Genomic DNA, 72089 nt, shown 5'->3' on the forward strand with positions numbered 1-72089 from the left:
ATATTCCCTCCTTAAAATGAACTTCATCCCTGAAGTTCGCCACTCACTCTCTTTCCCAAACATTCCTCGGTCTACTCTAAAGCCTCTTTCTCGGTTCTCGTGTGTTCTCTTGCCATCATCACTCTTATTGTTACACAAATAAATCCTATCTATCCTAGGTCTTGTTCCCTCTCAATACTTTACCACGTATCGTGCTCTTTCTTTTCTAAAATTTTCCGAGTTCTTACATTCACTCCCCCTAAAAGAGAACTTCGTCCCGAAGTTAGCTATATATCTCACATGACACTCTCCCGGTAACCTACCATTATTGCCACATGTTGTGTTCTCTATAGGGTCTCAGCTTGTTTTACTATATCTATATGTTATGCGTGGCCAAGGTCGATATCTATTCCTGGGGTTTTTATGTGTATGATTACTATATGTATATATACATCTACATGAGTACTCTTTATGACTAGGCTCAACCACTCGTAATATTCAACATATCAATCACATATCGTATTGAACCGCCACAACACGTACTAGTGTTACAAACTCGTCGCGTGGTGCGTACTTACTACTATTATTTACTTTTCCACAACAATTACGAAATGCATACACATTTTCATGTACTTTATGCCGTCATATAAACATTTGTAGGTTGACTATATTTGTATACCACCCAACCAAGTGACAAGATCAAGAGTATACAATTCTTAAAGGTCTATCGTGTGGGTTTTCTATGGTCAATCGACTCTTAGTAGGTCAAATGTGTCCTAGGTGGTCTAAAATTCTTCGAAAGGGTCAAATTCCACTGTACTCGGTCGAATTCAGCAGTTACTCGGCCGAGTCAAAGTCACTCGACCGACTGGTCACGCCACTCGGTCGAGTGGGGGTCTTTATAGAAGATTTTCAGGTATGTCTTTCGGCTTACTCGATCGAGTGGAGCTGTCACTCGGTCGAGTAAGAAGGGTACTCGGGCACGTGTTATTGGGTAGTCCAAATTTTTGGCCACTAATGGCCTCCAAGTTCCCTTATGGTCGAGCATACATGCAATGGAGTCCAAATGGTGTTTACCACACCATTAAATCGTACAAGGTCCACTAGTATTGGCCTTATGGCCATCTTACAACACGAGGATTAAAGTGTTCAAAGTTCTAAACGATAACGAAAAGTCCTAAGGAATTCGAATCATAAAACCACCACTACGCGGAGGGCTTCCTCTTCTTCCCAATTCTTGACACCCATCTTGCCCACCCAGAACGACTCTTCCCCGTCTTGCTTCCTCCTTAAGCTTGCTCCTCCTCCTTGTCCTCTTCCTCTTCTTCATTCTTCTCCTCATTCCCCAGTGCCCTACGAGCCGCCTCCTCCCATACTTCATCAAGGTCCATGGCCTCTGCCGCCGTGGATGTTCCCGCCTCGCTTCCACTCCCATGGTAGATGTTGCTAGGATAGATCTCATCATCACCTATGCATGGGTCACGCAAGTGTCCCACGCCGAAAGGAAAGTTGATCTCCTAATCCAATGGTTGGATACCATAGGCCTTGAAGACTTCGGAGGTGTCTCCGGGTCCAGACCCAAAGCTACGGAGGTGGGCGTGTCGTACTCCTTGATTATAAGCCGCCTCGTACATGTCTCTCAACACAAAGTCGGTGTTCACTCGGTGTATGAGGTACGACATGGGATAGATGGAGTCAAAGGTGGGTGGGACTTGACAAAAGTTCATGATATATGGTGGACGAATCATAATTGTAGGCATGGAGTGGGGAAAAGACGTAGGAGCTTGATCGATGGGAGCACGAGGTGAGGGAGGTAACAGAGGTGCCTCTCGCTTCTCGGTAGCATTATCTAGGTCTAACGTAAGGCTACTAGGAACGGTATACCTTGGGGCCTCGGGCCGAGGTGATCCCTCTCTCTCTCTCTAAAGGGGAAGTTGGGGGTAGATCGTCACTGACGGGGAGCTTCATATACCACTCATCATCAACCCTCTAAGAGTAGGTGTCGTCCTCCTCTCCATCTACCACCCAAGACTTAGCTGTTCAACCAATCGAGATCGAAATAAACCACTTTCTTGGACATGGGTGCATTTACCGCCCCCGGTTCGTAAGCTAACAAGTTCTTCGCCAATCGAGTCACCAAGGACCCACAATCTAAGGAGCATTGGTCCACCTCGGTCATCCTCCCAAGGGCAAGACACACCAAAGACACGGCATTGAAGTGGAAACGGCTTTCATTGTGGGGGTTAAGGTAGGAGCTCAAGATCAACACCTCCGTGGAGTTAAGCTTGCTCGGGTCCTTCCTTCCATAGAGGAGGTTGGTTAAGGAGCTCAAGAAGATCTTTAGGATGGGGTGCTCAATGTCACTAGTCTTCATGTTACTCACACTAACCTTTTCCATGCTCGTGTAAAGATGATTATACTTTGAAGCTTTCATGTCTTTCTCAACCTTATCATGGTGACCCACAACTCGCTTACCTACCCCTAGATGGTCGGCAAAAGCATCACTACCTTGGTTAAAAAAGGGTATTCTTGAGCCTAAAAATCACATTATGGGTCTCCTTGTCATAGGTGAAGGAGCTCAAAAACTCAAGGGTGAGGTTGTGATAACTTATCTCCTCCAAATTGTACAAACCCTCCAATCTGAGAACCGTGAAGATGTTATGCGCCTCCTTCTCTATCCCTAGGGCCTCCAAGGTACTTATCGACATGCACTTGGTCGAGGCCATCGTCCTAGTGGCTAGGACCTCCAACTTATCCTGGTGCTCCTCACTCACAAAAGCTATAGACGGGTAGTCCGGGAGGGCGATAGCGGGCGGTGCCTTTCGTTGAGGTTGGTGAGCGTTCCTTCCACGGCCGGTTCTAGCGTTCCTTACCATGCTACAAGAGAATAGCACAAAATATATGGAATGGGAAAGGTAAGAATTTGATGCAAATGTTGGATGTGGATGAAGATTTTCTCAACTTTTAAAATTGATGAATATCAAATGAAAGGAATATCCAAGATAGTTTCTTTGAAATTTTAACCAACTTTTCAAAATTTTCACATGTTACAAATTCTTTTCCGGAAATTAAGGACTCTTGTGATATAATACGGTTTTAAAACATGACTTTTATAACGCGTATTATTCTTATTCATCATTCAACTTGATTAATCTTGACTCAACCATGACACACTACACTAGTTTATTATCATATTAGCCACCTATCAACACTTTAAAGTCTTACTAAAAAGGTTACATGTTGATGTCATCAATTTAACTTGTTAAGCTTGATAAAATAAGAATTAGTTGGGCAAAAATTTTAAAAAAGATCAAGGCAAGTGAAATGTTTCCTTGTTATTTTAAAGGCTTTGAGCCGAGCAAATTTAAAGTGTAAGGCTACTTCAATCATTATGGTTTGGAGTTTTGGAGAATCGTGAGAAAGTGACTTAAGTAGTAAACAAGGAATTAAAAATTTGATATGGCTAGTGTCGAATTTTTCAAGAAATTGAGACAAAACTTCTTTATATCGCTCTTATGGAATAGTAATAACCATAAAATTCTCAATCCCACAACATGGAAATATTATCCTTAAGACATGAAAAGGCATTGTTCATGGAAAAATTTCACCCAAATTTTAAGACAAGATTAGTTTCATTTTGGGACCACATACCACCTTATCAACCAAGATAATGGTCTCATAAGGCAATTAAACCAAGTTTTTACTCATGAAAAATCGAAAATTGGGCATGACTTGTCTAAAATTCGAAAATTTAAGACGAAGTTTTAAGACGAACTTTATACATATTAAACAAGATTCACTCATGACAGCAAAGGTTAAGCCTTTGTTGTCCAATTAAACACAACAACCATCAACAAAATCTCATTATTGACTCAAGAACACCATTTTATAATTCAACAATGGTGGACAAAATTTCATCACAAAAATTTGAATTTTATTAACAACAATGGTGTAAAAAGCTTGCTAGTATCATGAATTAAGCAAAATGAACAACTAATTAACAAAACTCAAAGGATTTAAGAGTTGATCTAAGAAAACTCAAATTGGGGAAAAAGATGGAAGAAGATGAATATGCTTACCTTGAATAATTAGTGGGATTAGATGAGAAAAGTGGAGTAATAAGATGAATTCCAAGCAAAATAGAGCAACAATGGAGGTTTTTGGGGAATTTTGGTGAAGAAAGGGATGAAGATATAATGATATGAAGATAATAATGAGGAATTGGGGAAAATAAGGGCTATTAGCCGAGTGGTCTAACCCGTGTGTACCTACTCGGTCGAGTACGATTCCACTCGATCGAGTGGATGACCCACTCGGCAGAGTCACGGTTTTTGCCAGAATGTATTACCTCCTGGAACTGGGTCCACTCGGTCGAGTAAAGGATCCACTCAGTCGAGTGCTTGCTTACTCGGCCGAGTTGGTACTCGCACTCGGTCAAGTGATTCCGTTGGGTTTAAATTTTCAATAGAATTTTATCGATGGATTTTCTGCAAGACAATACAAGGTTCGGGAGTCTACCGTCTATTAGTGACCCATCCCAAGTTAGTTCATACATTAACCTACTCACCATCTATGGTGCACCACCGTAACACTAGTGGCTACTCCACTAGCACCCAATACTACTCATACATGATCAAGGACACTACTAGGCATTTAATTAATACACAATGTGATGCAAAAATTAAAACCATTACCTACACACCAACACATGTTAACCATTTCCCAAACACGCTACTCACACTAATCTAAGAATTCAACTCCCATACATATGTGAAATTCATAGCATGAAGAGTTTAACCACAACCATATCATTCATGAAATCACACAACATTGTCTTTATCATTCACCCTTACTTGTAACCACCCACGTAGTGACCAACCGATGTAATAGGAACTAGTTTTAACATGAGGGTGCCCACTCATCCAAAACCGATCTCCTATTGTACTTGAGTCGGGTTCCTTTTATTAGAGACACCTAGGTTCATTTTGGTTCATTGGTTTAGGTTTCAAAATCGAATCTCTGATACCACTTTGTAACACCCACTTCTTACCCGGCCAAGGTAATGGGGGGATGTTACCTTCTCAGTTTCCCAAGGTAGTGAAATCGGAGCCGCAATTGAGAAACAATTAACATAATCAAGTATTTAGTGGATTACACATGCGTAAGTAAATAAATGAAATGAATAATACAACTCATAACTACTAAACTAATCTACTCAACTATGCTTGACTCGAATGTTATCACAGCTCATCCCGTCTCCCGCATGCTACCAAAGCTAACCTGTAAACAACTGCTCCTCATATAATCGGGAATATCATATGGATCGACACAGGTCACCCCAGAAATAGGTGACATATACACGGACACAACAAACGTCAGTTTCAATACACAGCAATAGGACACGACTCGATAAGTGTAGACACGACATAATCATATGAATTAGACTCGACTATGCAATCACCATACCGGTACCGGGACACGCCTAGACGTACCCACAACCACCGGTGCTAGGGATAGGCCCACGACACCACAAAAACACAAAGGTACCGGGACACGCCCAGACGTACCATGTCCGGAAGCCAACCGGATCCCCTACCAGACGTCGTGCCTCAACCACTTGAGTGCCTCCGTGACTCAAGTACCCCTTGAAGTGGGAAGCTCCAAGGGGCAACCTGAGCACAAGGAGGTTTCCCAATCGTCTTACATTTCCACAACAATCAAGTGTCACAACCAAAGTCCTCCAACACAACTACAATGTAATGGTAGGGGTCTCTTATATTTTGAGGGATTCAAAGATGAAACCAACAACCAATAGGACTGTTCAGAATCAGAGTGGCAATACTTTAAAATGAGGACTAAATTCTTAGACAAACAAGGGAAATTAAGATTATTTTTATGGGATAATTTTCTAAAATAAGGTGCAACAATAAAAGGGATATAATTATCAAATTAATCCTCAAGCAAGCACAGAAGATTAACTCAACAATTTGGGAGACTAAGATTGAATTTGTCAAGCAAGCACAGACTAACTCACTCCCAGACAAACAATGTGACTCACAACAGTTCAAGCAAGCACAGACCTGTTATAAGACACACCACCAAGTCCTTAATCAATACCTAAGAAAGAAAAAGGTATCACCAAGCCGGACTCTTAACTAAGCAAGATGCACAAGTTAAAGAGATTCAATTTTGAGAAAACTCTCAGTTTTTCATTTCAACATAATCTGAATATTACAAGGATTGATGCTTGGTTTATATAGACCAAGGCTTCTAATCTTCGCCGTTCAAGGCTACATATAAGGGCTGCAAAAAGTCTTACAAGAGTACAAGTAAAACTGACACAAAGTCCTTACATGGCTTACTTACTACTGTTAAAAGTACAAGGGTAAAAACATAAGGCATAAAGTAGGAATAATAAGACAATCTTCTTTGTTTGTTTGCTCTTGGTTTATTGAATAAAGGGTAGACTTCTTTGCTGAGTTTTCTGGGCCAAACTGAAGTAGAAAGAATCCCAAAAGTCTCCACAAGAGTTCCCTTGAGCTTGATTATCCAAAAGAAGAAGACTGAAAGCGACAATGCACCTACTTCCCAAGGAGGCTTAATCCGGATAGCTGAAGTACTCCTTAAGATAACTTTTGATATATTTGTTTTTAAGATTGATTATCTGGACAAAGTTGTTCCAAGGATTGCCTAGGACCCAAATTAGCCATTGGTTCCATGACTCAGGCAATTGTGAAGCTCCTGGACCTCAAATCAGACGAAGAACCAAAACCGGGTTAGAGAATATTTCAGGAATCAGGCGCATATTAAATTAGATACATCTCATAGCTCAGGATGAATATCAGGGTCCATGATAGCTCATTTGAAATATAATCAAGTTAGCTTTCATCTCCACAAAGAATCAGCCATAATCACCGAGTAAATCTTGAGTTATGCAATTTTAAGTACACATAGGTTTATCCAGAACTTTCAGCAGAAAGTCACAAATAAGCCCAGTCTTGCAGATGCCATAACTCTCTGCTCAATTTGAATTAGGAAGCCTCCCATATACCAACTAAAAGATAAATGTGTTAGCTTCCTCCTCCAATTGTAATTAGGCAAGAACAATGCCTGAATCTTCAGTTATAAGCCTTGGAGCGAGTATAGGTCAGCCTGATCTAGCCTGGCCTATGCATTTTATTCTTCTGTACAGGCTGCTTGCAAGGATCATAACTTTAGCTACTTAGCTGATATGAACATGATTAAAAATCCACAATTTAGCTAAGATCATAAGCTTTTCAGGGATATAAGATTCACTAATTTCCCCTGAGTATAGCCTGAGATACAAAGGAAAGAAATTGACCCTGGCCTGCTGGTCTTTTCAGGATTGTAATCAATTCCCTAAATTGCCTACTTTGCTCTTTCCTGGACTCATTTGGCTTCTCCCTGACTTGGACCTGGATATGATCAATGTCAAAAATATGGAGATCCCTATCCTGAAGTAAAAAGTGAGAGACCCGTGCTCCAACTCCGGTTGCAACCACCCCAGTTTAAAAAAAAAAAATTGTCTTCAAATTTCGAATGTACATCAAGTCATTCATTAAAAATGAGTTCACCTCTTTTATTAAAAGCAAGCAAATCGTACTTAAAATGCATCTTCATGAAGTTTCAGAAGACTCGAGCCCTTTTAAGATTGAATGCTACTCCTAGACACCAAGTAACATAATTTCAACCTGGATCATAAATAAAAATGGCAAATGGCAAGTGTTGTGATGTACCATTCCCAAGCTCCCTTCCATGGTCTGATCTTCCTGATGGTTGTTCACAACCCCAAGCATGAATTTCTGGATCAACTAACTTGAGAACCTGCCCTGACTTCCCAAGAGACTTAATTCCAAGGTGAAATTGCAGGCCACTATTTTCAGGCACTTTAAGGACATGCCTGGCCATCTCAAGAAGCTGAATTCCAAGTTGAACTTGCAGGCCACTATTGATAGAATACTCACATGCACAATCATCATCCTCAAGAGTAGTAGGATGCAATGTTCCTTCTGGATCAAATATTTCTTGCCATCAAACTCTTTAAATAAATCAGGCTTAAAGGAATTTTGAGGTTGTTCTTCGTTCATTTGACATTTAAGGATTTGGACACTCCCCAAGTTTTGATTTGAATCAATTTTTTTATGGAGTTTTCATAAATGACTTCGCTCTTTTGTTTTCCAAGCAGGCTAGGTGTTATTTGGCTTTTTGATGGGGTGGGTGTATAACAAGAGGAGCTGAAATTCCTCACATTACATGGATTTCAAAACCTGAATGTAGGCGGATGCCTGAAAATCTGAAATCATGCCTGGCATGTTTGGGCAGGTAACAGCCCAACAATCTCTATGTGGCTTACCCTTGCCTAAACCCCAATGAGTTACTCCACTGAACAAAACCAGAATGCCTAAAATTCTTCCAAGATCATGTAGAGAAATTGCACTTGATATCCCAAACAAGTTTAACAAATTCTCAAAAGGAATTTTCACAATATTCACCTCTAAACTCAACAAGTTCAAAACTGGATAGCAGGGTTTAAATTGATCTATTTCACTATCAAAAATTAATTTTCACCTTGAATGAATAAGAATGAACATTTCAGAAATGGACATCCTACTTAGCAGCTCAAGCACCTCATGATTAAGAGTGTGAAAGTGCCTAAACTTCTCTAAACAATTAACAAAATCACCCCATGGCAACTTGTAAATGTTACAACTCATATCACCATTGTTCATTCTTAACATGTATGGAATTGGACCCAAATAATCAAGGATGACTTGTAACCTTATCAACATATATAAATGGAAGTGAGGGGTTGAAAGAGTACAAGTTATACCTCCCAAGCAGCTTGTTTTAAAACAAAGATCAGGTCTTGTGCAGGGCTTCAGATTTGGCACATTTGAGTATGGAAATATCCAAGACTCTTCTGTTCCTTCACCCTTGATCAAATTCCAACAAGCTTTACCTCTGAACAACACCATCGCCTATCCAGACTTCAAGGTTTGACGGTCAAACAAACCTTGATTCACAAACAACTCTAAAGAAACCTGATCAGTAACTTGCCCCTTTCTTGCACCATGAGGTAAGTCAGGGTTGGTGCAGGCCTGTTCTTCCTCTTGTTTGGCAGCCTCAAATGTGGAGCTGAGTGTGGGTTCAATCTCATGATACATGCTTTTAAAAATAGCAGGGCAGGAATCAGAAGCTCCCTTGACATTTTGTTCAATACTTTTAGGCTTAGGACAAGCAACATCCAAGCATGGCCTGACAACTCTTTGGTTTAAACCCTCCTCATTCCCAACAATTTTCATGGCTTCCAAAATTTACCTTTTAGCTAAGACCTCATGATTCCTAGATCTTGCTAAGCTCTTTTCTCACATAAAGCCAACTTGAGTAATTTACCATATGAATTATTTAACTCCAAGTTAATTCTTTTAGAAATTTCAGATTTCAAACCATGGTAAAATCTAACTCCTTTTTGGACATGATCAACTTATTTGTCATACACAAAGTGTAATTACTCAAACAACTTAGGATACTCAATGACACTCAAGGAATTTTGTTTAAGGGTTTTAAGTTCAGCTCATAATTTATCTGAGATAGAATAAGGTAAGAACTTTAATCTCATGTTCATTTCAAGTTTAAATCAAGATCTTATCCTACCATTCCCTTCCATTCTCCTTGAAAAATTAAGAGTATTATACCACAACAAAGCGACACCCTTTAAGCAAGACACAACCAGTTCACACTTCTCTTTATCAAAAAAAAAAACTTGTTCTCAAAATAGCATTCAACACCATATAACCAAGACACAAATGCTCTACAATTTTCACCATTAAAGGAAGGAAGAAATGGTTTCAAACCTCTGCCTCTAAGGGCAGGAGAGGACGTTGAACAACTATGGAGCAGGTGGTGCTCTCCTTGGTACAAATCAGGCAGCTTTGATTCCCTTGGAAGTCCATGGCTGCTGGTTGCCTTCTTTGTGTGCACTCCACTGTCATACCCTCTTCTTAAGGCTTCTAACCTTCCCATGGCAGCTACTAAGGACTTGGAAATGGAACCAAGGTAAGAAGGCTTCGTCTTTGAACATGGAACAAAAGGAACAACACCAATAACTACTGATTTTCCCATGAAAATTCAGAATGACAACAACTCAAGTAAAATAGATTTTTCAAGAAATAAATTAAATCTTTGATAATCTCTATTCACTCAATGGTTTGTTTTTGTATTTGTAATGTAGTAAAGGAATTTAATGAACTCAGAAAGGCCTGAATCTACCCAAGACTAACACAAGAAGGAATTGTGTTATAACCTTGGCTCTGATTACCAGAATTTGCAGTGTAATGGTAGGGCTCTCTTATATTTTGAGGGATTCAAAGATGAAACCAACAACCTATAGGGCTGTTCAGAATCAGAGTGGCAACACTTTAAAATGAGGACTAAATTCTTAGACAAATAAGGGAAATTGAGATTGTTTTCGTGGGATAATTTACTGAAATAAGGTGCAACAAGAAAAGGGATATAATTATCAAATTAATCCTCAAGCAAGCACAGAATATTAACTCAATAATTTGGGAGCCTAAGATGGAATTAATCAAGCAAGCATAGAATAACTCACTCTCAGACAAACAATGTGACTCAAAACAGTTCAAGCAAGCACAGACCTGTTCTAAGACACACCACTAGGTCCTTAATAAATACCTAAGCAAGAACAAGGTATCACTAAGCCTGACTCTTAACTAAGCAAGATGCACAAGTTAAAGAGATTCAATTTTGTGAAAACTCATAGTTTTTCATTTTAACATAATCTGAATATTACAAGGATAGATACTTGGTTTATGTAGACCAAGGCTTCTAATCTTAGCCGTTCAAGGCTACATCAAAGGGCTACAAAAAGTCTTACAAGAGTACAAGTAAAACTGACTCAAAGTCCTTACATGGCTGACTTACTAATGTTAAAAGTACAAGGGTAAAAACATAAGGCATAAAGTAGGAATAATAAGACTATCTTCTTTGTTTGTTTGCTCTAGCTTTATTGAATAAAGGGTAGACTTCTTTGGTAAGTTTTCTGAGCCAAACTGAAGTAGAAAGAATCTCAAAATGCTCCACAAGAGTTCCCTTGAGCTTGTTTGTTCAAAAGAAGAAGACTGAAAGCGACATTGCACCTACTTCCCAAGGAGGCTTAATCGGATAGCTGAAGTAGTCCTTAAGATAACTTTTGATATATTTGTTTTTTAGATTGATTATCCTGCGAAAAGTTGTTCCAAGGACTCCCAAGGACCCAAATTAGCCATTGGTTCCATGACTCGGGCATTTGTGAAGCTCCTGGACCTCAAATCAAAAGAAGGACCAAAACCGGGTTAGAGAATATTTTAGGAATCATGCACATATTAAATTAGATACATATCTTAGCTCGGGATGAATATCAGGGTCCATGATAGCTCATTTGAAAGATAAAGAAGTTAGCTTTCATCTCCAAAACGAATCCGCCATAATCACCGAGTAAATCTTGAGTTATGCAATTTTAAGTACACACGGGTTTATCCTGAACTTTCAGCAGAAAGTCACAAATAAGCCCTGTCTTGCAGACTCTATAACTCGCTGCTCAGTTTGAATTCGGAATCCTCCCATATACCAAACGAAAGATAAATGAGTTATCTTCCTCTTCCATTTTGAATCGGGTAAGAACAATTCCTGGATCTTTAGTTATAAACCTTGGAGCGAGTATAGGTCAGCCTGATCTAGCCTGGCCTGTGCATTGCACTCTTCTGTACAGGCTGCTTGTAGAGATCATAACTTGAGCTACTTAGCTAATATGAACATGATTCAAAATCCAAAATTTATCTAAGATCATAAGCTTTTCATGGATATATGATTCACTAATTGTCCTTGAGTATAGCTTGAGATACAAAGGAAAGAAGTTGGCCCTGGCCTGCTGGTCTTTTCAGGATTGTAATCAATTCCTTGAATTGACTATTTTGCTCTTTACTGGACTCATTTGGCTTCTCCCTGACTTGGACCAGGATATGATCGATCTCAAAAATATGGAGATCCCTATCCTGAAGTAAAAAGTGAGAGACCCCTGCTCCAACTCCTGTTGCAACAACACAATCACAAACATAGATGCCAAATGGAAGAACAATATTTAACATATGACCAAATTCATGAATTCAATCCCACATACATACTAACCGACTCATGAATGCACTAGTGAGGAAAGACACCCATATATGCATACACAATATTGAAACGAGTAGGATAACCTACCTTTTACCGTAATCCACAAGCTAATCAACATCACCAAGTATCCATCTTATAACATTGTCTCATTCTACACAAATCATGTAATAACTATAACAATTCACTCTATGCTAAATTACAACATAAAATCCTTTATTAGTAGTCACTAATTATTCATTTTACATAACTAAATAGTAATTAACCTCTCTTAGCAAACCCTAACTCGAATTTACTCATAAGACAAAGAGGAAAGGTGAGATTTCTACTTACAAAGGTAGATCGGGACATAGCAGAGGTGTTCCACCATTAATCCAAGCTTGAAGTCCAAGGGAAGGGTATTGAGAGCATTTTAGAGATGGGGAGAGGGTTTTAGTCTAAGAATGAAGAAGGAGAAGAATGAATGGGATAGGGTTGGGATAGGATGAAATCCCGAATATCCTTTCTCGGGTACAACTGAGCACCACTCAACCGAGTGACCGGTTCACTCAACCGAGTGGCAATCACTCGGTCGAGTATCCCTTACTCGACCGAGTGCCAACTCACTTGGTCCACTAGGGGTTCTACTCGAACCACCGGAAGTCTACTAGGTCTAGTTTAGGTCTTACTTGGTCTCGTAGGTGGGTCATCCTTTACTTCCGAGTACATATGGGCTTCCTCACATGTCCCTAGGTCTAAGTACGGGTCCCACGAAGGCCGGGCATTACAAACATCCTCCCATTCACCACCTCCAAAATCCACAATAAACAAAGTATGCACAAATCCAAATAAGACTTTCCACATAAGAATTAAGAATGAACCATTTTATGACAAGGACTCACATGTTTGCCAATAAGCCAACTAACTAATTAAAAAACTTACCAATTTATGTTATAATGCAATAAGATGATATCATGATGCCAAATCCATTTACCCAACCACAGTACATGAATAAACACCCCACATTAGTATGCCATTAAACCCTAATTACCAATTATTCCTGTATCATGCAACTACCACATGTATTATGTAATTCATGATAACTAATGCACAAACAAACACCCATATTATCAAAGCTAAGTATGGAAACCCTACCTCTTCCTAATCTCCAAGGTGTTCAAGTAAGCAAGCTAGAAGAACTCCTCAATAAGGTCTCCTCCTACACATATTATGACTAATTATCACAACAATATGCTACAACAATAATAATACTAATTAACCCCTCAATTACCCCACTTAATTAGTCAAAACCCTAACTAAAATCCCATAAGACAACATACTAATTAAACTAGGGTTTACTAGTTAAAAATAGAGGAAAAGAGCAAGAGTGTACTTAGAAGTGTAAACAAATGAACAAGAACAAGAATTGGCAAGTGAATCTTCAAAGGTATGGTGGAAATCTTGAAAACAAGATTTGGGAATATTTTGTGGGATTTTTGTGAGGTATGAGGATAAGGTTTGGTGAGGAAATGAGGGGAAAACCTGAAAAAAGAGTTCAAAAGAGATAAGGTCCACTTACCATGCTTACATGTGAAAATAGGGGCACCGACAGGCCACACGCTCGAGTGCTCGGTGGCACTCGGTCGAATGGACCTCAACTTGGTCGAGTGCACCAGCCACTTGGCCGAGTAACTCATTCCTGGAGCTGTTGTAAAAGACCAGCTGTTACTTAGTCCCGCACTCAGTTGAGTGATTTACACTCAGTCGAATACTTGGTGTACTCGGCCGAGTGCAGCCTTAGAAATTACTTGTATTACAATCTCCCCCCCCCCCCCCTCCCCCTCCCCTAAACGAACTTCGTCCCCGAAGTTCACACCTGACTCAAACAAGGTACTTCTAATATGACTGCCCATGTCCCAACTACACATCAAGCAAGGTCTTTACTCTCCAAGACACTTATACACTCACATAGGCCGAGAAAACTAATGACTATAACGACTGTGAAGGTGGAGTAAACGAACTAGCAAAAGAAGAAACTTTTTTTTTGGTGAAATGTGAGTGTGTATATTATATATCAAAACCAATATATCAATTACAGCTTATGTGACAAAAAGAGTATCAGCTGCTAACACTAAACCAGATTACATCTCAAAGATTAACCGACTAAAGTCCTAAAAACTTCAGACAATCAACTCTAGCCATAACTAGCGCCTGCCCAAGCTTAAGTTTGATCCTCCCCTTTGCAGTTTCTTCAATCTGTTTCATTACTTTCTCAGGTCTGAAGATACAACAATTCACACGAGCATTATTCCTTTGAGTCCAAATAGCATAGTGATAAGCATTCAGGATGACAGCCATTGTTTTCCACTGAACAGAATCAGTAACACTTGCAGCCAAGTGACTGACAGTAGGCATATTACTTCCAATCCAATTCTCAAGGAGGTGCTTGACTTTGCAGCTGTATATACAGCTAGAGAACAAGTGATCAATAGTTTCAGGCATACTGTCACATAAAAGGCAACGATCATCAGTACAGTATCCAATTTTTTGCAGTTTCTCTTTAGTGTTCATCCCCCCCTGCAGCATTAACCAGGAGATTAAGGAACATTGCAACTGTTGGCAAATTAGTTGATTGGATCTATACAAAGTCAGACAGGCTTTGGATCAGATGGGTGCATGATATGCACCTGAAAGACAAAGACTGGCATGACTATGCCCCCCAAATGATGCAACATGGGTTTGGAAACATATCTGCAAGGTCAAAGAAAAATTGAAGGATGGGTTTGTGGATGGTTCTTGGATCTCTCACCCTCAGGGATATTCCATTAGAAGAGGCTATGATTGGCTCAAGCCTACCCAGAACCCCCAACCATGGCATTCAGTTGTCTGGAACAACTGGAATACCCCCAAACATTCCTTAATCTCCTGGTTAATGCTGCAGGGGGGGATGAACACTAAAGAGAAACTGCATAAAATTGGATACTGTACTGATGATCGTTGCCTTTTATGTGACAGTATGCCTGAAACTATTGATCACTTGTTCTCTAGCTGTATATACAAATGCAAAGTCAAGCACCTCCTTGAGAATTGGATTGGAAGTAATATGCCTACATCGTCACTTGGCTGCAAGTGTTACCGATTCTCGTTCAAAGGAAAACAATGGCCGTCATCCCGAATGCTTATCACTATGCTATTTGGACTCAAAGGAATAATGCTCGTGTGAATTGCTGTATCCTCAGACCTGAGAAAGTAATGAAACAGATTGAAGAAACTGCAAAGGGGAGGATCAAACTTAAGCTTGGGCAGGCGCTAGTTATGGCTAGAGTTGATTGTCTGAAGTTTTTAGGACTTTAGTCGGTTAATCTTTGAGATGTAATCTGGTTTAGTGTTAGCAGCTGATACTCTTTTTGTCACATAAGCTGTAATTGATATATTGGTTTTGATATATAATATACACACTCACATTTCACCAAAAAAAAATGCAAGCAATAAAGTAGAACAAGTAATAAAAGAAAGGATGTAAACAAATGACTAAGAGTGCTAGGATGTCATGGATTCATAGGGGATTCATGGGAGTTGATCATACAAACATATTCTCAAGGTTAAAGCAAAATTAAAATAGACAAACAAACAAGAACTTAATCACATAACACCATCCCCATCAACGGCGCATTTTGATGGGAGTGTCGTTGGGGCTCCCAATTAAACACATTTAAATTTCTCAACAAACAACTAGTTAGTGGTTAAGTCAAGGTCGATCCATGGGACGGTGTGCTTTGGGTTCTAAGTCTATCTACGTCGATTTATGCTAGTGTCACAATTGATTTGGGTTTGTAGTTGGTGAGTCTAAACTAATGCAAGCAATAAAGTAGAACAAGTAATAAAAGGAAGGATGTAAACAAATGACTAAGAGTGCTAGGATGTCATGGATTCATAGGGGATTCATGAGAGTTGATCATACAAACATATTCTCAAGTTATAAGCAAGCAATTATTATTGTGATGGGATCGAGTTAGTGTATATCTTACAATCCCTAAGAAGGTTTGGGTCCCCGAGCCGAATCAATTAGATTGTACGACACCTACATGTCGACTTAGTCTCCTCCTATTCTACTTTATACATGGTCTAATGAGACTCGAGTTGGTTTTTGTCTTACAAGTTTCATTGAAAAGATAAGTGATGGGTAAAAAATGCAAGGATTCATAGGCTCGCATTTCATCAAACATAACATGTGCATAAGTTAAAATCACAACAAACAAGGAAATAAATTATGTGAACATATTATATTAAGCATGAATCATTCCCAATGTTGGTTTTCCCTAAATACCCATTAACCCTAGCTAAAGAAACTAGTCACTCATGATCAAATTTAACATGTTAATAAGGTTGTCAATCATACTAACAAAGCAAAACATGATGAATAAAAGATATGATTAACAATAATTAAACAAGGGTAAAAGAGAATTATACCTATGAATATGATTCCAAATAATAAAGCAAAGAATAAAAGAAGAGAACTTGATTGATTGATTGATTGATGAAGAGTTGTCAATTCTCCAATAATAACCCAATAATCTTCAATTACCCGATAATAATAAACTTGAACAATGATTAAGGAAAGATTAATATGTAATTTTGTCGAATAATTGGGATTAATATATTCTAATCTACTCCTAATCTAATATAAGAGAACTTCCTACTAAGAGGGCTTGCTCTATTGATTATTACAAATGGAGTATATATAGTAGTACATCATTAGGTTAGGCAAGGGTAGATTAGTAAATAGCATTGCTAAGTGTTGATTAGGGAAATGCTCCTCTCGAAGGAGATGCACATATCACATTGCTAGTCCCCCCACAATATGCTCGGATCATCTTGAAGAACGGTCGGTTCTGCCAAGGGATCCGTGTGTCTCTGGGAAAAGACGCTCGGATCGTGGGTCTGCGAGACGCTCGGATCGAGCACGGGACGCTCAGTGTTCTTCATCATTCTTGTCTGCCAAAAAATATGAGCGTCTTGGAGGGGAGACGCTCGTCTTGCAGGAGACGCTCGTCTTGGGTCTCGGGACGCGCGGATTGGCGGACTGCTTGTCTATTTGAGCTCGGATCGTAAAACGGACGTCATTTCTCATCCGGACTCCTATTAGAGTGATTAAAAAGCCTAGACCACTTGATTTTTTGATGTTGATTCATCTAGCATACTTTTAGAGTCAAAGAAACAAATCTCGGTTTGGGTTCCGAGCAATTTCTTCTTGCAATTGCTTTTTTCTCGTCATCATTGCTTTTAAGCAAATGATCCTTCTATATACTCTATATTCCTACATCCTTGGCCTTCATTTTTGCCTCCTCTTCATACTAGTCCATCTAATATCGTCAAAAAGCTTCTAAATATGCACGGGAGGCGGGAATTCCGCCTAAGTATCTTCCTTCCTACAACACATATGAAATGTACTAGGAAAGCAAAATAGAAAGCATTTGACGGATAAAATGGCAATGGAATGTTATTAGTATGCAAAATAGGCTCAATTAGGGGACTAAATATGCGCAATTAAGATTCACATCATTGTGCCCTTGTAATAGGACTGCCTACGTATTCGCGTGTTTGCGAAATTAAACCAGATGGTAGTTCTGAGTGTGTTTTGATAATTGATTTTTGGGTATATGGTTATGTCCTTGAAGGACTGCCTACGTATTCATGTGAAGTGAAATCAAACCAGATCGTAGTTCTAAATGTGTGTGTGCCTAAGCGAGATGTTAGGACCTTGAAGTTATTTTGAGGTATATGGTTGTGGCCGTGAAGGACTGCCTACGTATTCACGTGGTGTCAAATCAAACCAGATCGTAGTTCTGAATGTGTGCCTAAACAAGTTGTTAGGAGCTTAAAGTGATGAGGGTCACGACGGTAAATTCCGTTTGGTGACTCATCTGAATGTGTGCCTAAGCGAGTTGTTAGGACCTTAAAGTGTGAGGGTCACGATGGTGAAAGCTGTTTGGTGACTCGTCTAAATGTATGCCTAAGCGAGTTGTTAGGACCTTAAAGTGTGAGGGTCACGACGGTAAACTCCGTTTGGTGATTCGAAAATTGATTTGAGAAAAATCCTCCTTGATCATGAATCGAAGAGGTGTAATTTGTGAAAATGTTCCTTATCATGTGAACACGCTAAAAAGTGGACCCTAAGGGTAGACTAGGTACGTCCCGGTCTCGGTAGCAAAGCATTCGAGGACTCCGTATCTGGGACAGGGTGAAAATGGCTTCGACATTATGGAATGTGGAGCTTGGTGATGATAGGTTAGTTTGACAGATAAAAATATGGAGTTGAGGGTCACGACGGTGAATTCCGTTTGGACTTGAAGGTTGATTGTAGAGACATCCCTCTTGATGATGAATCAAAGAAACATAGTTTGAAAAGAGTTTATTGTTATGTGAGAACACTAAAAAGTGGTCTCTAAGAATGAAATGTGCATGTCCCGTTCCAGGGAGCAATGTTTTTTGAAGACTCCGTATTTGGGCCAGGGTGAAAATGGCTTCGACATTATGGAATGTGGAGCCTTGTAATAATTGGTTTGTTTGACAGATAAAAATCTGGAGTTTGTATTTTGTGGTGTTTAGGCCGATGGGTTATGGCTTGTTATGTTGTGCGGAATGGGGTCTCAAGCTTGATATGGCCTGAGCATGAAATGGTTGGTAAATAATGTGGGATCAGATTCCCATGTCTGGACCTTAAAGGTTAAGGTGTGATATTACGAGCTTGAGGGGAATCCTCAGAAGCCTATATAGGTCTCCCTGTCGCAGTCTCTAGAAAGACTCAGGGGTGAAGCAATGTTGGGTTTGTTGTTAGTTGACGAGTCTTGAGCTCTTTTTTTAGCTCTTTGACATTAGGTTTTGGTATTTTTGTGTTTTGTACTTGTTGGTCCCGGAGTTTGGAGGGAAGAAATATTGGTCATGGTGTAATACCCCGTATTTTATATAATATAATTAATTAAACGGATATTATTATATCTTAATTATTATATATATTATTTTACTAATTATGTCGGGATAATAGTTGAGTCGAGTTAATTGTTTAGTCGCGTTGATATCGTAAGACCAAGTTACTCGTAAACTTGTTGAGACGGGCTTAACTGAACGATAGCCTACCCATGACCCATATCACGTTACCCATACCCATGACCCATTTACCTTCTAACTTGATTGTTTAACCTAAGTTTTTAACCTAATTTTACCCTAACCATACACACCCCTCACCTCAACCCGCCTCCCTCCTCCACCAACACCAAACACCAGTATTCACGCATAGAGAGGGAGAGGGTGTGGCCGTGAGTGTTGACAGCAAAGCAAGGAAGGGCTAGGGACTAGTGTCGACGGTCGTGGGTGGCCGTGGTGGCCGTGGTGGTGGCTGCAAGGTAAGCACTCCAAACCCTTTTCTGTTTCATTGTTATGTCGGGGTTTTGGTGGTTGTTTCGTATCTGATAAGAGCGTTTATGGTGGTTGTTGACGGGGTAGGGGATATGGGTAGCAGGTGACGAGTGTAGTGGTGGTTGTTAGGGTGGTTTTGGGTGGTGCAAATGGCGGCAGGAGGTGTTGTCGACAGGGGTAGACACACGGGTTTACAGGTGCGTTTTCAGGCGAGTTTAGGCGATTAGAATTGGGGTGGCGCCACCGTGGACTAGGGGGAGGTCGAGACGGTGGCGCCATGTCGTCTGGGTTTGTGGGATGGCGGCGAGTAGACAGGTGGTGGTATGGCAGGGGTTGAGTAACAGTTGCGGTGGTTGCAGGAGGAGAACATAGGGCGTTTGGTGAGGCTCGGTGTTGAACCAGGCCAGTTGACGGCCGTGGTTCACCTCGCCGGCGAGGGTCGACCCCAGTAGGGGTGGTCGCTGGTGGCTGGGTCAGAGTGGGTGTTGGGGCTGGTGGTTGTCACGGCCTCACGGTGGCCTGTGGTGGCGGGTGAGCGTGTGTGAAGGGACGGGGGTGATGACGGGTTATTCGAGTTGTTTTTGAAACGGGTTTTCATAGTTAATCGTTATAATTCGTTAATGGGTCGTATGTTTAACTAATTAATTTAATTCCGAGTTATTTAATTAATGAAAGACGGGTTTAAGTCGGGTTGTTGAATTGTTTTATGTTCGAGTCGGGTTTCTTGAAATGTTTAATTCGTTCAATATTTTATCTATCATAGTAGTTATTTAATTTAATTCCCGAGTCGGTTAAATAATTCAAGTCGGGTTTTGAGTCGGGACTGATTAAAGTGGAAAGTTACTATTTCGGGAAAGTTTCTATTTTTGGAAATTCTGTATTTAGTAGTTAGTAATTATAAATATTATAATTGTCTTAGGTGACGGATTTGTGAAGGATCGATAATCAATTCATTGCTTTGCTTTCTGGACTGCTTAATTGGAATTACTGAGCACCCGACTACTTGACTGCAGATCTGAGGTAGGGAAATACACTTGACTTACCGGTGTTGTTAAATTGTGTTGAGTTGTTGTGTTACATGTGACCGAGCTGTGATCGATGACTTGTGCGTGGTTGTAATTTATGTTGTGATTCATACACTGGAGTGTGGTTGACTGAACTGTTCGTGTTGATGATGTTATTTCGTTATTTTGATAGCTGGCATGACTTCATTCATTGATATACATGTCATGTTGCATTGATTATCTTGTGAGCATTGCATATGCATTGGAGTTGGAGGATGTTGAGGTGATGTGGTGTGGTGGTGATGATGTTGTGATAAGGCCCAGGCGGGTTCTGCAGGACTTGCCCTGGTGTCCTCAACTGGAAATGAGCGGATCGGCTACGGTCGATATATATAGTCTACCGGGGATCGGTATGGCTGGGTTGTCCGGGTTATGAGTTATGAGATATGAGCTATGAGTTATGAAATATGAGTTGATATGGAGATGGAGGTGACGGAGGAGCATGCATATCATATTTTTGTTGTTTTATTGTTTTCCCTACTCAACCTCGTGGTTGACCCTGTGTATTCGTGAACACCTGTGATGAACCGTTTTATGGGGAGCAGACTTGACAGGTTTATGAGATAGGACGGGAGCTGGATGGGCGTGAGACACTGGATCCGATGACCTAGTGGCTAGTTCATCATCTAGAAGACTTCACTTTATTTACGTCAGTTCTTGTAATTTATTTCAAAAGGAGAAATTGTAATGATTAAGTTAAAATGTTAAATAAATTGCCTTGGAGTTTAATTTGTTATTCACTACCTCGGGAAACCGAGATGGTAACACCGTCATTTATCCGAGGAGTCCTAGTTCGGCCCTTAAATAAACGGGGTGTTACAAAGTGGTATCAGAGCGAACGATCCTCAGGCCTAAACCAATGAACCCAATGAACGTAGGAGGCGTCTAAATAAAATGAACCCCTGGGAATAAACTGCTAGGAGCTCACAGTGCGGTTAAGAAGGCGCCCTTAATGCGTGCTCTTTTGCCCTCCCAGTTTTGAACCAGGTAACCCGAGGGAAATTGAGTGAATGGGGTAGTTAGAAGGAAAACCTTGGATATAATCGAGTTGATGTATACCTTGGGACCCATATATTCTAACTGTTCTATAGGACAGCGTTACAGTAAGTGTTTTGTATAAATGATGACGTGACCATATAATGTCGTGGAGATGAGAATAAATTTTCGTGATCAGTTTAATAATCAATGAAGTGTTGGCTGTGGTAAACGTGAGCGTGAAAATAATTGCGAAGTGATGATAATTATCTGGATAGATGTTGAATGATGTGCTGATAGTATTGTTATGTCTAGTGATATGCGGTTATGTGACCCCGAAGCCATGCTAGTATAGTATCGTGATAGTAATGAGAGACACCATTGAATTGCTTGTTTCTAGTCGTAGCAAACGTGATTAGATGTAAGGGGTAGGTCGGGAGGCGAAGGGACTTCTATGGGATAGATGTTTACGTAAATACAAAAGTGTGAGATTTGAGTTAGGATGAGTTAGTATCGATAGTATGGTTGTAAGAGCTTGGAACATGGAAAATGAATGATTTAGTGTTGAAATCCGTTTTGTTTGATTTTACTCTGTAATTGATCTTGCTGTCATTTCCTTCCTGTTAATTTTCTACGGATGAAAATTTTATGAGAAATAGCCTCGTGAGTTAGTGTTCTTTTGGCGTTGGTTTCATGCGTATAGGGTATACGGATTAAGAGTAATAATTGTTTTAGTGGGCTGTGGTCGGGAAGTTTCTGTGCAGTGATGTTTTGACCAACGTTTTTGTAAAAATCCTCATTTAAATTGTGTAAATGATTTTTTTGCATAATTCCAACTCCATTGACTAGAGGTTTCGCACACGTTTTCAAATTGATAAGCCACGCAAATTCTTGATGTCTCTATATTAAATGGTAAGTTTTGCAAACTGACCCAAGTTTCGGACCAATTGCTGTCACATACTTGTTTGGACCAACTGAGTTGTAAAATTCTTTAAAAATTGAATTCTTGAACTTTCGACCTCATTCTTTTTATCACAAATTATTAACTCTCTGTATGTTATGAAAAGTAATCTAACTCAAGTATTCGTTGGATGGTTATTTAATTGTGATTTTTTTTAAAGTTACAACGTGAATCATGACCTGTAAAATGTGCGTTCTATGCTAAGTTTTCACACAGTTGTTTGATTAATTCATGAACCTTAGTAAGGTGAAATTATAATGTTTATATGATGATAGTAGCACGCCGGTTCAGTAGTCATATATCTTAACAAGTGATAAAATTAAAACTTAGTTGACAACATTGTTGGCATGATAGCATGAGTAAAATTGGATAGCTTAATTTGATTCTGAATCGAGGGTGAAATGTTTATACGAGACCAGTTGTTTGCATACTTTGTATACATTTGGCATGATGTAATGTCTCTGGGTGTGCATCTTATTCGTATAGTGGTCGGGTATACATAAACATAAAACCATATTATCATATCTTGGTAAATTTGGTGGCGTTAAATGTCCTAATGTACTCGCATGAATATTTACAATAATGATGTTAAATATTTTACACAGGAACGGTAGTAATGGTTATGTCTAAGTGTTCCCACATGTAGGATGTCATCTGGGTCCTAAAGTCCTTTATGTGAGTCTGTGTGCCTATAGTTATACTTATTGCCTACATCGTATTAAATTATTTCAGTCGAACCTAAAACCTATAACATGATAATAAACAGTGTTGTTATTTTTGTTATTGAATATGTTCGTTATTACAATGTCGTAAAGCACTAAAGGGATTCTTGCAAATGCATGGGTATGATATAAAGGAAACTGTTTGATATAACACGACAATTGGCATATTTATATTCTCGTGTCGTTACTATCAATTATATTAACATGAAGATTGTTATGATAACTATGTTGACAATTATAATAGGATAACCCTTTGATGATTCACATGATATGCATTGGTTTAAATGATAGTCGTTATAGTTACATTTAATTGAGTCTACGGGTTGCCTAAGTATTTAAGTCGTGCAAATCAGTGAAGTTTCCAAGTTGCTAATCTTTTACTATAGCTAGAATTCTACAAAGTATTCGATGGTGAATGTATGTTAAACTAATTATGCGATATCGGTTGTTTTGCTGAAAATGAGTGGTACTAAGTTGCCGGACACAATTGAACGATATGGTTGCTATGATGTCAAACACATGTGTGATATGGAAGTAGTGTTGCGTTGGCATGGATCATATGTTGTTACTTTTATTAGCGAATATGTTTCAGAATTTATATCAAACAAGTGGGCCAATTCGTGTTGTATGTCTGATGAGTAAAAAGGTTTTGATTACGTGTTATGTTTTCTATGGTTTCGAGGTGTTTAAGTAATGCTCATGTACCGCACATTTTAATACTCCTGGTGATTTATTAGTAGCAGATTTTTCAATTATTCGGAATTGGTAACGGTTTTGACTTGGGAGTGGAATTTGGTGGGGTCAATGTAGATTGTATGCTGGTTTACGTGTATTCTTGCAATTGATATTTCTAAAATGATTGTTCTCTGGTAGATAATGCGAATTGTGATGATCTTGAGTTGTCCAAAACCCTGGTATTACAATAGTTACCCTGAAAACTTGTTTTATAACTTTCGCACACTTAAACCTCGAGGATGAATCCTTTGTCTTAACACCCTTGTGTCTTAATTTGTTAACTTCCCATTTTGTAGGATGGATCCCTACAATGTACACCCGCAAGACTGTTACATGTCACTTGATGCTGACTTTAATGAACATTGTGAGAGACTTTGTGCTGCCATGGACATGTATGGCCATAATGGGCACCCTGAGTATTTAACTAATACTCAGTTAAGAGCATATACCCTTATCGATTCTATTCCTGACTCTGGCATACTAAAGGACAGCAAACGATTTTATATGAGAGAGTTGACCACCCATTGCATGAGGCTTTTCCGTGACCCCAATTCTGCAAGGGGGGCCAAATACCCGCCCGAGCATACCTTTGACTTCATAGCAAAGCGACCGAGACACGAATTTTACGCTAATGTACCTGATGCCGAAAGTACGACTGAACCACCCATGCCAGACTTCGGGGAAGAGGTGAACCAGAAAGGGAATGACATAGAAGTCACCAGAAACAGAGGAAGCGCGACCTAAGAACCGTTAGGGTAGGGCTAGTAACACCATGATCGGTCTGTTGTGAAACCGTGTAAACCTTTGGTTCCTTCTTGTTGTTCTTTTAGTTCGATGATGTGTTCTAAGTCAAGCATGAACTAAGTAATAAGTGATACTTGTTGACAATCAGTTAATTTCATAATAAAACCTTGTTTTCAACTTTAATGTTGCTGCGCAATCTTTTGGTCATGTGTTCTTAGCTGATTACATGTTGTTGACAGTGTTTTGTTACATTGGAATATGAGAGTTGAGAAGAGGTTACGAGGACGTAACCATGTTTTTAGTTGGGTAGGATTGTAAAATCTTAAGGTTTATGTTCCACTTGTGTATAGATTGTGGTTTTGATCAAGTTGTAGATCGTAGTTTGTTCAAGCTGATGTTTCGCTGATGTTTCGTTGCGTGGTACCCATAAAAATGAGTTCTCTATGTTGTGTAATTAAACTGCTGCTGTTATGGTGCTCTGATAGTTTGCATGAGTTTATGAGTGGTGATTGGTTGCATGAAGTAAGTTCCGGGACGTAACTTTCTTTTAGGAGGGTAGAATGTAACATTCCGTTTCAACCGCTTGAGTCCATGAATCCTTGTACTAGAAAATCTGTTTGGTAGTGGAACGAACTTCGGGACGAAGTTCATTTTAAGGGGGGAAGACTGTAATACCCCGTATTTTATATAATATAATTAATTAAACGGATATTATTATATCTTAATTATTATATATATTATTTTACTAATTATGTCGGGATAATAGTTGAGTCGAGTTAATTGTTTAGTCGCGTTGATATCGTAAGACCAAGTTACTCGTAAACTTGTTGAGACGGGCTTAACTGAACGATAGCCTACCCATGACCCATATCACGTTACCCATACCCATGACCCATTTACCTTCTAACTTGATTGTTTAACCTAAGTTTTTAACCTAATTTTACCCTAACCATACACACCCCTCACCTCAACCCGCCTCCCTCCTCCACCAACACCAAACACCAGTATTCACGCATAGAGAGGGAGAGGGTGTGGCCGTGAGTGTTGACAGCAAAGCAAGGAAGGGCTAGGGACTAGTGTCGACGGTCGTGGGTGGCCGTGGTGGCCGTGGTGGTGGCTGCAAGGTAAGCACTCCAAACCCTTTTCTGTTTCATTGTTATGTCGGGGTTTTGGTGGTTGTTTCGTATCTGATAAGAGCGTTTATGGTGGTTGTTGACGGGGTAGGGGATATGGGTAGCAGGTGACGAGTGTAGTGGTGGTTGTTAGGGTGGTTTTGGGTGGTGCAAATGGCGGCAGGAGGTGTTGTCGACAGGGGTAGACACACGGGTTTACAGGTGCGTTTTCAGGCGAGTTTAGGCGATTAGAATTGGGGTGGCGCCACCGTGGACTAGGGGAGGTCGAGACGGTGGCGCCATGTCGTCCGGTTCGTGGGATGGCGGCGAGTAGACAGGTGGTGGTATGGCAGGGGTTGAGTAACAGTTGCGGTGGTTGCAGGAGGAGAACATAGGGCGTTTGGTGAGGCTCGGTGTTGAACCAGGCCAGTTGACGGCCGTGGTTCACCTCGCCGGCGAGGGTCGACCCCAGTAGGGGTGGTCGCTGGTGGCTGGGTCAGAGTGGGTGTTGGGGCTGGTGGTTGTCACGGCCTCACGGTGGCCTGTGGTGGCGGGTGAGCGTGTGTGAAGGGACGGGGGTGATGACGGGTTTTTCGAGTTGTTTTTGAAACGGGTTTTCATAGTTAATCGTTATAATTCGTTAATGGGTCGTATGTTTAACTAATTAATTTAATTCCGAGTTATTTAATTAATGAAAGACGGGTTTAAGTCGGGTTGTTGAATTGTTTTATGTTCGAGTCGGGTTTCTTGAAATGTTTAATTCGTTCAATATTTTATCTATCATAGTAGTTATTTAATTTAATTCCCGAGTCGGTTAAATAATTCAAGTCGGGTTTTGAGTCGGGACTGATTAAAGTGGAAAGTTACTATTTCGGGAAAGTTTCTATTTTTGGAAATTCTGTATTTAGTAGTTAGTAATTATAAATATTATAATTGTCTTAGGTGACGGATTTGTGAAGGATCGATAATCAATTCATTGCTTTGCTTTCTGGACTGCTTAATTGGAATTACTGAGCACCCGACTACTTGACTGCAGATCTGAGGTAGGGAAATACACTTGACTTACCGGTGTTGTTAAATTGTGTTGAGTTGTTGTGTTACATGTGACCGAGCTGTGATCGATGACTTGTGCGTGGTTGTAATTTATGTTGTGATTCATACACTGGAGTGTGGTTGACTGAACTGTTCGTGTTGATGATGTTATTTCGTTATTTTGATAGCTGGCATGACTTCATTCATTGATATACATGTCATGTTGCATTGATTACTGTTGAGCATTGCATATGCATTGGAGTTGGAGGATGTTGAGGTGATGTGGTGTGGTGGTGATGATGTTGTGATAAGGCCCAGGCGGGTTCTGCAGGACTTGCCCTGGTGTCCTCAGCTGCGAGCTGGCAGATCGGCTACGGTCGATATATATAGTCTACCGGGGATCGGTATGGCTGGGTTGTCCGGGTTATGAGTTATGAGATATGAGCTATGAGTTATGAAATATGAGTTGATATGGAGATGGAGGTGACGGAGGAGCATGCATATCATATTTTTGTTGTTTTATTGTTTTCCCTACTCAACCTCGTGGTTGACCCTGTGTATTCGTGAACACCTGTGATGAACCGTTTTATGGGGAGCAGACTTGACAGGTTTATGAGATAGGACGGGAGCTGGATGGGCGTGAGACACTGGATCCGATGACCTAGTGGCTAGTTCATCATCTAGAAGACTTCACTTTATTTACGTCAGTTCTTGTAATTTATTTCAAAAGGAGAAATTGTAATGATTAAGTTAAAATGTTAAATAAATTGCCTTGGAGTTTAATTTGTTATTCACTACCTCGGGAAACCGAGATGGTAACACCGTCATTTATCTGAGGAGTCCTAGTTCAGGCCCTTAAATAAACGGGGGTGTTACACATGGGCTTTTGACTGATTGGTCCTGGACATGGTGTTTTGGACTGACTTGTCTAGGATTTTGTGTGTTGGATGCTATCTTTTGACTTTGGCCTTTTTGAGAAAAGGGTTTCAATCTTGTTTTGTTTTGATTTTGGCTTGGGTCTTGGCGTTGACGTTGGGTGAGTAGCCTTTGGCTTTGGCTTTGAGTTTGGTTTTTGCTTTGAATTTGACTTTGGCTTTGGCCTTGAGTAAATTGCTTTTGGTTTTGGTTTTTGCTTTGGCCTTGAGCTTTGGATTTGGGTGAATGGATATTGGCTTAGGCCTTTGATTTTGGCCTTTCGCTTTGGCTTCGGGTGAATAGCTATTGGCTTGGGCCTTTGATTTTGGCCTTGGCTCTGGTCTTGCTTTGGCTTTGGGTGAAAGGATATTAGCTTGGGCCATTGATTTTGGTCTTTCGCTTTGGCTTTTGGTGAATGGCTATTGGCTATTGGCTTGGGCCTTTGATTTTGGCCTTGGCCTTGGCTCTGGTTTTGCTTTGGCTTTGGTTTTTGATTTATTGGTTCTTTGTCATCCTTCGTTCAAGGCAGGTAAAGGTGCAGACGGGGATATACCCGTTGGTGAGAGGTTGATATTTGGTGATGGGATGTTTTTGTGGGGAGTGAGCTTGCCTTCCGTCATTGACCAAGAACAAGGAGAGGTTCTGGTTTGTTATCTAGGTTCATCGTAGGATCCCTTTGATTGAGAGCTCGTTCTAGATCGGGTTTTAATGAAAGGTTTCTATTTCCAGACATGGAATAGATAAAGAGAATGGACACGGAGTTTCGAGTCCTCCGCTTACTCGGTACGGAACGTCACTCGAGTGTACTCTCATTGAATTGGAACATATTGTTTGTTTTAAATCAACTCAAATCAATTCTCGTTGTCAACGGGAAATGGTAAAGGGGAGAATATATGATAGTTCAGAATCGTGCTTTTATTTGGATAAATAAGAGGTTAGCACAGACTCGATGAATACATATGACTCATAGGGACAACCCCCCAGTTTGTCACTTAGGAATAAAAAGACGGACACTAGGATAGATATGAGAAACCCTAAGACTCGGACTCGGACTCAGACTCAGACGTAGATACGGACTCCTAATCATCACTTTCCTTCTCGAAGGTCTCATTTGCAGCAACCAGCGGCTTGAATGTATGGTCTTGAGCATTGACCCACTTGAGCACTTCACTCTCGTTCTTGGGAATGATATGACGATAAAAGTCCATGAGGCTTTCATCTCCTTGCAGAACGAGATGTTCATGAGGGTTGCTTTCATCACTTGGTTGGCCTAGGGATGAAGCTATCAGTTCATGGTTGTCGATCATATTTTGAATAACATGTTTCAGTTTGAAGCATGTTTCAGTATCATGACCTTTTCCTTGATGATATTGACAATAGGCACTGCTGTCCCAAAAAAAGTTTTCCTGCATTCAGACGGGTCCGGAGTGAGCCCGATTGGTTGTAGCTTCCCTTTAGTCATGAGCTTTTGAAGATTTGCGGCATAGGTGGTGTTGAGGCTAGTGAATGTCCTTTGAGAAGGTTCAACCTTGCTGTTTGACTTAAGACGTCCAGGACGATTGTCTTGACTAAGAGGTGCAATTATGATTTTGCCAGCTTCGATCATATCTTGAATGGCATGATTGTGTTTGAAACAAGTTTCGGTGTCATGGCCCTTGCCTTGATGGTAATGGCAATAGGCATTACCATCTCCGGATCGGGCTCGTTTGTGTTCGGGTTTGTCCGGAGTCGGACTAATGGGTTTGAGCATTCCTTCTGAAGCAATTATCTTCAGAGCGGTGCCATACGTTATTCCTTGATCTGTGAATATCCTTTGATGTTTTCCCATGGTTCCCACATTGGTGCTTTTGGGGATGTTTTTGTGAGTTTTGTTTTTGTTTTTATCAATCCTGGGCGGAAGCAGGATTTGGTCGTTGTCAATGGGAAGTTTTGGGGATGTTGCTTGGTATTTTGAAGGGTATTTTGGTGAGGTAATTTATGTTCTTTGTTTGTGGTTTCATGGTTGTGGGAACCGTCGGATGACTCCTCATTTTCAACAGCTGTTGGTTGGTGAACGGAGGGTTGCTTTTTTCCTAGGTGGTCAGGTTCATTTTTGGTACTACCAAACCTCCCCTCCAAATTAGCTACCCAAGTATTCAAATCATCAATAGCCACTTGCAGCTTTGAGAATATGTTGTTGATGGAGACGGAGATCATGGGTATATCGCTTTGTAGTCCAACATCATTAATTGCACGAATTTTCTAATCGTCGGGAGGGATGAGATGAGAGCAATCCAAGGAAAGTTCCTGACTGTGTCCAATAGGATTTTCTGGAGGGTTGTTTTTTTTGTTGGCAAGTAGTCCCCCTTCAAGAAGCTTAGCCCTTTGCTCAATATCAGAAGAGGGGAAACTCCCGGTTATCATTTTGTCCTCAACTTGGGAGAGATGAGTGCTCAAGTTTTCCACGGTAGCCAGGAGTCGAAGGACCATGTTGCTGATTTCGGCGGAAGTTATGGAAGACACAGATTGATTGGCTTCTTGAGTTTCTGGTTGGCGATTGATGGCACCCAAGGGATTCGTGTTTGACATAACGATAGGCGTTATAACTTGTCTTTGAAATGGATTGCACAAACAAAGGCAAGTGCGACAGATATGTATAAAAGGCAGTTATGTCGTGAAGACGCGACAGTGTGACTAGGTTATGAGTTTATTAAAGATCGTGAATGACCTCTTGTGTTTGAACTCTTGGTGCATGAATTTGAAATTAGACTCGTGTGTCACCTTTGGCATAGTGATGCCTAGACGGATGACTTCTGACGAGATTTGGAGGTTTGTTGCTGACGTGTCGCCGTTGGACAAGACATGTAACAAAATTTGACATTTGACCCGTAATGTAGGGGAAATGGGGGTTTAAAACCTGACAGGTTTTAACTCTTCTAACGCCATTGAAGAGGTCACGACAATTAGGCGACACAACCTAGACCAGAAGATAGGTACTAACTTCGGCAGAGACTTGACGTTATCTAGACGACTTGACTTGAAATCGACTGGACTCTAATCGACTCGAAGCTGAATCGAAAAGGTTGACTGAAATTTTCGAAAATAGAAATTTTCAAAAAGGTTCATTTGTCATTTTATGGACGGTTTCCGAAGAGTAGCGATCTTTAGAAGGTCGGCCAGTTGAAAGGGTTGTCTTAGGTTTGTTTTCAAAAGACGGTTTGAGTTTGAGTTTGCGGCGGCTCTGAAAACAATGTATTGTTTCCAAAGACGGGTTTTTGAAATTCCGAATCACGGATTTGAAAATCGTATTTGGAATCGTCATCACAATGGCCATGAAAACGGTTAAATTTGTTTTCAAAGACTGGGTTTGAATTGAAATCTCAAAACGGTTAAATTTGTTTTCAAAGACTTGATTTTGAATTCGAAATTTGAAAACGGTTAAATTAGTTTTCAAAAATTTGATTTTGGATTTGAAATTTGAAAACGGTTAAATTTGTTTTCTAATTGTTTGAAATTGGATTTGAAATTTGAAAACGGTTAAGTTTATTTTCAAAGGTTTGATTTTGATTTTGAAATTCGGTTAAATTTGTTTTCAAATGATTTGAAATTGGATTTGAAATTTGAAAACGGTTAAATTTGTTTTCAAAGATTTGATATTTGAAAACGGTTAAATTTGTTTTCAAAGATTTGATTTTGAATTTGAAATTTGAAACCGGTTAAATTTGTTTTCAAATGATTTTAAATTGGATTTGAAATTTGAAAGCGGTTAAATTTGTTTGCAAAGATTTGAAATTGGGTTTGAAATTTGAAAACGGTTAAATTTGTTTTCAAATGATTTGAAATTGGATTTGAAATTTGAAAACGGTTAAGTTTGTTTTCAAAGATTTGATTTTGAATTTGAATTTTAAAAACGGTTAAAGTTGTTTTCAAATGATTTGAAAATGGGCTGAAAATTTAAAAACGGTTAAGTTTGTTTTCAAAGATTTGATTTTGAATTGAAATTTGAAAACGGTTAAATTTATTTTCGAATGATTTGAAATTGGATTGAAATTTGAAAACGGTTAGATTTGTTTTCAAAGATTTGAAATTGGAAATTGTGAGGATTGAGTTCGTCATTACGACAGGATAGAAAACCGTTTTAACCTTTGAAATACGGTATGCAAATCGAAAATTGTGAGAATTGAAATCGTCATTACGACGGCTTAGAAAAGCCAAATTTGATTTAGAAAACGAGATTTGAAATTTGGAAAGTTGCACGGGTTGAAATCGTCATCACGACGGTTTGAAAAACGTTTCTGTTTACAAAATTGATTTCGAATTTTGAAAATTCGAGCGTAGAATTCGTCATTACAACGGCGTAAAAGGGCGCTTTGAGAATGCAACTGTTGGCGACAGACCGAGGTTCGAAATGGCCATTACCAAGATGCAAAAGGGTATTTTGAAATGGTTTGTGAAAACCAAAGTTTGAAATCGTCATTACAACGACGTGAAAAGGCGCATTTGAAATTGGTTATAAAAACTGGGTTTTGAAATAGCCATTATAACGGCATAAAAAGTTATGCAACGGTCGGCAAAAGATCGAGGTTTGAAACGGTTGTGAAACAGCCAATTTTGAAAATCGTCATTACGACGGCCTAAAAAGGTGCTTTTGAAACGGTTGTGAAAACCGGGTTTGAAAATCGTTATTACGACGGTATAAAAAAGGGTTTGCAACGGTCGGCGGAAGACCGAGTTTTGGAAAGGGCATTATAACGGCATGAAAAAGGTGTTTTGCAATAGTTGTAAAAACCGGTTTCGAAAATCGTCATTACAACGGCATAAATAGGCGTGCGATTGAAATTGTTAATAAAAACTGGGATTTGAAATGGCCATTAGAACGGCGCAAAAAGTTGTTTTGAAATGGTTTGTGAAAACCGGGTTTGAAAATCATCATTACGACGGCATAAAAAGGCGCTTTGAAATGGTTGTAATGAAAATCGTCATAACGACGGCATAAAAAGGCGCTTACGACGGCCTAAAAAGGTTTGCAACGGTCGGCGAAAGACCGGGGTTTGAAACGACCATTATAACGGCGCGAAATGTGTTTTTTTGAAAGTTTGAAATGACACGGAAGGACTTATAATCACATAACATATAAGCACTCGTAGTTTCATTCTATTATGCATAATGCTGACACGGGTTTTGGCTTAAAACGGTGGGTTACACACCAAGCAATTAAACCCCGATTTGCGAGAGGGATACCAATCCGAACAAAATGTGTAAGGAGGGTGCCCTAGCCTTGTGCTCGACGGTGATGAAAGCTCTTTGACGAAACAGAAATGTGTATCGTCAACGGTATGCTTGACTCAATCCGGATTCGAAACGCGGTATGAGAAAACTCACACCGACGAGACGAGCCAATTGGTCGAAAAGGGTTAGGTTATGGGCCCGGACAAGGAAACCGACTTATGACCGTAATATCAATTAAAGCACTTTAACCATGACCTCGTTCAAGTTTCACCTCTAAGGATCACAAAGACACAAGTTTCCTAGTCGTCCCCAGCAGAGTCGCCAATCCGTGGACGTAGGCCACAAGCCGGTCTGCGGGAACGATGCCGCCTTCCGGTCCGTAGTCACGGGCCACCTGCACGCCAAGCTAATCTGTGGACATGCAGTGGTCTTTTGAAAGCCACGCTCGGTGACGTAAAAATGCTTTCGACCAGATCGCTTTAGATCGGTCGGTTTCGTCTCGGCAAAGGTCTCGAAACGATGCAGAGATGTTCGGAGTGGCCACCAAGAATTTGTGGGATGCTTGGATCCCGTTCGAATCCACTTTATACCTAGGTCAACTAAGGCAAAAAGCGGTGTTTGACATAGGTACTAAAGATAAGGAATCGTCCCCGTTTTAGCATTCTATGCCTAAAATGACTCTCATGCGCCCTGGATAAGGCCATCCACTATCCAAAGGTTCTGAGTAAGTGGTGAGGGTACGTATTGGGAAGCCCTTTAATCGGACACCCAATCCCGCCCGCGTTAGCGGCCTCTACTGATCGATCGTGGTTGTTTAAGTGCAAAAGTTGATAAAACGGTTTAAATGCTTGAATGCACATCCAAAAGTCTTAACCTAACATGTGAGAATTTTCTAAGTCGGTTGTTTATGCATGTACCAAGAAATTGGTGTCAAAGTTGGATTTGGATTGATTTGCATGTGAAAACGGAAATTAAACATCCATTTACCAAATTCGGGTTATGATGCTTAACACGATCCATTTAATAGAAAAAGGGTATAAAATGACAAAGTGTAAAAAACGTAAAATTGTCGATCTGGTCCGTCACGTATTCGGGTTAACCGTAATCGGGATCGTCCTAGACAAGTACCAAAATGAGACAGAACAGTGCCAGGCAGCCCATTGGGGCGCGAGGCTATTGGCGAGGGAAGGGGCTCTGCCTAGGTTTTAAAAGGTGGAAACAGGCAGCTTCTTGGGGCGTGAGCCATAAGGCGAGCCGAGAGGTGCCTCTTGGTTGTTAAAGAGGTTGTTTAAAACCATTTTTTGTGATTAATGATTTGCAAGTATGATTTGCATGACTGGAAATAATTACTATTATGTTAGTAATATTCGTTGTCGGATTTGCAAGTTTCAAAAGCATAGTAAAATGTGTAAAAGGAAAATGTTTGATTTGAACTAATTATGTTAAGTTCAATTATTTGTAATTAGTCAAGTTTGCCATCGTACTCGGATTAAACCGACATGGTATAAAGAACTAAGGATGATTATGAATTATGACTAATATGTTTGCAAGTGTAAATAAATGAGAAAAATGCTAAGTAAAAGAAAAGGGAGGTTAAAATAGTCATTAAAATGTAATTAACTAATAATATCATCGAGTCACGGAATAAACCGTCATGGTATAAGGAACGAAGGATGATTTTTATAATGGTCAAAATATGTTTGTCATAAAAATGAATCAAAACGGAAAATAGAAGAAAAGGATTTCCTTTAAATTGTAATTAACAAATTAATATCACCGAGTCACGGATTAACCGTCATGGTATATGGAACCAAGGGTGATTATAATTTATGGCTAAAAATTTTGTCATAAAAATGATTTGAAACATTTAAAATGGTAAAACCGATTGCAAATAAGAAATGAAATAAAGAGGAAAGACGAGAACAAACACGTTTGAGTCTGACCCGAGTACCGACAAGAGGCGCGAGCCTCTTTGCATAGCAAAGGGCTTCTGTCTCGGGCCAAAACTCGGTTTTGGCTCGTCTAAACTATATTTGAATCGTGTTATGCATTGTTCATGCTCATAAACTCATAAAAAAAGTAAAGACATGAAATAAATGAGTTGTTTACAGCCTCAAACTTACGTGTATTGATGTTTGCGAAGTAGGCGACTTTAGAGACGGTTTTCTCGTTGTGACTAATCACGATCAAAGAAGTTTAAAAAGGTGCAAAAAAGGATTTTGTTTTGAAAATGAGTTGAAAATATGTTAATTAAAACATGTTGATTGATGAATTGAGTTGGTCAAATGGGTCGGTCGAATGCACGGCGACGGTACCAAACAAAATATGTAAGGCTTGTGTTTACGATCGGTAGGTCGTAAACACGTGTCGATTTTGTGACTTATGAAGTCGGGTCTAGAAGTTTAAGGGAGAAGGAGGGGGCGGACTATCGCGTGATTTTGTTTTTGTGTGAAGGATGGTATTCATAGAGAAATGTGGGATGGTAGGTCGGTTGACTTTGCGTAGAGACTAAGCAGACACCCTAAAGAGGCGCGAGCTACCTTGTAATACAAATGGGTATGTGGTATTCATATAAGATGTCGTGTAACAATATCGTGGCCTTTGCTCTATCCCTTGTTTGGTTGGTTTGATATGTGGTATTCATATAAGATGTCGTGTAACAATATCGGCATCTAATAAGATGATTTTGGGTGTTACTTGAGGTGGGTGTTTTGTGTGCTTGACTCGGGTTTGACCCGTCTGAATCGGGATTTGAATTTTGAGTCGGTTTTTGGCGCGGTGTCAGTTTTGACTCTAACTAGGGTCATTTCAATGGAAATGACATGATGAAGTTATTTATGGCATTATTTTTGACATTCGAGATTTGGGTTGACTTAGGCTGACTCGAGTTGCGGGTTTCTGAGTCGGTTTTGGGTCCGAAGACAGTTTCAACTCTAAATACTGTTGTTTTAAAGGAAATGACATGATAAAGACATTCATGAAATTATTTTTGACATTCGAGATTTGGGTTGACTCAGGTTGACTCGAGTTGCGGGTTTCTGAGTCGGTTTTGGGTCCGAAGACGATTTTAACTCTAAATAGTGTTATTTTAATGCAAATGAAGTTAGAAAACTTTTGAAATCATTTTTCATATTCGAGTAGTGCATTAAACCGTCTCATGTATAGCCAATCCGCACACGCATATCAAAAACACGTTACAGTCCGATCATCATCGGGTGGTTGTCGGGAGGTGCAGATACTGGGTATCTACAGGGAGTCCCATGTTTTTGTTTAAGTACCAGCTAGGGACGCTCAGATCAGACTCGGGACGCGCGAATCGTCTTACAAAATACACTGAAATTGCAAACCAGTTCCACGACGCGCGGATCAGTTTCAGCTCAAGCGGATTATTGAGGAGTCGCTCGGATTCACCTGGGGACGTGCAGATTTCCTTACAGTGTAATTTCATAGAGTAGGAGTCCTCCCAGGATGCGCGGATTGATATCAAGACGAGCGTCCTAAGGATGGGGACGAGCGTCCTGAGGATGATCTGCTCAGATGTTCTTACAGGGCATTTTCTTCACTTTAAAATTTCCCAGGACCCACGTCCTAAGGTCACGACGCTCGGATGCATGGTGGGGACGCTCGAATCCTCTTCAGCTCCCACGAGCTCAGGTCCGCTCGTGGGGATTACTTTTCCCATGTCATTCTTTCTTCTTGTCCTTAGTTAAATGTTGTGGGTGCACTACAAAGGCTTGGTTAGCCTAAGCATTTGCCATCCCCACACTTGGTCAAACAATACACATCAAAACACGTTAAAAAACCTCCCTCACTTGCTCTTATGTAAAAAATCTTGATCAAAGCACGAAAATGCAAATCCAAAAATGACAAAAATGCAATAAAGGAAATAAAATGCAAGTTAAGGGGTTAGAATATTTACAAATGGTGGTTTAGGGAGGACTCCACCAAACACTCATTCTTGAATGAGATCTCAAGGGGGCAAAGCCAAGGTGTTGTTTATGCTGCTTAACACCTTGTAGAAGTAGTCGAAGGCTTGCTCATTTTCATGATATAGGTCTTGGGTATACCTTTGCACATTGTTCTCTCCATTATTGTATTCCAAGTCAAATTAATGACAAGGATCAACAAAGCCTTGGTCTAAAGTCATAGCATTTCCAATATAAGGATTGACCAATCCTTCAAATTCATCATCCCATAGACCGCAAACTTCACTAGCTTGTTCCCTAATGATGTCATGAGTTGATAAGGGCAACTTCTCTTTCTTGTTGTCATGGCCTATGAGGCCTTCTTCATTACTTGTCATAATGGGTGAGCTATTCAAGCTCTCTTTGTTGTTGTTAAAAATTCCTTGCTCTCTGAATAGAGTTACTTGGTGGTGTTTCTTTACCCATGGCTTGATCTTTGCATAGATATTCTAACTTCTTCCTATCACTTTCTCGGCTATAGTGATCGACCATGAAGCATGGCTCATGTAGTGGGGGAGCTCTCATTGTTTTGTCGAGATTGAAAGTGATTGTCTAGTCCCCTACTTAAAGTGTGAGCTCTCCATGTTTCACATCGATTACCGCTCTGGTGGTATGCAATAAAGGTCTTCCTAAAATGATAGGAATGTTGGAGTCTTCTTCTATATCTACAATAACAAAGTCTACCGGGATGAAGAATTTGCCAATTCTCACGGGCACATCCTCCCATACCCCTAAAGGTATCTTTGTTGATCGATCCGCCATTTGAAGAGATGTTGGTGTATTTGAGCTCTCCCATTCCTAGCCTCTTACATACCAAGTATGGCATGACACTTACACTTGCTCCAAGATCACATAATACTTTGTTGATCGTAGTGTCGTCAATGGTGCATGGAATAGAAAAAATTCCTAGATCTTTGAGCTTTGGAGGGGAAGTCCCTTGAAGAATACCACTACTCACTTTGGTAAAGGCAATCGTCTCTAATTTTCGGATGGATTTCTTCTTGGTAAGAATATGTTTCATGTACTTTGCATAAGCCGGAACATGATTGATCAATTCCGTGAATGGGATTGAGACTTCTAAGTTCTTCACAATTTCCATGAACTTTCCAAGTTGGTCATCAAGCTTAGGCTTAGCTTGGTGACTTGGGAATGGAAGTCTAATCACAATAGGCTCTTTTTCCTTAGCCTTCTCTTCATTATTCTTATTTGAAACTTCATTGGTGGTAGGATCTACCTCCTTAGAGTTCACCACAACTCTTTGCTTGACACTAACATCCACAATATCTTCATCAATTGGCCTCTTCGGCCCCTCATATCTTGTACCACTCCTCAAATGGATGGCACTAACCGTCTCATTTCTTGGGGGATTACCTTGAGGCGGTAATTGTAACACCCCCACACTCCAAGTGCCTTACCAGGACCACTCAGATATAAGGATGCCACCATCTCGGTTACCCGAGGCATGATATTCATAAGACAATAACGAAACAACTTTAAAAGTAAATAAAGTTTAAAGTGATTACATAGCAATACCAAACTGATAAAAAGAAATACAAGATCCTCAGACGGTCTACTACTAAAACTATCAAAGCTATAAAACATCGTCGACACAAATGGAAGACTTCTAACGCCACGTGATGACTCATCCCAGCTATCCCATACGCATCACATCATACCTGCTCAATAACTGCTCACCACCCCCGAATGGATCACCACAGTTTTTAAAACATTTAAACGGGGTTAGTACTAATCACACAACTCAATATATATATATCAACAATAAGATAAACAGACAGCTTAACTGTCACACACACACAACCAACCAATTCCAATCGTCTCAATCACTGACTGTCCACTGGACCAGCCCTGCCAGTGGGGGACCGCAGCCGTACCCACCAAATCCCCGCTCCACATTGTGAGCGATAACCCTGTCCATTAATGTGCACATCCCTTCTGTGGCGGGTTCCACAGAAGGCGAAACTAGGGCGTGAAGCCACTCCCGCAAGTGACCTCACTCAGCCGAGGACACGCCTCGAGAACCAGAGACCACAATCACAATCACAATCACAATCACAATCACAACCGTCACAATACAATTACTATATCAAACAATCAATCTCAACACATCAACAATCATCCCATTATGGGACTAATACTGAGTAGGAAATCCTACCCGGAACAAAGAACACAATCGAGACGGTCTCAACAAATTTGTATAAAAAAGCCTCTTCTACAAATCCTTCTCCGATCATACATACACATAATCACTACCAATCATTATCTACAACAAAACCCCCAATCCCAAAATTAGGGTTTAACAAAACTTGACGAAATACTATAAAATTGGTATGTAGATCTTACCCTCGACGCAAGGATCACAAAGGTATAAAGAACGATGGAATCCGACCTCTCAAGCTCCGGGATTTGTCAACAACACGGATGAATGCGAAGAACGTAACTTGAATCTCCCTTTTAATGTTATAAGGTTTGTAAAAGTGTATTATGAAAGTGACGGAAAGATTTATATATTAATCCGTGTTATTAACAAAACCCGTCGAATTATCACCCGCTAACCGAGCTACTCGATCGAGTCGCTAAGCTACTCGATCGAGTGCCCCCTTACTCGATCGAGTATCCTAGTTACTCGATCGAGTACCCAACAGGTCAGAAACTATTTTAAAACGCAACTCACCCTTACTCGACAGAGTAAGGCCTACTCGGTAGAGTACCCAAAGGCTCTTAAATACGGAGTATTACAGTCTTCCCTCCTTTAAAAGAACTTCGTCTCCGAAGTTCAACTCATACATAAAAACAAACATACTAACTCGGTCAAGACGCAACAAAGCTACTAAGAACTCAAAACAAAACCCCAAGTTACAGAACATGAAACCATGAACTCTTAACACCAACTCTACCAACTATTCCTACCTCCACACCTCGCTCACGATGTCGTATCAACTACATCATAAACTCTCCCGACACTAACTCCATACATAACCAACTACATAAACATCAAACGGAATGTTACATTCTACCACCCTTAAAAGGAACTTCGTCCTCGAAGTTTACTCACACTCATAACCTCATCATCCAACTGTCAACACTATCGAAGTATTCTCGCATTCCTAACATCGAACTACTACTAGCACGTCCATGACCTTTTAACACTATCAACCACAACATATACAAATCCATATCTTATGCTACACCGACACTCTACTTCCAAATATACTACCATATGTACAACCATCAAAATCTCTTTTATCCCATCCTACTCCTCTTAAGATAAATGTTACGTCCTCGTAACTCACTAATACTAAATCCTGGATATATCTTTTCATTATCCTCAACACCACCGCATGTCAAAGATAACCACCTAGAACCTAAACACTCGCCATGCACATATCCAAGGCTCTCTTACTTAAACAACTCTCATACTTCACTTCACTCGTCACACCACCTAACCTATACCACAAAATCCTTAACTTAATCCAAAACTTCACTTGTTCCCTATTACCGCAACATGACACACCTCTCTATATAAACTACATAAAACTCTTATCGTCAAAAGCATAACTCACTATCCACACTTGTTACGTACACTCACACTAGATCCTCAAGTTCTTTTCTTTATTACCGCAAAACTCATACAAAACTTAACATGACACTAATTCCCAACACCCTACACTCACTGTCCCAAAATCTGATTATGAACCACCTGCAGTGTCCAGATCAATACAACACATGTTCCACCGATCACTTACCATGACTATGTCTAAAGCCTCATCTTAAAACAAGATCAAAAGTACTGTAACAACTTCTGACGACTGCGTCCCATCAACAGAATGTCACTATACCATGGCAACAACGAAAACATATACAACTCTCTTCATATCATACTCTACTCTCATACCAAAACTGAACTGGTAAGAAACATCAATAAACAAGACAACTGTCTATCTGCACCAACTGAAACTCGCAGGGAGCAACATCAAACAAAACAACAATCTATGTATAACTGGTATGTACTTTCGAAACTCGAATCATAAACATCCTGCCTACTCCACCACATCCGGTGACGGCATCACAACATCGCCACCAACAGCCACACCGCAGTGCGAAAATACCCGCATCACAACACTAAATATCGTTCCCGGATCACCATCCGAGGCACCACAACCACATCGATAGTCATCACAACTTACACAATCCCATAAGTACTGGCTTAACATAACTTCTCGAACAAGAAAAACTTACTCAAATCCACTTTACTAAATCACAAGCAACAAATTACATGAATTAAACAGATAATAACCTCGTGAATATCATCCTCTTACCATATCACAGTTTGACATGTATCATGAATACATACAAGTATAGCCAGTCATGCCAGATCACTCAAATTATTACCTTTTTGAATATCATTCAATTAGATTAGCGTACTCAACATGCATTACAGAACATTCAAATAACAACTTTATGATAATCACACCATACCACGTCTTGTGAGGTCAAAACCTCACACAAACATTTATATATCACGGACCGTAATCACATCCAACCAAATCAATCCCGATCACGTAAGTTACCACTCAACAAAGGTTACCCGTTGTCCGAGCTTAACTCGCTTTGGCCCTCATCACATTCTTCCATTCGCATCACCAAGACCTTCCTTCGCCATACATAACCATACAACTAACACTCATTATGAGAAACCACCTCCTAAGACTATGTCTTATACTTCCCGACAACCATACTTTTATTAATTCACTTTTACAAAATCACCTCTTTAGAATTGTCACTTTTCTAATATACCCTCACCCTTAACCACTAGTCAAAGACCATAACACTACCACTGTCCGGACATCAAACCTCTTCACTCATCTCTAAACATCATGATTTCTTTTCTATCTTTGGTTAACATCCCAAACAACGAACATCGAATCCATGAACAAAATTACCTCAACATTCTTCCCAATATTTTCCTTAATTGAATCATCATCCATTTCTCCACCAAAATCTCATATCAAGCAGATATTCTACTAACTTCTTACTTTCCTTAATTTCTCGAAACTCATTATTAATCATGTTGTCTTGAAGCTCCCATATAACCATTAACTAACATCCTCATGATAATATCACACATTTCGATGATTCCTTACCTTTATATCACATAACTCCGGTGAAAATTTTCCTTAGCTTACTTTTTACTCTCCTCATGCTTTTCTTTTTACACTCGACTAAAGCAATTGTCCATTCAACTCCTTATTACGTCTTCCTAACTTTTTAGTGCTCCGATCACCTTCTCATTGCTCCAAAATTCCAATCCCATTATTTCTTATCGATATTATCTCACTCTTCCTTACCATGTGTCCCCTCTCATCACTCCACTCACTCACACTTGTCGTTAATTGGTCCATAAAAATCAACATTTAAAGTTCAAACAATTACATCTCTAGAAATTTTTACCGTTAATTGCCCAAGGAAATCACACATTAGTTTCGTCTCTCGATAACACAAATTTCCAAACTCGATCACTATCTCGCAAATCCACGTCGCGACATGTCTCCATTAAGTTCACTATAAACCACTCTTCTCAATTCCTCTAAAACGACCTTTCATTACATATATTCTTACTCAACACTATTTCTAACCATCTCCTTCCATTATTCGTTATACATCTCAGGTTGCTACTATCCACATCCTTTCTTTCAATTTTTTTTTTTTATTCTCACGTTCCTTAAGCTTACATCACTCTTTGCCCACATTCACTTACTCTTACATTACTCAACACACAATCATATCACTCATCCCGTCTCACAAAACATGCTCTATGCCTCAATTAAGCCATACCAATCTCCCGTTTCTTTTTCCACTATCTATCACAACACATAGAACTCATGTCCTCCCACCGAACTCCTACTCACCACAGGTGCCACTCACTACACCACAAGATTGGGTAACTTACGCATCAGGATCAACATACATGTAAAACAATGCATAAAGAAGTAAAATAACATCTTTGAATTAAACATAATATGCAACGAAGTCAAAAGATAAGCATATGACCCAAAACAGGGGTCACTAGATCGAGTACAGGCCACTCGATCGAGTAAGGGACTTACTCGATCGAGTAGGTGAAGATCAGAAGCACGTAAAACAAATCACCGGGGCTACTCGATCGAGTAACTAACGTACTCGATCGAGTTCCCCCTTACTCGATCGACTACCAAGGCTACTCGATCGAGTACCCCAATTCTCAGCACTGTCCAGTTTTCGTAAAACAGTCATAACTCACTCATTACTTGGTCGTTTTGGGCGCGTGACCTATCGTTAGAATCGTAAAAGGACAAGCTATCACCTCCAATTGGAATCACATCAAAATCGTTTATGCATCTCAAGTTATAACAGTTTAAAGACAACCTTGTTATAAACGAAAAACACAACTATTGATTTTTACTTCCCAAACGACTTAAACCACAACAAGGTAAACAAAATGACTCAGTACTCATAAAACCAGTATTGCTAATCTCATGTTACCATCTTCAAAAATCAAGCAACAACATCCATCATGCACATATATTATTTAACTCATTAGTCATGTACTAACCGCATACTTTAAATTTTATAACTTTTCGTAACACAAAACATTCTCATACATTACAAATCCTATTTTCATGTTACTAATACAACAACATTACAAATACACTTCGTCACCTAAACATATTCATAATCACAAAATTCATATTCTCATGCAATTGCTACTCCATCTTTTCCAATCAATTCATCCATTTCCAACACATTACTCATCATTCTCATACACTTTTCTAACAATTCTAACCAACTATCATGCAACATGCTTTCAATCAACAACATACGAATTCACATCATCACCATATTTTCTACACATTCCCCAGTCTCAACATACATACATCCACTGATTCATGCCACACATCACTACATAGGTACACAATACACAAGTTAAACACATAGCGATCCCGACTCATATCCCATAGTGACCGGTTCAAAATTATAGGGCGAGTTCACGACTTTAGGACGTCTCCCAAGTCTTTGCATTAGCTTCTACAACCTTTACCCCGCGTTCATTTTAATTGACTCCCTATATTCATTGGATTCATTGGTTACAGGTTTCAGGATCGTCGCTCTGATACCATTTGTAACAGCCCCACACTCCAAGTGCCTTACCAGGACCACTCAGGTATAAGGATGCCACCATCTCGGTTACCCGAGGCATGATATTCATAAGACAATAACGAAACAACTTTAAAAGTAAATAAAGTTTAAAGTGACTACATAGTAATACCAAACTGATAAAAAGAAATACAAGATCCTCAGACGGTCTACTGCTAAAACTATCAAAGCTATAAAACATCGTCTGACACAGCGTAAGACTTCTAACTGCCACGTGATGACTCATCCCAGCTATCCCATACGCATCACATCATACCTGCTCAATAACTGCTCACCACCCCCGAATGGATCACCACAGTTTTTAAAACATTTAAACGGGGTCAGTACTAATCACACAACTCAATATATATATCAACAATAAGATAAACAGACAGCTTAACTGTCACACACACACAACCAACCAATTCCAATCGTCTAAATCACTGACTGTCCACTGGACCAGCCTTGCCAGTGGGGGACCGCAGCCGTACCCACCAAATCCCCGCTCCACATAGTGAGCGATAACCCTGTCCATTAATGTGCACATCCCTTCTGTGGCGGGTTCCACAGAAGGCGAAACTAGGGCGTGAAGCCACTCCCGCAAGTGACCTCACTCAGCCGAGGACACGCCTCGAGAACCAGAGACCACAATCACAATCACAATCACAATCACAATCACAATCACAATCACAATCACAATCACAATCACAATCACAATCACAATCACAACCGTCACAATACAATTACTATATCAAACAATCAATCTCAACACATCAACAATCATCCCATTATGGGACTAATACTGAGTAGAAATCCTACCTGGAACAGCAACACAATCAGACGGTCTCAACAGCTGTATAAAAAAGCCTCTTCTACAAATCCTTCTCCTATCATACATACACATAATCACTACCAATCATTATCTACAACAAAACCCCCAATCCCAAAATTAGGGTTTAACGAAACTTGACGAAATACTATAAAATTGGTATGTAGATCTTACCCTCGACGCAAGGATCACAAAGGTATAAAGAACGATGGAATCCAACCTCTCAAGCTCCGGGATTTGTCAACAACACGGATGAATGCGAAGAACGTAACTTGAATCTCCCTTTTAATGTTATTAGGTTTGTAAAAGTGTATTATGAAAGTGACGGAAAGATTTATATAATAATCCGTGTTATTAACAAAACCCGTCGAATTATCACCCGCTAACCGAGCTACTCGATCGAGTAGCTAAGCTACTCGATCGAGTGCCCCCTTACTCGATCGAGTATCCTAGTTACTCGATCGAGTACCCAACAGGTCAGAAACTATTTTAAAACGCAACTCACCCTTACTCGACAGAGTAAGGCCTACAGTAATTGCCCCATTTGTCTTTGAGAGCCAGAAGATGCTAATTGGGTCATTTGAGTTTCTAACATTTTGGTGTGGGCAAGAATGTTGTTGATGGTGATTTCTTTAGCCTGGCTATCTTTTTGCATTTGGGTGAAGAATGTTAGTATGATTGACAACCTTATTAACATGTTAAACTTTATCATGAGTGAGTAGTTTCCTTAACAAGGGTTAATGGGGAATTAGGGGAAACCAACATGGGGACTGATTCATGCTTAATCTAATATGTTTTCATAATTAAATTGCTTGCTTGTTGTGATTTCAACTTATGCACATGTTATGTTTGATGAAATGCGAGGCTATGAATCCTTGCATTTTTTACTAATCACCTATCTTTTCAATGAGGCTTATAAGCTTATAAACCAATTCGAGACTCATTAGACCATGCATATAGTTGAATAGGAAGGATTAAGTCGACTTGTAGGTGTTTTACAATCTAATCGATTTGGCTCCAGGACCCAAACCTTCTTAGGGATTATAAGCTTATACACCAACTCGATCCCATCACAACAATAAGTGCTTTCTATATAATTGAGAACATGTTTGTATGATTGGTCGGACTCACTTGGAGATTTAGTTTTCGGTTACTTGTCGTTAAGAGCACCTGGACCAAAACAATATTTATAACTTCACAAACAACTCTACTATTAGTAAAGAGGCAAGTAAAGGTCGGATCCCAAGGGATGGGTATTGATGTAGGATTTTCGATTGCAAGTAGCGGTGTCTAGGGGTGTCACGATTTGGGGTTGAGATGAGAAGATCACTAAACTAAATAACAATAAAAGTAAACAAGCAAGAAGATTAAAAAGAGATGTAAACAATTGATTAAAAGCACTAGGGTGTCATGGGGTCATAGGGGATTCATGGGAATTGATCATACAAACATATTCTCAAATTATAAGCAAGCAATTATTATTGTGATGGATCGAGTTGGTTTATATCTTACAATCCTAGGAAGGTTTGGGTCTCAGAGCCGAATCGGTTAGGTTGTACAACACCTACAAGTCGACTTAATCCTCCCTACTAAAGTATATGCATGGTCTAATGAGACTCGAGTTGGTTTATGTCTTACAAGTCTCATTGAAAAGGTAGGTGATGGGTAAAAAATGCAAGGATTCATAGGCTCGCATTTCATCAAACATAACATGTGCATAAGTTGAGATCACAACAAGCAAGCAAATAAACTATGAAAATATATTAAATTAAGCATGAATCATTCCCCATGTTGGTTTCCCCTAATTACCCATTAACCCTAGTTAAGGAAACTACTCACTCATTATCAAGTTTAGCATGTTAACAAGGTTGTCAATCACATTAACAAAGCAAAACATGATGAATAAATGAAGATGATTAACAATAATTAAAAAGGGATTAAGAGGATTATACCTACTAATGATTCCAAAATAAAGCAAAGAATAATAGAAGTACTTGATGATTGATTGGAAGGTTGTCAATCTCCCAATAATAACCCAAATAATCTTCAATTACCCAAAATAAAAGATGAACAAAAGAGAGATTAAGGAAATGAGATCTGTTTTAATATTTGATTAGAAGTTGATTACAAGATTAAGAAGAGATTAAAATGATATAAACTATACTAAGGATTGATAAGAAGAACATGATTCATCTAATTAGACTAATGGGGTATTTATAGTGGGGATTAGGTACACAAATTAGGGTTTACTAAGGGCTTAAATGACGATTAAGTCCTTGAGGAATCGCTCCTCTCAGAAAAGATACGAGTCTCCTTTTTGCCGGTCTTTCATAAATATGCGCATCTTTCATGGAGGGAAGAAAAGGATCGTGTGGGACTGTAAGGGAATCCGAGCGTCCAGGGTGTCGGGACGGGCGGATTTCCCGGTGGATGGATGGGCATCTTGATGGGATGGACGAGCGAATTGTTGGTGGCTGGACGGGCGTCCCTTGTGCAAAGACGCTCGGATTCCTCACGTCTTGGACGGGCGTCTTCTTTGTTGGACGGGCGAATTGTGTCACAGCTTTCTTTTCTTCTCTTCTTCTTCCAATAATCCTCCGGGATTTAGTCGGGAATGCAATGATTTCTTCATCATTGCCCATCTACTGTAGTATGTACAAAGGCCTTCTAGTCTTGTCTTCTCTTTGATGCTTGGTCATTAGATTCGATCAATTTAGCTCCATTTTGCCGTGAAAATGCAAGGTTTGTACTCCTCTCCTACCAAGGGAACAAAACCTCGATGAATATGCAAAACAAATCACTAAAGATAGCAAATGACCCAAATATGCACTAAAAAGCATAGGAACGAGGCTAATTCGGGGACTAAATGTGCTCAAATAATGGTCACATCAAATATCCCCAAACCGAACCTTTGCTCGTCCCGAGTAAAGAGGTGACAAAAACTAGGACCGTTATTTAATCTAACCTAATAGCATAGACGATATGAGACAATTAGCGGGTCTCACTCCGCCCCTTCAACTCTCAACAAGACAACCATGAGGTAGGATGCCTTCTTGCAAGGCAAGGTGAGTCTTGCCAAAATGTCGAAACATCAAAACATTAAAGCACATAAAATCAAGTAATGGATGCATCTACAAAAGAATAGCCACTTTCCTCATCTAAGTGGCGGAAATTATCTAAAGGGGAAGCAATTCAAGGGTACACACTCCTTCATAGATGCAATTTCTTCAAACTACTAAGCCTAGAAGGATACCAATAAATCACCTCCATGTTGTGTCAAGCTAGGGCACCTTTGTCCTCAATCTTTAAATGCTTTTATCAAGAATAGACTCCCTATGGTGTTAGAAACACTGGAGGATCGCGGAATTCACCTTCTTGCCTAGACAAGAAGAAGGGTCGTCCCCTCTCTACCATGCACAAAAATGGATACGATGGATAAAGGGATCGATAGTATTTGAGTTTCATTTCGGAGTTTGATTTTGTTGTTTTTTCCCCCTAATTTCTTGTGGCATTTAAACATTTGAGAACACTTTATTTTTGCCATTTCTTTTGATTTTTGGCATTTCAATACTTTTCAACTTTTCAACTTTTTGCATTTCTTTTTGAACATTTTCAAAGTCACCCCAATTAGTAACGAGGGTGCCTTATATTTGAAGCATATGAGTTTTCATTTTTGTTACTCCTCTTTTCTTTTGATGCATTTTGCAAACTTTTTCTTTTCTTTTCTTTTATTGAACTTAAATTTTTGAAAAATTTCTTTTTGTGCCCATTCCCTTTGATGACAAAATGTATGGTAGAACATGGATGGATGATGGTTGCATGGTTTCAAGGGTCACCTTGGAATAAACGGTAGCCAAGATTTATCACACCACAAGGTACTCTTGACTAGGCCTTAATCCATGGGTCAAAGGATACTAGCATGACACATCCTAGGGTGTTTTACAAGTATTCTAACAAGCAAAGTCTTAAGAAGAAAAAGCATCTACTAGGGCCTATATACACTTGTCCAGCTTCCCGAATAGACAGTTTCACAAAATTTTCTATCATGCAAATTACATGCCATGATGCAACTAACATTTATACAACCTAATGCATATGATTCTACCAACTAGTATGCCAAATAAACTAAATGCAATCCTAAATTCACATTGTTTTTACTGCATCAATCAAAATAAAGCTACATAGTCATTAACATAAAGAGGAAAAAGGAGATTGGAAAGATCATACCATGCGGTCTTCAATATCCTCATGTCTCTGATGTGGCGTAGTCGATCAATGTGAACAAGGATGAACAAACACGATATATACAAACAATATATACAAGACTACACTACAAAGGAAATGAACATGTTTTTGGAAATTTTCAATTTTTTTTGATTTTTTCGAAATTTTTAATTTTTTGGATTTTTGAATAAAAGTCAAGTTAGAATTTCCCATCCCCACACTAGTTTGGGCATTGTCCTCAATATCCAATACGATAGGAAATTATGCAAGCATGATGCATGATTTCTAAACTAAATCCAAGCTATACTAAGCTACCCTACATGATGCATGGGCTTTTGTTATGGCGGAGAGTGTAATTTAGATACCTCCCGATGCGTATGCATGTACTTCCCCAAACCAAAATAGACATTATTTCTAATGTCTTGAATTTCGGGAAAGTTCATGCACACAGAATAAAATGTATGAAACTACAAATTGTCATTTTCGATTTTACATGTGGGAACAATAAAAAGAACACCTTAAAGAAGCCAATGTGTTAGTCCTCCATGTTGCTAGGACTCCTCAAAATGAAAACAAATATGATACAAGTTATCAAAACATCAAATTCTTTTCATGAAAATTGAAAATAAAGAGAGAGGATAAGGAAACTTCACATAAGCTTTTGATGGGTGCCTCATGCCCGCTCCATCTAGCTATGAAGAGATCCCTAGAGATCGCCATCATCCCCCTCTAGGTCACTATCCCAAACTTCATTGGATGCATCACTTTCATTAAGGTCCATGAACTCATCTTCCTCGCTATTGAGCTCCACCGTATCCCCACCACAAGATCTATCGCTCCTTTCTCCTTCTTGCCCATTTGCTCCTTCATTTGCTATTTCCGAGTTTGGGAAGAGAATGTCCATTTGGGCCCAAGAGGGTAACATTCCCTCCTCACTCACCTTCCCTTATTGAACCAAGTTATGGAATTAAGGGTAAAGAGAATAGTAGTTATACACGGCGGCTTCATATTGACGCAAATGCATAGCTTGGAGAATCCCCGTCACGAAGTCATCTCGGGGGAGAATAAAGGGGTTAGGGTGGTTGTAAGGTTGGTATTCAAAAGGGTAGGGAGGTATCTTGATTTTCTCATTTTGTTGTCGTGGCTCTTGTTGTTGTTGGGGATTTGGTGGTGGTGGTGCTTGACTTGCTTGGGTTGGTCTTGTGGGGATGAGGTAGGACGGGATCGGTGATAGAGGACCCCTCCTTGGTGAAATTCTTGGTAGACCGGTCATTGGCAAGTAGATTGGGTCACTCCCCTTTGTTATCCATTTGATACTCTTATCAACCTCCTCGAGGGTTATCCAATGATGTTGCACAAGGAGTTCTTCATTTATCCTTGTATTCTCGGGAACAGGAGTGTACTCATTGTTCTCATTGAATTTTGGATTGAAATGATTTGCAATCCTTGTAATGAGTCCTCCATTGACGATATGTTTCATCCCATCGTCATCTCCGTTCCTAAACATAGCCCACTTCTCAAGTAGTACGAGAGGCGCATTAAAATGGTATCCACCCCTTCCTTGGATATTGAGATACGACTCCATGAACACAAGATCGAGTTCGTTCACAATTGCCGGGTCCCAGCGTGCAAGGATGGTGCCGGAAAGGAACCGGTAGGTGAGTCTCAAGACAGGGTTTTGAATGTGGAAAGCGAGACACTCCTTAATGTACATGAAATCTCGGCTGGTCATGGCTCTCCATAGGGGTGAAACACTATATTTCTTCGGTTTTGATGTCCGGGTATGCGAGACATCAAGGCCAAGCACATTAGCAAATTCCACTAGAGTTATCATTCTCGAAACACTTTGCAACCTAAATTCTATACAAATCGTTTTGTTCAAGGTTGTGATTCTCAAGAAGCTTAAAAATTCAAGAACAAGGGATCGGTAGGTTTTCTCGTGCATGTGGAATAGGGTAGAGAGACCAAACAATTCAAAAAGGCCTTCCATTTGATGGTAAATCCCAAACTTCCTTAAAGTTCTATGGCATAAAAACTTTGTAGGGAGAATGTTCTTACCAAGAAGTCGGTGAAAAACGAACCTTTGCACATCATTTACGAATTCAACATTAGAGAAGTCATCAAGCTTGGTAAGATCCACTATTTCTTCATGTTCTCTCCTTAGAGTGTTGATGTGAGAAGTAGAAGAACTTCCTCTTACTCTTGGTCTTCTTCTATCCCTAAATAGAGATCCTCTTGGTCCCATTCTTTGATTGTAGAGTTGGAATTTTTGATTTGTTGAAGTATGGATATGCTCTTTATGGATTGAATCTTGCTTTTGAACCTTTTGAAACCCTAGTAATTGGGGTTTTTGTTTTTGTGGAGTGAAAGAGTGTTTGGGATGTGTTTTGGAGTCATAAGAGAGTGGGTTTTTATAATACAAGTGGAAGGAAGGGTGATGTGTCAAAAATTGTGTTGTGGGGAGAAATAAAATCGTAAAAACCGGGAGTAAAGGCCGCAGGGAGACGAGCGGATTCGGGCTTGGGACGCTCGGATTCCCTCGGCTTAGGACGAGCGGATTGCTGGGAAGACGAGCGTCTTTGCTGAAGTTGGACGAGATTCTTGTCTGAGGGACGCTCGGATTTCTTTACAGGATAGTATCCCAAAGTCATGCTGCAAAAAGACGAGCGGATTCTCGGAGTGACGGGCGTCTGAAAGAAGACGAGCGGATTGCCTCCCGAGACGCTCGGTTATGGATAAGGATAAAATATCTGCATGTCAGCTACTCTGGACGAGCGGATTCTTTGACGGCCGCTCGGAGTCCTCTTTGGACGAGTGTCTGCCTCTCTGGACGAGCGGATTCTCCTCGTTTTCCTTTACTCCGACAAAAAGCTTCCTCACACTTGAAATTTTTTTTTTCTTTTTGGTGAAAGGTAAGATTTCATTAAGCACAAAACAAACTATTACAAACTAAAACATTTTCAACAAACGTCAGAAATCGCCCATAAGGAGATTTCAATTCAAAAAGCTAACCCTACTCAACCAATCAACATCTCTACGATCATACACATGAGTAAGTCTAGCTTTAATCCTATGTTTAATCATCTGCCTAATCTGATGTATCAAAACTTCAGGCCTAAGCAGACTGCCTTCAACACGAACCCTATTCCTTTGCATCTAGATGGAGTAAACAGCTGCCATAAACGCACACATAACTACCTTCTGCTGGACACCAGACTTCACCTGATTCCAAATTCCTGCAAATAATGCCCCAGCAGGGAGAACTACTTGGACATCATCAGCTATCATCTTGAGGACACGCTGACTGTAGGGGCACTGCTGAAATAGATGTTCATGGGTCTCACCAGCACTCCCACAGACCAGACATTGATCATCCTGAGAAATCCCTAAGGCAAATAATTTGGCCTTTACCTGTAGAGGTTCTCGTGCAATCAACCAACCAACAAAGCTATGTTTAGGAACATTCCAATCACTCCACACAAATTTATCCCAAGAAACAGCCTGGAATTTATTCCTTAACAACTCATAACCACTACTCACTGTGTAACCCTTAGCATCAAGCATCCACTGACCATCCTGGTAACCTGCACTCAACTTGTCTCTCACCCTGCAGACTGATTTCCATCCCCAACTAATATCACCAGAGGACGTGTAATCAGACTAGGGTGTACCTTTTAAGTAGACTTGGTGAACCCACTTAACCCATAGCTTATCAGGGTTACAGTAAATCCACCACACCCGCTTACCCATGGCTGCAACATTCCATGAGCAACTATCCCTAATACCCAGTCCACCCTCAGTTCTTGGAGCACAAACCTTTTCCCAGCTCACAAGAGGAACTCTCATCAACTCACTGCTACCATCCCAAAGATAACTTCTACAAATGGCATTCAGTCTATTAAGCACACCTTTTGGAATGATAAAAATGTTGACCCAGTAGTTATATAATACCGTGAGTACTGAGTTAACAAGCACCAACCTGCCAGCATACGAGAGTTTCTTTGAGCCAAAGCTTTTGATTCTACTTATAAGCTTCTCAACAAGAATCTGATCTTCTTATTTTTTCATTCTCCCTGCAGTGATGGGAACTCCCAAATATGAGAATGGAAGACTACCCTCAGAGCACCCAGACACTTGCAAGATATCCTGCTTCACCCCAGCATCCACTCCATTGAAGTAGGCACTAGTCTTAGAAGGACTCATGAGCAAGCCCGAGGCTTTAGAGAACGTAGTAAAGGCCCTTAACAGCACCATTATAGAACCAACATCCCCTCTACTAAAAAGTAACAAATCATCAGCAAAAATGAGATGAGAAAGCTTAAGAGGAGCACATAAGGGATGATACTTGAACTTCATAGTGTCTTTAACATATGTCAAAACCCTACTCAAATATTCCATTGCTATAGTAAAGAGAAGAGGAGACAAAGGATCACCTTGCCTCAACCCCTTTTTCCCTTTGAAAAAATCAAACATATCTCCATTAAGCACCAAAGAGTAGGTTGCAGTTCGTACACTCACCATTACCAGGCCAATAAACTGTCCAGGAAAGTTCAAGGCAATCATCATCTCCTCCAATAAGCTCCAACTCATAGAATCATAAGCTTTCTTTAAATCAACCTTGAGAAGAAATCTAGGGGAGACAGATTTCCTATTGTACATTCTGATTATATCCTGACAGATTAAAATATTTTCAACAATACTCCTTCCTTTTATAAACCCTCCCTGATTATCACTTATAATATGAGGGAGCACCTCAGACAATCTCTTGCACAATAATTTAAAGATGCACTTATAAACCACATTACAACAAGAAATAGGTCTAAATTGTGTAACATTTTGTGGTATTTCACATATAGGGATAAGTGTAATAAGGGTATAGTTAAGTTGTTTAAGCATTTTCCCAGAATGGAAGAAATCCTTAATAGCAGCACACACAGTTCCCCCCCCCCCCCACAATATCCCATGAGTCTCTAAAGAAGGCACTAGTGTATCCATCAGGGCCTGCAGCCTTATGGACAGGAATAGAAAACATAACCTCATTGATTTCCTGATCAGTAACAGGAGACATCAACAAAACCTGGTGATCAGAATTACAGCACCTACCCATTTGAACAACAGACTGGCTAATAGGAATGACAGCATCAGAGGATCCAAGAAGGGAATGATAGAAATCTAGGAAAGCACCCTGGATTGTTGCAGGTTCATCACAAATTTTACCCATATTATCCTCAATTCTCAACACTTTGTTTCTTACTTGCCTGCCCTTGATTATACAAAAATTATTAGTGACCCTCCCTCACTTACTCTCATGGAAAGAATTATGTTTATGATAAAAGGAATGCAATAAAGTTAAAAAATACAAGTTAGAAGGGTTAGTAAATTTATAAGTGGTGGTTTAGGGAGGACTCCACCAAACTCTCCCTGTGACGATTTCTTCAAGGATGAGGAGGCCCGAGGTAGGTGACCTCGACCTCTCCAATAAATTCTCCCTCATAATATGGCTTCATTCTTTGGCCATTGACCTTGAATTTGCTTCCATCTTCCACTTTTATTTCAAAGTCTCCATACTTTCCAACCTCGGTGATCACATAGGGGCCCATCCATCTAGAGTTCAACTTCCCAGGAAAGAGTTGATATCGGGAATCGAATAGAAGGACTTTATCTCCTTTGTGCAAGGCTTTTTGCTTGATCCTCTTGTCATGAAGCAATTTTGCCCTTTCCTTGTAGATCTTGGCATTCTTATAAGATTGTAGTCGGAATTCCTCCAACTCTTGAATTTGTATCATCCCTCTTTGACCACTTAATTTGAGATCAAGGTTCAGAGCTCTGATTGCCCAAAAAGCTTTGTACTCTAATTCGATTGGCAAGTGGCATGCTTTTCCATAAACAAGCTTGTAAGGAGAGGCTCCTATGGGAAACTTATAGGCCGTCCTATAAGCCTAAAGAGCGTTATCAAGTTTTGTACTCCAATCCTTTCGAGTCTTGTTGACAACCTTCTCAATAATTTGCTTTATCTCTCTATTCGAAACTTCAACTTGACCGCTTGTTTGAGGATGGTATCCCAAACCGGTTCTATGTTGAACACCATATTTGGTCAAAAGGGATGCGAGCTTCTTCTCGTGAAAATGCGTTCCTCCATCACTTATGATTGCTCTAGGGACTCCGAACCTTGGGAAGATTATTTTCTTAAAGAGCTTGGTGACCGTCTTTGCAACATCGTTTGGGGTGGCAATTGCCTCCACCCATTTTGAGACGTAGTCTACGGCCACAAGGATATATTTGTACCTATTGAATGTCACAAACGGCCCTTGGTAGTCGATCCCCCAAACGTCGAAGATCTCCACCTCTAGTATCCCTCTTTGTGGCATTTCATTCCTCCAAGAGATATTCCCCGTCCTTTGACAAGCATCACAATGAATGATGAACTCCCTTGTATCTTGGAACATCGTAGGCCAATAGAAGCCCGCTTGAAGGATTTTTGCAATGGTTCTCCTTGCTCCATGGTGTCCACCGTAGGGTGATAAATGGCATCCTTCCAATATTCCTTGAACTTCCCATTGAGGGATGCACCTCCAGTAGAGCCTATCACTACACTCTTTGAAAGATTTGGGTCATCCCAAAAGTACCTTTTTACTTCGAATAAGAACCTCTTCCTTTGGTTGTAGTTCAAATTTGGAGGGAGTACTCTTCCAACAATATAGTTGGCATAATCGGCAAACCATGGGGTGATGTGCCTTTCAAGTTGTGTTTGAATGGCCATCAAGATATCGTCGGGAAATGAGTCATTGATCGGCGTTTCTCCTTGTTCATCGTGAAACCGGATCCTTGACAAGTGATCCGCTACTACATTTTCGGCTCCTTTCTTGCCTCTTATTTCCAAATCGAATTCTTGAAGAAGCAAAATACATCTCAACAACCTCGGTTTTGCCTCTTTCTTTATTAAGAGATGTCGAAGAGCACGGTGATCCGAAAAGACAATCACCTTGGATCCAAGTAAGTAGGAACGAAATTTGTCCAAAGCATAGACAATGGCAAGAAGCTCTTTCTCGGTGGTATCATAATTCACTTGGGAGGGATCAAGAGTCTTGCTTATATAGTAGATAGCATGTAGAGCTCTCCCTACCCATTGGCCAAGAACCGCTCCAACGGCGTAGTTACTAGCATCACACATAATCTCGAATGGTAATTCCCAATTTGGAGGTTGAATGATTGGTGCCGAGATTAGTGCATCCTTGATTCTATTAAAGGCTTCAACACACTCATCAGTGAAATGGAATTGGGCATCTTTAAGTAAGAGTTGAGTGAGGGGTTTCGCTATTTTTGAGAAGTCTTTTATGAAACGGCGATAGAAACCCGCGTGACCGAGAAAACTTCTCACCCCTCTAACATTCACGGGAGGTGGGAGTTTCTCTATCAACTCAACCTTAGCTTTATCGACTTCGATGCCCTTTTCTGAGATTAAATGACCCAAAACAATTCCTTCATTGACCATGAAGTGACAGTTTTCCCTATTTAAAACAAGACTAACATCTTCACACTTTTGCAATACAAGAGAGAGATTATGCAAACATGAGTCAAAGTCTTTTCCATAAACACTAAAATCATCCATAAAAACTTCCATTGTGGTCTCTAGGTAATCGGAGAAGACACTCATCTTGCATCTTTGAAAAGTGGCGGGGGCATTACACAATCCGAAAGGCATCCTCTTATATGCAAAAGTACCATAAGAGCATGTGAAGGTGGTCTTGTGTTGGTCATCCGGGTGCATAGGGATTTGAAAGAATACCGAATACCCGTCAAGGTAGCAAAAGAACTTGTTAGAGGCTAACCTCTCAAGCATTTGGTCAATGAATGGTAGGGGGAAATGATCCTTTCTTGTTGCGGAATTCAATTTTCGATAGGCAATGCACATACGCCAACCAGTGATCTTCCTTGTGGGTATTAGCTCATTCTGTTCATTTGTCACTACCGTGGTACGTCCTTTCTTAGGCACCACTTGAACGAGGCTAACCCACAAAGAGTCCGATATGGGATATATGATTCCAGCATCAAGTAATTTCATAACCTCCCCCTTGACAACTTCTTGCATGTGGGGGTTTAATCTCCTTTGAGATTGAATGGTAGGTCTATGGTCCTTCTCTAGAAGAATTTTATGCATACAAAAATTGGGACTTATCCCCTTAAGGTCATCTAGACTATAACCTATAGCCTTTTCATGTTGTTTCAACACATCAAGCAATTTTCCCAATTGGTTTTCATCAAGTTTGTCATTAACAATCACGGGTTTGGTCTTAGATTCATCAAGGAAAGCATATTTCAAATTTGGGGGAAGGGGTTTTAAAGTTGGAATTTGTACCTCACTTTCCTCCTTTGAAGGTTCATTGAGAACTTGCTCCATTTCCATTAGATACTCCATTCTCATAGCATGTTCAACTTGTTCCTCAAGCTCATCAATCTCGTCATACTCAAATTCCATCACAAATTCTTCTTGCTCTTCGGCTTGTAAGATGTCTTCTAGAATTGATTGCTCATGTTCTATAGGTTGAGATGCTTCCACAAGGATGTTATGTTCTAATTCGGATTGCTCATGAGTAAGTTCTTTGTTAGCTAGAGCGGCCTCAAAAAGATCTACCTCTAACTCCCAATGCATATTTTTAGCCTCACTTGCTTCCAAGGCTTCCAATGCTTGCATGTGGTCTTTGAAAAAAGGTATACTTAAGTGGTCCTCAACAAAACAATTTATAATATCCATCTTGCAAAATATCGAACAACTTGAAAACATTTAGAACAAACCTTGAGGAGTTTTACATCCCCAAGGCAAAGAAAGACACAACTAATAACAATCTAAGAAAATCAAATCAAGTTAACACCATCCCCGACAACGACGCCATTTTTGGTCAGACTCACTTGGAGATTTAGTTTTCGGTTACTTGTCGTTAAGAGCACCTAGACAAAAACAATATTTATAACTTCACAAACAACTATACTACTAGTAAAGAGGCAAGTAAAGGTCGGATCCCAAGGGACGGGTATTGATGTAGGATTTTCGATTGCAAGTAGCGGTGTCTAGGGGTGTCACGATTTGGGGTTGAGATGAGAAGATCACTAAACTAAATAACAATAAAAGTAAACAAGCAAGAAGATTAAAAAGAGATGTAAATAATTGATTAAAAGCACTAGGGTGTCATGGGGTCATAGGGGATTCATGGGAATTGATCATACAAACATATTCTCAAATTATAAGCAAGCAATTATTGTTGTGATGGATCAAGTTGGTTTATATCTTACAATCCTAGGAAGGTTTGGGTCCCGGAGCCGAATCGATTAGATTGTACAACACCTACAAGTCGACTTAATCCTCCCTACTCAACTATATGCATGGTCTAATGAGACTCGAGTTGGTTTATGTCTTACAAGTCTCATTGAAAAGGTAGGTCATAGGTAAAAAATGCAGAGATTCATAGGCTCGCATTTCATCAAACATAACATGTGCATAAGTTGAGATCACAACAAGCAAGCAAATAAACTATGAAAACATATTAAATTAAGCATGAAACATTCCCCATGTTGGTTTCCCCTAATTACCCATTAACCCTAGTTAAGGAAACTACTCACTCATTATCAAGTTTAGCATGTTAACAAGGTTGTCAATCACATTAACAAAGCAAAACATGATGAATAAATGAAGATGATTAACAATAATTAAGAAGGGATTAAGAGGATTATACCTACTAATGATTCCAAAATAAAGCAAAGAATAATAGAAGTACTTGATGATTGATAAGAAGGTTGTCAATCTCCCAATAATAACCCAAATAATCTTCAATTACCCAAAATAAAAGATGAACAAAAGAGAGACTAAGGAAATAAGATTTGTATTAATATTTGATTAGAAGTTGATTACAAGATTAAGAAGAGATTAGAATGATATAAACTATACTAAGGATTGATAAGAAGAACAAGATTCATCTAATTAGACTAATGGGTTATTTATAGTGGGGATTAGGTACACAAATTAGGGTTTACTAAGGGCTTAAATGACGATTAATTCCTTGAGGAATCGTTCCTCTCAGAAAAGATGCGAGTCTCCATTTTGCCGGTCTTTCATAAATATGCGCATCTTTCATGGAGGGAAGAAAAGGATCGTGTGGGACTGTAAGGGAATCCGAGCGTCCAAGGTGTCGGGACGGGAGGATTTCCTGGTGGATGGACGGGCATCTTGATGGGATGTACGAGCGGATTGTTAGTGGCTGGACAGGCGTCCCTTCTGCAAAGACGCTCGGATTCCTCACGTCTTGGACGGGCGTCTTCTTTGTTGGACGGGCGGATTGTGTCACAACTTTCTTTTCTTCTCTTCTTCTTCCAATAATCCTCTGGGATTTAGTCGGGGATGCAAGGATTTCTTCATCATTGCCCATCTACTATAGTATGTACAAAGGCCTTCGAGTCTTGTCTTCTCTTTGATGCTTGGTCATTAGATTTGATCAATTTAGCTCCATTTTGCCGTGAAAATGCAAGGTTTGTACTCCTCTCCTACCAAGGGAACAAAACCTCAAAGAATATGCAAAACAAAGGACTAAAGATAGTAAATGACCCAAATATGCACTAAAAAGCACAGGAACGAGGCTAATTCGGGGACTAAATGTGCTCAAATAATGGTCACATCAATGATCAACTCCCATGAATCCCCTGTGAACCCATGAGAGCCTAGTGTTTTTAATCAATTATTTACAACCCCTTTTAATAATCTTGCTTGTTTTCATTGCTTTACTTTTATTTCGTTAATTAGTTTAGACCAATTTATCTGAACCCAAATTGTGGCACCCTAAGACAGGACCATTTGTAATTGAAAATCCTACGTCAATACCCGTCCCTTGGGATCCGACCTTTACTTGCCTCTTTTCTAAGAGTAGTTTAAGAAGTTATAAATATTTTTTGGTTGGTAGCTTTTGACGACGAGTAAAAAACCGGACAAAAAATGGCGCCGTTGCCGGGGACGGTGTTCAATTGATTTGATTTTCATTAACTATTTTTAGTCGTGTCTTTCTTTACCTTGAGGGAGAGCACTTCCTCAAGGTACTTCTTACCTTTTTCTTAGTGTACTTTGCGAGATGGATATTATAGATTGTTGTGTAGAGGACCATGTGGGTACTACTCTCATTATAGACCCATTACAAGCATTGTAAGCCTTAGAAGAAAGCGAGGCCAAAGATAAGCATTGGGAAATGGAAGTAGATCTACTTGAAGCCGCTCTAGCTTTCAAGGAGCTCACATATGAGCAATCCATATTGATAAATGACATTCTCTAGAAACCATCACAATCCACTAATGTTGAACAAGCAACCAAAGATCATTCCATGCAAGAAGAAGAGATGGACGATTATGTCATGGAATTTGAGTATGATGGGTATGAGGAGCTTGAGGAACAAGTTGAATATGCCATGGGAATGGAATGTATAATGAAGATGGAGCAAATCCTTTGTGAACCATTAATGGTAGAAAGTGAGGTGCAAACTCAAACTCTAAAACCCCTTCCCCCAAATTTAAAATATGCTTACCTTGATGAATCTAAAACTAAACCCGTGATTGTTAATGACAAACTTGACAAGAATCAATTGAAAAGTTTACTTAATGTGTTAAAAGAACATGAAAAAGCTATATGCTATAGTCTAGATGATCATAAAGGAATAAGCTCCATTTTTTGCATGCATAAAATTCATCTAAAAGAAGACCATAGGCCTACAATGCGATCCCAAAGAAGACTAAACCCCCAGATGCAAGAAGTAGTAAAAGCGGAGGTTATGAAATTACTTGATGCGGGAATCATTTACCCTATAACGGATTCATTGTGGGTTAGCCCAGTTCAAGTGGTACCTAAGAAAGGAGGTACCACGGTGCTAACAAATGATAAGAACGAGCTAATATCCACGAGGAAGATCACCGGTTGGCGTATATGTATTGACTATCGTAAATTAAATTCCACAACAAGAAAGGATCATTTCCCCTACCATTCATTGACCAAATGCTTGAGAGGTTAGCCTCTAACAAATTCTTTTGCTACCTTGACGGGTACGAAGAATCCCGATACACCCAGATGACCAACATAAGACCACTTTCACATGTCCTTACGGTACTTTTGCATATAGGAGAATGCCTTTCGGCTTATATAATTCCCCCGCTACTTTCCTAAGATGCATGATGAGTGTCTTCTCCGATTATCTATAAACCATAATGGAAGTTTTTATGGATGATTTTAGCGTTTATGGAAAAGACTTTGACTCTTGCTTGCATAACCTTTCTCTTGTATTGCAAAAATGTGAAGATGTTAGCCTTGTTTTGAATTGGGAAAAGTGTCATTTTATGGTCAATGAAGGTATTGTTTTGGGTTATTGTGGACATGGCCCACCTGCGAGCCCACTTCGATCCGTGGACGTACAGCGGTCTTTTGAAAGCCACGCTCGGCGGCGTAAAAATGCTTTCGACCGGATCGTTTTAGATCGGTCGGTTTCGTCTCGGTAAGGGTCTCGAAACGATTAGAGATGTTCGGAGTCGCCACCAAGAATTTGTGGGATGCCTGGAACCCGTTCAAAATCCACTTTATACCTCGGTTAAATCGAAGCACAAAGCAGCGTTTGACATAGGCACTAAAGATAAGGAAATCGTCCCTCTTTAGCATCCTATCTCTAGAATGACTCTCGTACGCCCTGGATAAGGTCGTCCACTATCCAACGTTTCTGAATAAGAGGTGAAGGTACGTATTGGGAAGCCCTTTAATCAGACACCCAATCCCACCCGCGTTAGCGGCCTCTACTGATCGATTTTGGTTGGTTGAATGCAAAAGTTGATAAAACGGTTTAAATGCATGAATGCGCATCCAATAATTTAAACCTAACATGTGAGAGCTTTCTAAGTCGGTTGATTTAATCCAAGTATCACGTATAAGATGTCGAGTTGGATTAATGATTGATTTGCATGCAAGACGGAAATTAAACATCCATTTACCGTATTAGGTTTAGGGTGCATAATATGATCCATTTGTCTTAGTAAGGCATTTTGCAAATATGATTTTGAATAGTCATCTGATCCGTCCTATATCCGGGCTAACCGAAGTCGCGATCGTCCTAGACTAATGCTGGAACGGAACAGACCCTGTATCAGGTGGCTATATGAGGCGCGAGCCAGTCGGCGATACAAAGGGCCTCCCTCTAGTTTTGAAAATGAGAAATGGAGGGCCTGTTTAGGTGCGGGTTAGCCCACGGTTTATGTGCCGTGTTCTGACCTTTTAGAAAACGTTATAAAATGCGTTGAAAATGGGTGTTTGAACCCGGTTTGATTTGAAGGGGTCGTTTAGACCGCATTTGTTGATTTGAAGAACTAGACTCGAATAATCATCATTATTTGGATAATATTCGGTGTCGGGTTCGATTTGACAAACTTGACATGAATAGTTTTGAAATTAATTATGGACTAATTATTTTAAGTCCATTTGAATGTTATTAGTCGATACTCATTATCATACCCGGGTTAAAATCCGGCATGGTATGTAGAGCCAAGGATGACTTTGTGTTGGGGACTAATATGTTTGTTTGAAAAATGTAAAGAAATGAAATAAAAGGTTTTAAAATACCTTTTAGATGTCATTAACCAAATATTATCACCGAAACACGGATTTAACCGTCATGGTATGAGGAACCAAGGGTGAAAAATGTTTTATGGTTAAAACGAATAACATAAAATAAAAAAGGGTTCGAAAGTATTTGGAATGGTAAAAACCGATTACAAATATGAAAATGAATTAAAGGGAAATGACGAGAACAAACACGGTTGATCTCTGGTCTGAACACCCCATTTAGGCACGGGTAAGTTGGCGACCTAAGGGGCTTCTGCCTCAGACCAAAAATCGATTTTGGCTCGTTTATTCCATGTTTTGGTTCATGTTATGCACGTTTTAGCATGTTGTAGTCATGAAACAAATGAAAACATAATAAAAGAGGATTTTTACACCCTCATACTTACATGTTTGGTTATGGCGAATGACCGATGTAAGCGTAGCAACTCGTTTGGTCGGAAAAAACTCTATTTAAAACCGTTTTGGTAAGTAAAAAGAGTGTTTTTAATGTTAGTGATGGTGTAGTGGTCGAAGTGGTCGGGCATGTGATTTAATGCACGATGACGGTACCAAACAATGTGTAAGGCTCGTGTGTACGATCGGTAGGTCGTAAATACGCGTCGGGTTGTGACTTAAGAAGTCGAGTCGAGAATTTTAAGGGAGAAAAGAGGGGGCGGACACTCGCATAAATCTCAAATGGGTGGCATTTGAGGGGTATTTATAGGAGAATGAGTGGTTGTGTGAGTTTTGAGCGACGTGGCCCCCTGGGCTGCTCAAAGAGGCGCGAGCCACGTCGCGGTTCTTTGAGTTGTGTTGTCACTTTCACAACAAACGCAATCATGATTTGTTCTATCCTAGGTTTTGTAGTCACATGTTTGGTACTTGACCAACGCGAATCCGGGAAAACTTTAGGTACAAGGTTTGAAATGTTTTGTTTTTGGTGGTTGACTCGGTTTGACTCGTTGTTGGAGTCGGGATTTGAATTTTTGAGTCGGTTTTTGGTCCGGTGTCTGTTTTGACTCTAGTTGGTGTCATTGTGTCCCTGTCGTCGTGCATTAAACACTCCAAGTATTTTTGAAGTGTTTTGAAATGTTTTATTTTCGAAATCATTTTAAGTTTTCCGACGTAAAGTTGTACACAAACTGTCGATCAAACGCCGCGATTCCAAAACATGTTGTAGTCCGATAATCATCGGGTGTTTGTTGGAGTCTCAGCAGATACTGGGTATCTACAGATCCCCCATTTTGACTGAGGCTTGGACAGGGTGAAAGTCAAAATAGAGCCCCCAGGTCAATCGAAGATTACAACCTGGAGACCCCAGCGACGTCGAGGCAGCTTGAAAGGATTCGGGCCAAGGACCTGCCGTCGGGAAGGGCGACGTCAAGGTGACTCAAGGGTACGAGCCAAGGACCTGTCTTCGGGAATAGTTTAAAGTCTGTCGACTGTCCGTGCGGGTCGTTTAAAGTCCATTAGACTGATACAGAGGGTCGCTAGCCATAGGAAGGAGTCATACATGAGGCATCTTCGGATATGTCCTTGCACGTTTGCAGATAAAGGCTCGCCAGCCATGATAAGGAAATGTACCCGAGGCATCTTTGGGATGTGTCCTTGAAAAGTTGCGGACAAAGGCTCGCCAGCCATTGTAAGGAAATGTACCCGAGGCATCTTCGGGATCTGTCCTTGAAAGGTTGCGGACAAAGGCTCGCCGGCCACGACAAGGAAATGTACCTGAGGCATCTTCAGGATCTGCCCTTGAAATAGTTGCGGACAAAGGCTCGCCAGCCACGACAAGGAAATGTACCCGAGGCATCTTCGGGATCTGCCCTTGAAATGGTTGCGAACAAAAGCTCGCCAGCCATAGCAAGGAAATGTACCCGAGACATCTGATGCGTGTCATTTATATGATGTTTTACACCCTATTTTACACGTATTTCAGAGCTCATATATGTAGTTTATGCTACTATTTTCCCTATTTCCGTCTACTTTCGTGTTTTGTATAATATTGCCGAAATGTGAAGAATCCAGCGGAAATCGAGCCGAATCCGTCCCTAAGTACTTAGCATTGCATTTGACATGGAGTAAAGACTCGAGAGATGAACTTGGTGCGCATTTTGAGGCCTGAGAGACAAGTTTACGAGAGCTTTAGAAGCGGATTGCCAGCTACAGTGGTCTATAGACTGACCTACATGGTCTATAGACCGTCAGAATGCTCCTTGACATTGCAGGCTGATTCAGATGGCTATATCTCGAGTTATAAAGCAGATAATCGAGAGATTCCAATTGGAGGTGAACGCTTATCCTCTTAGCTTTCTAACGCCGCGTAGAACGCCTGATTTGACCAAGTAACGAAGAAATGGCAGCTGTTTTAAGATCGGTGCGCGCTGCAAAATTCGTCAGAATGCAATTCTGTACAGCGCTCTTGGTCGATCGACTGGCCTCAGTGGTCGATCGACCACCTCACGACTCTGACAAGAGATTTTAAAGAACGAGAATTAAAGGATTTTAATCTAAGCCCATTTTTAATTAGGTTTGTAGAAGGAGTTACGTGATATTTTCTATATAACGTAACTCTTCCTCATCAGATTGATTATCATCTAGTTCCAAAAATACAGTAGCTATTTTCCTTAGTTTAGTTTTCATTCATCGTATTCAATAAAGTTCCTTGCTTACTTTTGGATTCAACTCTTGCTTCGGTATTATTTTGTCCTTAATTTCAGTTTCTACTTTATTTTGTCATTAGCATAGAATTGATAGATTAGAATCCCGAACCATAGCCCCTTTATTGCGTTTTATTGCTTTAATCATTCAAATTATGTTTTCCCAAATCGTTTATTTCAATTTCGTTGTTGTTATCAATATTAATATGCGTAGCTAATCATCCTTTGCTAAGATGTGAGGGGATCAGTGGCGTAGACGACGTAGAATAGGTAGACCTGTTTCGGGGTTTGGTCGATCGACTGATGTCAATAGTCGATCGACTGAAAACCCGGTCGATCGACTGGCCCAGCTAGTCGATCGACTGCATCACGTAAGAATCAGCATTGTTTAATTGATTTAATTGCAATTTTTAGTAAAAGACCGAGAGATTATTTGTTAAATACTTAGGAATTGACCGACCCAATAGATCAAAAGAGAGGGGAGGGCAATTGACTACCAATTGAACGACTAAATTGCTGAGATCGAAAGACAGGTAATTTAGGCATTAGGAATCACTTTTCAGGGTGTGAGCAAGTATTAGTGAGACCTAGGGACTAGTAGCTTAGGCTGAGCGGCGCTACTTGTTAAGTTGGACTGAGAGGACTTCTTATTTTCCCATCTTACGTGACTACTTTAGACTTACCTAGGACTTGCGTCGTCGTAGCTACAGTGAACCGATCTTCTTAGCATCCTTTTTATTATTGATTACACCTTTTATTTAATTGCTTTAGTTGTAGCTTTTATTTTTATTGCTATTTAGTTAGTTATAAATCATTCAAAACCCCCTCATTGTTACCCTTAGACTAAAATAGAAAGCAACTAATAATTCCATACCTCTCTGTGGTTCGACCCTGACTACCGCTATCTATAGTAGTAGTTTGGAAATTTATAAATATTATTTCTGGTACTCTACGATGGTATCAACATCTTCGGGATCTGTCCTCGAATGTTTGCGGACAAAGGCTCGCCAGCCACGACAAGGAAATGTACCCGAGGCATCTTCGGGATCTGCCCTTGAAATGGTTGCGGACAAAGGCTCGCCAGCCATGGTAAGGAAATGTATCTGAGGCATCTTCGGGATCTGTCCTTGGATGTTTGCGGACAAAGGCTCGCCAGCCATGAGGCGGTCGAATAATGGACCGTGAGAATAGCCGCGTCAAAAGGGCTTGTTTGAAGGCAGCGAACTCGCGATGTCACTGTGGAAATAGTGACTTTGAATTTTTACTATCACTGTTTTTGAAATGGGCGGGTTCCACGAAGAAGCCCACTGCTGGTACTTGAAGGAATAGTGAATTGGGAATCTTCACCATTCGTCGTTCTTTTTTGAATTTGTAGTGGCGGTTTCGATCGCAGTTCGTTTGAATTTTGAAGGGAAATAGCAAATTTTAAGTCTGCTATTACGTTTGAAGTGACGGTTTATGTGCCGCCGTTGACATTTGATGGAAATGGTGAATTTAGAATCTTCACTATTAATTGAAATGACGGTTTATGTGCCACCGTTGACATTTGAAAGAAATAGTGAATTTGGAATCTTCACTATTAATCGAAGTGACGGTTTATGTGCCGTCGTTGACATTTGAAAGAAATAGTGAATTTGGAATCTTCACTATTGATTGAAATGACGGTTTATGTGCCGCCGTTGACATTTGAAAGTGATGGGGCATATTCTGCACCCGCTGACCGAGTCAACATATTGAGCAAGGTCAAAGATATCCACAGCAAGTCAACGACTTAGACAGCCTAACCGACGCAGCCCGTCGGCCTGTCTCTTGGGTCTCGGCTGGGACAACTAGCCAGCCGGGGCACATATCCGCGTACTCATATCCAAGACCCCTCGGCGGCGAGTCAACAGGGCCCGCCGGCCTGCCATGGGTCCCTCGGGCGAGGGTAGATCAGTCTTTCCACCTGCTAGCCACTTGGCCACTTGGCCACTACGTGACAAAAGGTGAAAGTCTATAAATACTCCTCAACCCTCATTAAGGAGAGGATCGACAATATAACCTAAACACCTCATAATCTGGTAATATCTTCCTTATCTCTTTACAGCATATACTTCGCCAAGTAACACAAAACTTAATCCCTTTAAGTTTACTGACTTGAGCGTCGGAGTGAGTTCGCTCGGTACAAAGCCGAGCCCTCAGTTTGTTCATTGTTTCAGGAGACCGAAAGGAGGATTCGATCAAAGACTTCATTCTACAAGCCACGAGTGGTAGGAAATAACTGCTTCGGAATTACACCCGGAACAATTGGCGCCGTCTGTGGGAAGCCAGATACTAGAAGCTAGTCACATTCATTCCCAAACAAAAAAAAACACAAAACAAAACCCACCCAACAAGCTAAGAAGATGTCGAAACAACCAGAGCTGGTGCTTGTGGAAAATGAATTCTACCAAGATGACACATTCCACAACTCTGAAATCGGGCAGTCCCCCACCGGCCGCATCACTGATACGACGAACGGGATGCCAAAGGAACAAGATACACCACTGCTCGCCGACCAAGTCACTATCATGGGACATGTGGTTGATGCAGCTAAACTGAAGCTACTCCTGGACCTAATGGGTAGCAAGCCGACTCACACTGTCACAACGACAAGAGCGGCGGCACCCCCACAGGAGACCAGGGCCCAAAAAGTGACTCCGAGGAACTTGAACGGAGCATTGGAGGATGCTGACCCTGTCAAGACGCCGGGGGAGCCCAGAGTGCTAGTGGTAGACCTGAGTCCTTCCCGCACTCGCGGGAGGAAAGCGTCGCCGCAGCACCGATGAGGCCTGCCCCAGAGGAGTGAAAGAAGCCCGACTCACCAGAGTCGGAGAAGAAGTCCGACTCACCAGAGTCGGAGAAGAAGTCCGACTCATCAGAGTCGGAGAAGAAGCCTTTCCCGCCACGGGGAGAGGAGCCGGATTAGGGATGCGAGGAGCCGATCGCCGCGCGTCATTCGACACGTGGTCAGACAGCCCCTCAGCGCCTATGTCCTAGAGGTCCCGGTGCCGACTAAACTAAAGTTGCCACCCATATCATACAAAGGAGAAAGCGACCCAACCGACCACGCCGAGGCTTTCGAGTCTTACATGTCGGTATGGGAGAAGCCTGATGAGGTTTGGTGCCGAGTCTTCCCAATGACTCTGCATAGGATGGCGCAAAGTTGGTACAAGGGGCTATCCGATGGGTCGGTATACTGTTATGCCGACCTAAGGGACACATTTTTGGCCCAGTATTCTTGCAATAAGAGGAGGGCCATCGAGACATCGGATCTCCTGACTATCAGACAAGAGGGGGGCGAGTCCCTCCGAAGTTATGTATAGAGGTTCGATGCCAAGGTTCAGCAGATTCGTGAGCTGAACAGCGAGCTGGCGGCCTTCGCACTGATGAAAGGCCTCCCGACAGGGGACTTAAAGAACGAGCTCATCAAGTGCGGGGGCCTGAACCTAGACTCCGCCAGGAAGATGGCCGACCAAGCCATAAATGTGGAGGACTATCACAAAACCTGGGTAGGCCCTAGCGAGGCCGGACACTCAGAGAGTAAGAGCCGCCGGGAGGACAACCCGGATGAAAGATGCCATGACAATAATAGGTCACGGTCTGACAAGTCCGCCAGGAAACAGAACTCGGCGGGCACCGGGGGGAGTTCGGGACCGTACTACCAAAAGCGGTACAATGGTCACACCCCCCTGGTCGTATCTGCTGCCGAGGTCTTTGCCCTGAGCAAGAACGAGGGTCAGAAGTGGGAAAGGCCTCCCAAGGCGAGGGGGACGGTGACACGAGCGATCTTCGTGAGTACCACGGCCACACCGGTCACTTAATCGACAACTCGCCGCATCGAAGAATGCCATTGAAGAGCTGATCTAGAAGGGGAGCCTCAGCAAATATGTTGCCGGAGGCCAAAAGACTAATACCGGCGGCTCAAATAAAAAATCCGTCTTTGAACGGATAGGAGTAATCCATGTTGTCATCGGGGGCAACGAGAACGGTGGGTCCGCTCATGGGCACAAACGGCACCTGAACGAGCTATATCAGGCCATCAACTTTGTGCCCAAAACAGCGATCCCCGCTTCCAACATCCCTGATATGACTATTGGGAAGAAGGACTACGAGGGAGTCATCGCCCCGCACAGCGACCCACTTGTAGTCCACTTGGACATAGCCAACCACCTGGTCAAGAGGTGCCTGATTGACACAGGCGCCTACACGAAAATTATGTTCAGGGAGTGCTTTCTCAATCTCGGTTTGAAGATTGAGGACTTGAGCCCCTGCACCAATCCATTGTACATTTTTTCCGGGGCCGGCCTGGTACCCCTGGGGTCAATCAGACTGCCGGTGATGTTCGGCGAGGGGAATGCGGCTAAGAATGTCCTATCTGAGTTCGTGGTCATTCACGGCTCATCCTCCTACAACGTTCCCATAGGCCGAGTCACTCTGAGCGAGGTCGATGCAGTAATGTCCATCCGGGCCCTGACACTAATGTATGTCTCGGACCGGGAGGAAGCGCATAAGCTCGTCTCAAAGGACGAAAAGGACGAAGTAGTCAATGTCTAGATATCTGCCAGAGGGTGCAACATGCAATCCCTCAAAGTGGCGAAGAAGTCAGAGAAGGGGAAGAGCCCATCCTTACAACAGGAGGGCGACCTCATGGATGCCACTGTCGGCATGGTCGAAGGAGCGGAGACCGAAGAAGTGGAAATTGACCCAGGGCGCACCGTAACTGTCGGTGTCAACCTGGAGCCAAAATTCAGGGCCGCTCTTCTAGATTTGCTGAGGAAGAACAAAGACGTCTTCGCTTACTCAGCAGCCGAGATGCCAGGCGTGAGCCGGGAGGTAATTGTTCACAAGCTGAACGTACTCTCCACTGCTCGCCCTATCAAGCAGAAGATGAGGAACTCCTCAGTCGAGAAGGATGAGGCCATCAAAGCCGAAGTAGATAAATTACTAGCGGCGGGCTTTATCATGCCTTGTACTTATCCTCAGTGGTTAGCTAATGTTGTAATGGTGAAGAAATCATCGGGGGCGTGGAGGATGTGTGTAGACTTTACCAATCTTAATAAAGCGTGCCCCAAAGATTGCTATCCCTTGCCTCGAATAGATTGTTTAATCGACGCCACGGCAGGCTACACTATGCTGAGCCTGATGGACGCCTTCTCAGGGTATCATCAGGTATTCATGGCCGAAGAAGACATGAATAAATGCGCATTCATCACCGGTAACGGCACATACATGTATAAAATGATGTCGTTCGGTTTGAAGAACGCCGGCCCAACTTACACAAGACTGGTGGACAAAGTGTTCCAAAATCAAAAAGGGCGAAACATTGAGGCTTACGTCGACGATGCTATTGTAAAAAGCAAGTCTGACAGCGAGCACTTAGCCGATTTACACGAGACATTTTGTTCACAAAGGAAATACAAAATGAAACTTATCCCAATGAAATGCAACTTCGGTGTCCGGGCAGGTAAGTTCCTCGGCGTGCTTGTCAGCGCCAGGGAAATTGATGCCAATCCAGAAAAAGTCCAAGCAATACTGGACCTGCCGGAGCCGAGGAATCGAAAAGAGGTTATGACGTTGACCGGGAGGACGGCGGCTCTCGCCCGTTTCATCTCTCGGTCAGCCGACAAAAGCACCCCATTATTCAAAGTGTTAAAGGGGAATAAAGACTTCAGCTGGGGGGAGGAACAGAGCACAGCTTTCAGGCAACCGAAAGCTCATCTTCAAACTCTCCCAACCCTGTCCAGGCCGATGCTGGGGGAGACGCTATATCCATACATAGCAGTTACCTCGGCAGGCACTTGCAGACTTCCTGGCTGAGTGCACATATCAAGAAGAGTCAAACCCCGGAGTATGGGAAGTATACACCGACGGGTCCTCCACGACAAACAGCTCAGGAGCCGGCATACTTATCATAAGCCCAAATGGGGACGAGTTTGAGTACGCCTTGAAATTTACCTTCTCGGCCTCAAACAACGAATCCGAATACAAGGCGGTGATAACTGGAGTCGAGTTAGCTAGAGCTGCCGGGGCGGAGCACATCATTTTGAAAACAGATTCACTTCTAGTGGCTAATCAAATCAGAGGAGAGTACGAGACTCGAGACAACGGGATGGTAAGATACCTGGAAAGGGTAAAAGCTGACACTTCAAAATTGAAATCTTTCCAGATACAATGCATTCCCAGGTCCGAGAACAACCGAGCCGACGCTCTCTCAAAGCTTGCCAACTCAACCATCAAGAATGTCAGTCGAACCGTGCTGGTGGACATCAGGAATGCTAAAAGCATTATTGAAACCGTCGGCATGGTGGGCGACATAGAGGCCGAGACAACGTGGATGACTCCGATAATGAAGTACAAACTGATGAATGAATTACCGGAGGACCGCAGTCTCTCACAGAAGATAAAGAGGATCGCAGCAAGGTACTTGGTGTTTGAAGGAGAATTATACAGGAGGTCCGTGATAAGGCCACTCTTGAAATGTGTCGGTCCAGCCGACGCGAGCTAATCTTGAGAAATTCACGAAGGCATCTGTGGTCATCACATGGGGGCAAGAACACTAGCC

The 72089-nt window shown here is 40.9% G+C and overlaps 1 protein-coding gene across 1 annotated transcript; it reads right to left on the minus strand.

The window, feature by feature from the left end:
• Positions 1-14310: 14310 nt before the first annotated feature.
• LOC141640919 (uncharacterized) lies at positions 14311-54461 on the minus strand. The gene is made up of 6 exons (XM_074449597.1): positions 54195-54461; positions 53367-54004; positions 52938-53219; positions 52439-52871; positions 52253-52396; positions 14311-14724 (listed from the first exon to the last, which is right to left on the minus strand). Exons 1-6 carry the CDS (start codon positions 54459-54461, stop codon positions 14311-14313), a joined length of 2178 nt encoding a protein of 725 aa, XP_074305698.1.
• Positions 54462-72089: the final 17628 nt, after the last annotated feature.

Source organism: Silene latifolia, chromosome 2 (assembly GCF_048544455.1).
Source record: "Silene latifolia isolate original U9 population chromosome 2, ASM4854445v1, whole genome shotgun sequence".
In the NCBI taxonomy this organism is placed as follows: domain Eukaryota; kingdom Viridiplantae; phylum Streptophyta; class Magnoliopsida; order Caryophyllales; family Caryophyllaceae; genus Silene; species Silene latifolia.

Coding starts and splice junctions, on each gene's coding strand:
- LOC141640919 (XM_074449597.1), bottom strand. CDS start 54,461: ATGGGTAAAATTTGTGATGAACCTGCAACAATCCAGGGTGCTTTCCTA. Junction 53,220..53,366: donor GATATCTTGCAAGTGTCTGG/GTGCTCTGAGGG, acceptor GTATGCTGGCAG/GTTGGTGCTTGTTAACTCAG. Junction 14,725..52,252: donor ATGTTGATTGGTTGAGTAGG/GTTAGCTTTTTG, acceptor TTAATGCTGCAG/GGGGGGATGAACACTAAAGA.